General features: G+C 42.4%; 1 protein-coding gene across 1 annotated transcript; it reads right to left on the bottom strand.

Annotated features, from left to right (window-relative positions):
• Positions 1-8,838: 8,838 nt before the first annotated feature.
• kcnk12 (potassium channel, subfamily K, member 12) lies at positions 8,839-40,005 on the bottom strand. The gene is made up of 2 exons (XM_034101344.2): positions 39,176-40,005; positions 8,839-14,567 (listed from the first exon to the last, which is right to left on the bottom strand). Exons 1-2 carry the CDS (start codon positions 39,513-39,515, stop codon positions 13,675-13,677), a joined length of 1,233 nt encoding a protein of 410 aa, XP_033957235.1. The 5' UTR covers positions 39,516-40,005; the 3' UTR covers positions 8,839-13,674.
• Between the last annotated feature and the right edge of the window lie 13,850 nt (positions 40,006-53,855).

The following is a 53,855-nucleotide window of genomic DNA, read 5'->3' as shown; positions in this document are numbered from 1 at the left end:
CTCCCTTCCTTTTCCTCTCTCATCTCATCTCTTTGATTATTACTTTACACCACCACCAAAAAGACTCTATATGGGGGTATATAGGGTTTCCTTTTTTACTTTTCCCCCCCATCACAACCAAAGATTCCTCTTGCAATCCGTTATTTTCCCATCCTTTCACTGCTCTGTTTTGCCACTGAGCCTCATTGAAATACTATAAAAATGTAAGGTTCAGTCTGATTTACTGGAGTAGCTGGAGTGGGGGAAGTCCCTGGTTGTGGAGTGATAGAGCAGTCAGAAGATTTAATGGCAAAGAATTGCGGTATCTATTTCTCTAGACAGAGGGAAAATGAGAGTATTTGTGTAGATGAAAATGGGAAAACAAGAGAGAAGAGAAATTGAGAAAGATATTGCAATGTTGTAGAGCCGATGAATGGGAGTCGGAGGCGGTGTGTTCAGTATGGAACTCCACACTTTATTATCAAAGAACATTCAGACAGGTTAAGACATTAGCTTATTACTTGTTGTGAAGCTAGCATGAATGAACCTAGCTTTCGTCCACTAAGAGTCCATGAGCGCACAAAAAATCCGCTCTGAGGAGGGGAAAATACATGTCCGCTGTCACAAAATCCCAGCTGAAACGCTGTCCTCCGATGCATAAACACATAGGCCTCACGCCATACGTGCGAATGGGACCGCCGTGTGGGCGTGTCTGGAGCTTGGGGATTTTATTCGCAACGCGACCAACAACCAATCACATGAATCTCCCGCCCCCGACATACAAAGCAAAAACCCCCGGGGATTTTATGGGAGCAATATATATATAAACTCCCCAAACAGGCGAAAACCTACCAGTTTCACCCACTGTCTCTGCCACCTCCCTCCATGCCTGGTTCCTCCAGTTTGTATCCCGGTAGGTGAAGAGGGTCTGGTCATACAAAACCGGGAGATTTGCTACAGCGATAATTAGTTTCTCCTCCATATCTCTCCCAGCTTAGACGCGGTTTGATTGGCTACGGCTTGAGCTGTCAGATTTTCCGAAACGGGATTTGATTGGCTGGCGCTGGCTACTCCGGCGGAGACGGACCGCTATGCTACCCACAATTCAGTTCGGCGAAAAAGCGAGGCAACGTGACGTCACCCCATTCAAAGTGAATGGGCAGATTGAAGCTGTCGACGCTGTAGTGTGGACGGGCCGTAAGACTGGCAAAGACATTAGAGTCCTGCGGGAGTCACGAGGGAGTCAAAGAGGAGGCAAATCCTACTTTGATTGAGCTAAGTATCGCTGGTGTTTTATTTTTATTTTATTTGGTTGTTTAGCCCCTCATGCTATAATCATGTGTGTTTTCTCCATTCCTGTTCATGTGTCTTCTCGCAATTATCACTGGCCCTGTGTATCTCGTAATCGATATAACCGGCCTGCTCTCGTCTATCCCACGTGCTCCACTGACATCCAACATCTAGTTTCAGGCGGCCTGTGGAACTGCCAGTCAGCTGTTCCTAAGGCTGACTTCATCTCTGGCTCCGCCTCCCTGCAGTCTCTGGATTTCCTTGCTCTCACTGAGACGTGGATTACTCCATCCAACACATCCACCCCAGCAGCTCTCTCCACAGCATATTCCTTCTCCCATACACCCAGACCCACTGGCAGAGGAGGTGGCACTGGTCTCCTGCTCTCTCTCAAATGGAGCTTTTCCCTCTTCAAGCTACCTAACTTCACTCCTTCCACCTTTGAATTCCATGCAGTCACAGTAACCCATCCTATACAATTAACCATTGTTGTTCTCTACCGTCCACCAGGAGCCTTGGGGGACTTCTTGGAGGAATTAGATCATCTCCTCTCACACATCCCTGAAACTGGGCCTCCCGCTGTACTTCTCGGAGACTTCAACCTCCAGACGGGGAAGATAGACGAACTAACATCTGTTAACCGCCTTTGCTTTCTCACTGTCTCCGTCCCCACCGACTCATAAAGCTGGCAATGTCCTTGATCTCATATTCTCAAGGAACTGCGCTACTTCTAACCTCTCTGTAAACCCGCTCCACACATCCGATCACTTCTTCATCTCATTCTCTCTACCCCTTTCCAAACATAACAAACTAATCTCTTCTCATCCTGCACCTGTCCGACGTAACCTTCGTTCCCTCTCCCCCTCTACCCTTGCCTCATCGGTGCTCTCAGCCCTCCCTTCCTCTGACTCGTTCCAACTCCTGCCTCCAAACTCTGCTGCGGAAACTCTCCTCTCTACTCTCTCATCCTCTCTGGACTCTCTCTGTCCTCTCACATCTCGGCAGGCTCGTCAGTCCCCTCCTGCTCCTTGGCTAAATGATGCACTGCGTGCTAATAGAACTGTCCTTCGGGCAGCAGAGCGGAAATGGTGGAAATCCAAACACCGCGATGACCTCCTAACCTATCAGGCTCTCCTCTCCTCTTTCTCTGCTTCGATCTCTCAGGCAAAAAGCACTTTCTTTCAAGATAAGATCCAATCTTCCTATTCCAATCCCCAAAAACTATTTTCCATCTTCTCCACCCTCTTGGACCCCCCCAAAGCCCCTTCCCCCTCCTCCCTTCTGTCAAGCGACTTTGTTAACCACTTTGAAAAAAAGGTTGATGATATTCGCTCTTCTTTTTCTGACTCACCTTTACTCACCGCTGGGTCACCAGACCCTCCTTTCCACCCACACACTGACCTCCTTTTCCCCTCTCTCTCCAAGTGAGGTTCTTACCCTCATTACCTCTGCCCGCCCTACCACCTGTCCTCTGGACCCTATCCCTTCAAACCTCCTTCAGACTATCGCTCCTGATATTCTACCGTTTCTCACTCATTTCATCAACACTTCTCTAACTTCTGGTCACTTTCCAAACAGTCTCAAGGAGGCAAGAGTAAACCCTCTCCTAAAGAAACCCACTCTCGACCCGTCTGATGTTATAAACTACAGGCCTGTCTCTCTCCTCCCGTTCCTGTCTAAAACACTTGAACGCGCTGTCTTTAAACAACTCTCCTGTTATCTCCATCAGAACAACCTTCTGGATCCGCACCAGTCTGCTTTCAAGGCAGGTCACTCCACAGAAACTGCCCTCCTTGCTGTCACTGAAGAACTGCACACTGCCAAAGCAGCATCCCTCTCCTCTGTCATCATCCTTTTGGACCTGTCTGCTGCATTCGACACGGTGAACCATCAGATCCTCCTTCGCACTCTCCAAGAACTTGGAGTTTCAGGCTCTGCACTTTCCCTCCTCACCTCATACCTCAAAGACCGCACCTACAGGGTTACTTGGAGAGGGTCCGAGTCCGACCCTTGTCAATTAACTACGGGGGTCCCTCAGGGCTCTGTTCTTGGTCCCCTCCTCTTCTCCTTGTACACAAACTCGCTCGGATCAGTCATTAGCCCGCATGGTTTTTCATACCACTGCTACGCTGACGACACCCAATTAATTCTGTCCTTTCCCCGCTCAGAGACCTAGGTCGTCGCACGCATCTCTGCTTGTCTAGCTGACATCTCTCAGTGGATGTCTGCTCATCACCTCATTGTCCCACTCTTGACCTAACAATCAACATCGGCACCTCTGTTGTTTCCCCAACTCAGACTGCAAGGAATCTGGGTGTGACCCTAGATAACAACCTGTCCTTCACTGCAAACATCGCTGCTACAACCCGCTGCTGCAGATACACGCTTTACAACATCAGGAGGATGCGTCCCCAGCTGACCCAGAAAGCGACGCAGGTTCTGGTCCAGGCTCTCGTCATCTCACGCCTAGACTACTGCAACTCCCTCCTGGCTGGTCTACCTGCATGTGCCATCCGACCTCTGCAGCTCATCCAGAATGCAGCTGCTCGCCTGGTCTTCAACCTTCCTAAATTCTCCCACGCCGCTCCTCCGCTCCCTCCTCTGCTCCCTCCACTGGCTTCCGATAACTGCTAGAATCCACTTCAAGACAATGGTACTTGCGTACCATGCTGCGAATGGATCTGGCCCTTCCTACATCCAGGACATGGTTAAACCGTACACCCCAGCACGTGCACTCCGCTCTGCATCAACCAAACGGCTCGCTGCACCATCGCTGCGAAGGGGACCCAAGTTCCCATCAGCAAAAACACGTGGGTTTGCTATCCTGGCTCCAAAATGGTGGAATGAGCTCCCCATTGACATCAGGACAGCAGATAGCTTACACACCTTCCGGCGCAGACTGAAAACTCATCGCTTTCGACTCCACTTCGAGCGATAGAACTATTAACAAAGCACTTATATACTAATAAAGGGCTGGCTTATCTAAAGCCAGTTGAGTAGCACTTGAAATGTTTTTGCTCTATGAAGCCTGATGTACTTATATGATTCTGTTTTCTTCAAGTTTGTATTTTGTTGGTCGAACGCACTTATTGTAAGTCGCTTTGGATAAAAGCGTCAGCTAAATGCAATGTAATGTGAATTATGTCCCATCATGTGGCACCACAATGTACAATATTGTCCTCCCAATGGTGCAGTATGAGCAATTCTGCCTATATTTAGATGCATTTAGTCACTGAGTTTTTGCAAACAAGGTTATTTGGAGCACCCACACAAATAAAATATGCAAAATCTGACCATAAACAAACCAAAGACATTACCTACATCATCTCTATAATGTCTGCACTCCTTGGGATGCACCAAAGTTGCACTTATTTGCAATTCAAAACTCATTTCACCACCTTTATTTCTTGAATCCACTTTCTTTTGTTCACCCAAAAATATGTAGAAATGGTTTACTGTCCATCATAGCGATGGGTTTTATTTGCCTGTCCAATGAGTAAAAACACAGTAAATAAAGAGAAACGTTGCCATTTATCCTCCTTTGTCTTTAAAAAAACGTTTTATACACACACTTAGTATTGGTAATGTGCTACTAATTAATTTGCAATACCTTGTTCGTGTAGCTGTCTGTGCAAACAGATGATTGCTGTCAGTCATGACCACATTCATTTTATACACCGATCCCATCTGATCTAACTAAAAACGTGTTTATTAATTGTTGTTATTGTTATTACAACATTAGAGTGCTGCATTGGGAAATTGCTAATAGGTCATATCTGGAAACTGAAGAACTTCAGGGCTGAAGGGTATACTTTACTACAACCTGCAATAACTTTTGATTTGGTCATTTGGGGCAGATGGAACAAGCTGTGTTTACAACACTGACACATCATGCCGTCCATGTGGTTTACACACAATTTATGTCATATATGGAACAAGATTATTATTCATTTGGAGTTTGGATTGCTCCCTTTTAGCCCTGTTTTGTTGTTCTGTGAGTAAAATGTCACTCTGTAGCTGATAAATCCTCTTCTATTTTACTAAATGATTGTTAATTGTGTCCGTCTCCTGATAGGTGCAAGGATTGTATTGGTTTGCAGCTTTTCCATTACAGCTTTTAACTTAGCAGGTTCACATTTGAGTTTGGCTGAAAAACCCAAACAATGAGCTGAAAGGAGCTAAAATGCTGCAGGTTGTAAATCATCTGTGTGGATTGCCACTATGATGGGCCACTTTCACATTACACATTTAATATATTCTAAACAATTCAATTGTTACCACCCAACTGTCTCTAAGCCTTCCCTTCTGGCAGGAAGATATCTTTTACACTACATAGTTCCCCTGCATTTTCTAAAACAATCTGCACCTGCTGTACAGCGGCGCACTGACATATGCCGAAACAGTATCATTTGAGAATAAAAATCTCCATGCCTGTAGGAATTTGCATAGGCTAAATACAATTGTAATGCTGACACTCAGAGGTGAAATATTGGTTTTACTGGAAACTCAAAAGTCAACTGCTTTTTGATGTAAGCATATGAACCACATGAAGTTTAAGCTTTAAAGTTTTTCTTTTATTTTATTCAGTGTGTGATATTAACTCTCCCTGATTCCAGTTTGACCAGTGTAGGGTAATAGGGGAAATAGGGCTCATTTCACAGCAATTTAAAGGACTAATCCAATAATTATATGTATTAAGCTTGTTTAATTTATTTATATGTGAACAGGGAATGCAGTAAAAATACTATTCTGGTGCACATATAGAGGTGTAGAATCTGAACCTATCTTTTTCCACTAATGATAATGAAAAACGTATTGATATTTGCTTTTTATCTCCTCTCAATAGGATTCACAGATGACTTGAAAGCTACAATGTTTTCCTCTCTCCTCCCGCTTGATTATGAACTTTATCTGCTGTGAACTGTGCGGTTTATTGCGTTAAAGCAAGCTGGCGATTAAGAATTTCTGCAATAGTAAACACCGCTGTGTTCTAATCTGAGGAAAAGATCATATTCAACTTCATTAGCTGAAATGCTGAGTTTCCCTTTATCTATTAACCCCTCTCTCTCGATCGCTCCTCTCATGGTAATTGAAAGAGCAGATGTTATAAGGTAATTGCCTCATCACTCAGGCAGCCCAGCCCCTATACATGTAAATGTCTCGTTTCCACAATGACTTCTGATTCGCACACTCTGCCTTTAATTCAGCTACGCTCATGGTCTCTTCAGATACTATTACAGCTCTGCAGGCTATTTCACAGACTTCCCCATGTGCATTCTGAATAGATTGATGAAACAGTGGCCACTCAACATGAAAGGCATGTTTGCTGGATTGAAAGTTATCCTTAATGTGACTAAATGTATTACTGTTCCAGGATGGATTTGAGTAAAGAGTCTTGGGATATTGAAAGCAACCAAAGCAATTAAAGTGGTTATTGAAAGGCTAAATATATAATGATGACAGCTTTACACTTAAGAGTTATGGGTCAGTTCTTTGTCAATATTTCAAGAGTCCTTCTTTCATCCATCAGTTATTTCAAAGAGTCAATCAATATAATGAGCTATCATTTTTTTAACATGGAGAGAGAAATTCATTCAGAGAACATCTAATGCAGCCACAGCTTGATATTTCTTTTCATCTCCTAAGATCTGAATGTAGGTGTAAATTGTGAGAAAACATTTTAATGACTCCAGTTGAGCATCAACCAAATAAAAAAAACTTGAAAGATATTAGCTGCGTTATTTCTGATGAAAGGGCAATGTAAGTTTATTATTCTCAATTTATCAAAACTTAAAGACTATAATTTGAATGGGTCTAAAGACCTGCCTGGCACGGTACTCGTCTTTCAAGACTGATTGGACAAAGTAATTCATTTGACAAGGGTTCCAAGTAGAGTATATTGTCAACAGCTGGTAAACCAAATCACTTGTGACAATCTTAAAATGAAGATAAATTAGGGATAGGGAAGTAGAGTCCAATTCTAAATCTATTTATCAGTTCCCAGAAATACATGTATCTGATTACAGTTGTTTTGTTCATGTTTTGTTGTCTTAAAACTAACAGTGTTAGTTAGCAGAGAGGTGAGGCACACAGACACTTCTTGACAAACATGGTTTCTGCCGCAGTGAAGGAAGGAAACTTCGTCCTGCTGGAGGTTTAACTGCAGTCCTGTCTCCCTAAGGGATAACCATGATATCCACACGGTACCTGTGTGACAGGGAGGATTATTTATATGCCTTGCAGGGATCTCTTTTATGTGTCCATGCTGAATAAGGTTACATTGCAGTAAATATGTATTTGTTTTATTTCTCTTGTGGGAAACACAAGATGTTCGATTTTTACAAGTCCGGCAACATGCAGATATTTAGAAAACAAAAGCTCTGGTGATCAAATAGTCCAACATAAGGGGAGGACAGTAATTCTAGGATAGTGTTAATTATTCCAACAATATTGCAGTGTTTAATGTCCCTATTAACGCTATGAACCCGGCTTCTTGCTAAATGGAAAATGACTGATGAGCACAGACCTTGTGGCACGTATCCTCCGCACAGACTCCTTTTAACCCCAGTGCAGTGAGATAATGTATGTTGTTTTTCAGCATAATTAGCTGTGATCAGACTAATTTTAATAATGAATGCAATTACAGGTCCTGCTTATGACTAGCATCCTGATCGACCCATTACTGAAAAGCCACGCTGTTTCAAGGTCCTTTCAGCAAGCTGCATGTGCTCTGGCAGAATAATAACTGAAATGAACATGGGCCAGTGAAGATGAGCTAATTTACCATACATTCTATGGACCACCTTTAACCAACAGTTAATTGAGCAGTTGTGAACGCCATCAGAAAGAGCTTTTAATTAAAGGCAAAATGAACCCTAACCTTTGTTTCTCTTTGCTTGGAATTATGACACAGAGACACAGCAGGTCAGTGCAAAATCAAAGATGACATTTGCTGTTGAGACAGAAGTGAGGGTTGGCCTTTTAGTTTGTTTTGCAGCTGAACTGCAGCATTGCAAAGTTGTGACTTTTCACATTGCTACCATGATAATACCACATTTGATACCACCATCCTAGTCCCTAATATGCCACCTTTTATTGAGGCCTGACAGGAGGTTACTTTTGGATTTATTGAAATGAATTCAAGTTATATAGATCTGTTAACAGTTATTAGATAAAAAACACATTTTAGGTTGTGAAACCTGTTTGATTCCTTGATAAATAAATATTACAAAATAAGGGGAATACACTTACATTCATATTTTATAAAGAGCTAACAAGATGTATTACTCTCAAGGTTTGTGTTTTTAATGTGAATTTAAAGCCAGCAGCCAATTCATTTGTATATAAGGGTAGAGCTAGACTTGCTCGGTCGAATGAAATAACATCCATCTGCCAGCAGCAGCAGCAGCAGCAGCAGCTCTAACGCTCACTAATTAACATGTTACATCTTCTTTGGTAAATCCTCCCAAATGAAAACAGACATACAGAGTATATGTACCAGAATATACCTTGGCATTTATATAATCCTCAAACAATTTAATTAGGAAATCATATCAATAAATATCAGAGTTGAATGGAACCCCTTTTGTTTCATATAGGTTTTACTTTTATTTACATAAATATAAAAGTACAATCATTGGTATAAATGTGCAACTTGCAAACAGAATGAATTTGCATACATTAACTGGATGTTACACTACGATGCAAGCAACATAAGACACACAACAAGGTGTTTAATTATTTTGATAAACCCGAAGGTCAGCATTACTGTGGACCACAGACACCTTGAAGAATCTTTCATATTAAGATCTGAATGTAGTTTGTGGCTCCATACCATCAGTCTTCATTAAAAAAAACATCGAGCACACATCCTGCTAATTTGGAAATCAAGCTCCAGATCATGGCCAACAATTTGACTCTTGTTCAAGATCAAGAGCAGCCAAGCAGAGCAGTAATACATCATTCTGTTTCCAAACCGCTCAGCTGTTTACCGCTTGTGCTCCAGCCAAATTAATTTAAATACACTTTGTTGCTGAAACTAGCAGCTTTAACAGTCTCTAAATACAAAAGCATTCATGTACTCTTCTTCAGAGGACACTGGAGCGAGCACAGTGTTATGTGCCATACTGTGATCACAAAGAAGCTTTGCTGAATAAATGATAATGCCTTAGCACCATCGACAGCCTTCAAAATCAACACTAAAAACATCACCAGTCTTGTAATGGCTATGGAGCATGACATTTTAATCGGCCTATTTTACAGTCAAAGTGTTGTTGACTACAGGGTAGATCTTCGTGCGTGTATAATGTACGATATGTGTTGACTGGAATAAACACTGCTAGTGAGAATAGAGATTAAATGACCGTTTACATAACTTTTTCTGCAAATCATGCAGCGCTGTGATCCAAGTCTGCTATGTTCACCCATATTAACTACTAATAGTGTGGGCTTGGACATTTTGCATTGTTTAAACCTAATTTGTTTTTTTTGACAAGAACGGGACAGGAATTAATTATACTTTAACAGAATAGTCATTGATTTCACATTTTAGAGGCATTTGTCCTGATAACAAATAGCAAATCCTAAGACCACCTGCCTCCTCAGAGGATACAGAGGGCAGAGGTTTAAACCATTGCAATCGATGGAGATCAATTTTTCTAAATGGAAAATGATTGTATAGTACAACACAAGTTCTGCACACTATAATCTTTTCAATATGGAGTCTTTTTGTAGTAAGCACTAAAGTAAGGCAATTTATTTCAAGCCACACATGCATTTTAGGTGAGCAAACATTACTTTATATATTATATTCAGTTTCTTTAAAGATTGATGTGTTTTAGGCTTAAGTAAATAAACATTTTATTGATCATATTATAAGTTGAATACCTTCTGGGGGACTCTAGGGAAGCATTTAAGATAACATATCACATTCATTTAATTCTAATTTCCAGTCCTTTACACAGCAGGTGGGAACACAATGCATACATACACACATGCTCCTTGTCAAGGGTAGGTTAAAGGATACAATGCAGCTTGCTCGACCCTAACGACTACAGGGGCTTTAACAAATATTTGAGCAAACCTGAAACATCTTCCATTATAACCTCAAGGCTCAGAGGGGAAATGAAGGTTAACATACAGTACATCATTCAGGAATCAATATCGAGAAGTGCCAGCAACACGTCCCCGTAACATATAACAACAGGGGATCAGTATTGAATTCATTCTACAGTATGTCATTTGCTACAGCATGCCATACTCCTTCTCAAATGTCCCAGGGATTGGCACTTTCTATTTGCCTGCAAGAGAGGCTAACAGTCAGGCAACACATGAACCCCACTTCACATCACATCACCGTGAGCTCACTCACAGTGAGCTCACAGTGAGCTCACTCGCTGCTCATGAGCTACCTGGGAACCTAGATGTGTCGGGAGCTTTTAAATATAATAGTGATAAATTGACATTTTGGGAAATACATTCTTGCTAAGAGTTACCATTCTCACATCTAGGTGGTTAACATGGAGCTACAGCTTGTATACATCTGGAAGCCTCAAGTATTTGTCATTTCTACTTTGTCTTTATAATACAGCACTGAAGGTTGTTGGCTGACAGTAAAAGGGGGGAAAGCTAGTCATAAAACATATTTTTTATTTCAACCTAGACTACCTGTTTTTTGTATTTTTTATTTAAATGAAACAAAGAAAATGTAATGTAGTAATTAGTCAGCTAGACATGTGGACTGGTAGAGCCTTGGAGATATAGCTTATTAGCTTAGCATTGGATACATTCCAGAAAATGGGGGAAACGGCTAGCCTGGCTGGAAAGCTCTCTAATTAATTTTACATCTCTAAAATGATCTTGTAAAGACTCCAGGAAGTCCATAAAGTCAAGTAAGCATAGCAGCGCTAGTTTTGCTTTGTTTAAAAACTGGGAAGGGGGAACCAGCCTAGATGTGTCTAAAGGTAACAACATTTCAACTACTATAGCATCTCCAAAGCTCTCAAATGTAGCTGTTATATCAACAAAGAGACATCACATTAAGAACTCACAACTAGCTAGTCCCAGTCTGTATGATATGCTAAGCTAACCAGCTACATATTTCCCCTTACAGGTGTGAGTGATATCAATCTTCTCATCTAACTTTACGCAAGAAAGTGAATACCAATATGCCATTTTCCCAACATATCAATCTACTCTTTAGTATCTGGACAACCTGTGTTCACATTGTAACTCTTGTATCCATGTTTTTAGTGGGTAGTTAAGTTCTCTATGGTGTATCAATCTGCTGACCGACTGTGTTAAAGACATGAGACGGTGACTTATTCAATCATTCACATGTAGATATCTGAAAGCTATATGTAAAAAAATATACTTCAAAGACTCTGTTTTATATACAGCTATCTTGTATGGCTTTACCATAATGGCATGCGGGAAACACTAAGACAAGCCTGAATATATCTACCTGAGTCATTTTCTCTATTGTTCTAAGTGTCACTGGGGGGTAAAATAAATTATTCAGATCTATGCAAAACCAGGATGAAAATCAATCAAGGATAGACCCAGATCCAATTCACGCATTAGTGTAAAAGGACTTTTTAAGACATTATATGATATACTATGGCATGTCTCATTGTAGTATTCATGGTGCAAGGGTGATGAGCGTGACGGGAGAGCTGAGATGTGCGGGAAATAGGAGGCAAAAGGTTTTGGTGCAGTGAGTCTGAAGTGAATGCAGAGATGACACAAAAAAGAGGTGAGTGGCCTGGGAGGATATTATATGTTGAAAATTGATGCAAAGGAAAGAGAAGCCTTTGGCTGAGAGGGCGTGTATTTGGATTGAATATTCATTTTAAACTCCTTCATTTCTATTGCTGTCAATGGCCCCCCTCTCTAGTTTTTGTTACTTCATCATCGCCTCCCGGACAGGTTAACTATCAACGTCTCCTCTGCCTTGCTGTTTACTGACATCAAACAAACATTACGCAGCTTTAAATCACAGATGACTTGGAAGAGATAGTTGCCAGCAACTAGGACATTGATCGCAAAGACTGACTGAGTACTGCATCCTCGTTCAACATCCTCCATCATTACATGTCGTCCACACCAAAAGTGAGGAAAATCAACCTTTGCAGACTTTTGGATCAAGTTCACAGAGAATCTTTATCTGAAAACAGGAAATCTCTATTTAAAAATCAATGCAAGCCAGAGTATTCTTATGGTTTTGTTTTCCTCTCCAGCTTCTGAACAGCTTTACCTGGCCTCCTTTAATCTGCATCGTTTAACATAATTTGCCCACAGGATAAAACCATCCACTTGTTCCCTCTCTTTCCCCCTCTCTTATATTTTACTTCAAACAAACACAAACTTACTTCTCATTTATTCTGTTTTTACAAAAACAGAATACATACATTCTGCATTCAAAGGGTAATTAATACATTGCCAGCCTTTATCACTTATTTTCCTAGCAGACAGCTTTAAGCTTAAAAAAGAAGAGAAAGAAAGAGTTGCATGGTGCTTTCTTTTACCCTTCAAGTCAAAGTCTTTGGCCGCAGAAGCATTTTTCTGTGCTGATAAGGACAGCTCCTCTCTCAAAAGGAATGGATTTTCATTTTTCAACTGTGCTCTTTTCTCCATCTTTAGGAAATTACTCTTTATAGGCCGTTAGTGGCACTGTAAATACCCCTTCCCAACAGCATTGACAAATCAACTACATCACAGTCGTGCCTAGCTAAACTCCACTTTCCATGCTCGCCCCCAGAAATGGAATCAATCACCTGAGGGTAAAACTTGACTTGGGTCAAGAAAGAAATGGAGTTTGCACAATCAATGGAAGGTCTAGAAATGGTGCAAAAAATGCATGAGCAGTAAAATGCATAGATCAGTATGTGCTATGTCATTCAGTGGATACACGTGTCATGTTTATATCAGCATTCAATATGTACATTCAAAGAAATTGGCAAAATCCCAAAATAATGAAGATTGCACTGAATGCTTCCCTTGGCTCCTTTACTGCACAACATTTCAGTTGTCAAGGTCTGATATATTGAGCACATATAGCAGACCTCAGCATTTAACACTGACATGTCAGTGATTTGTTCTGGGTTTGGTTTGAGGTTAACATAATGGTCAATGGGAGGTCCCCAGATCATCGTATGCTTATTTGTTGACTCTGTGGTTCTCTCTTCATGCCTTCATCATCAAATCATCACTGAAAACACCACCATCATTACCTGCATCATCACCACAGGCTTGTAATTCCAACCAAAAGTGTCCAAAAAAATCATATGTATCATGCATGACAAGTAACATTGGCAATCCATCTCAAATGTATTTTTTCTATGGCGATCAACCTCAGGGATTGTTAGACAGTTTGAGAATCAAGAGCTCCAACACTTATTGTGTCCTCTACCTGGAGTTACTTGTCTCTGCCAGCCTGTTGTTCATGATACCGAGAGCGCCAACCCCCCCAGAGAAACCATTATGGCGTGAGCTTCCACACACTGTCCTGGGATATCCATTTGCCGACTCAGACAGCTGCTTCTGCATGATGGCCAGCGACACCTTGTTGGAGGCTGCCAAGTCTTTCATTGAGATCATCTCCCCTGAGAGTCTGCGTCCCTCTGTATCACTATCACAAGGTCCATCAGAGTCGGACAACTGGCCAGTCCGACCGTGGCGACTCTTGGAGCCCGGGCGGATTGCGTTCCGTCTGCCCAGGAGCACGGTGGCCTTATTGCAGCGCTGGCAAAACAAGCAGCTCATTTTCTCCAAAATCCAGTTGAGCACCTGCTTAATGACAATAGAGATAACATTGAAGAGCGAGTAGATGCAACACACGCCCATTAGCATGAAGAAGAAGTTGGCCACCCTGTAGAGGCTTTGGTATTTGTAAGCGTCGCTCTGGCTGCTAACAAAATCCCCAAATCCAATGGTGCTGAAGGTAACAAAGCAGAAGTAAAGCGAGTCTAAGTAAGCCCACCCCTCGACAGGGGTGTACATGGCTGATGCACAGCAGGAGATAGTGATGGCTGACAGGCCGAGAATCAGCATCACGTGGTACACGGACGGCTTCCAGCCGGGGAGGGAGTAGGCTGAGAAGTCATGGCGGATGCCCGGCGGAAGTAAACCGCTGTTCCTGATTCGACGCTCCCTCACAGCCTTCATCACCACGGCCAGCAGTGTGATGATTCGCTCCAGGAAGAGGTTGAAGAAGAGGATGGTGGCCGCGCAGCCCAGAAGCCCGTAAAAGATCAGGAACACCTTCCCTGCAACCGTCACAGGCGTCGTCATCCCAAAGCCTGCAGAGACAGATAGACATATCAGACCGAGACCAAAAACAATGTTCAGCTACACGGTTTCTTTAGAGTCCTCAAAATAAAAGATGTTTTGGATTCCGAGACAACGGGAGGCGCTGCTTAAAAGAAAAACAATCCCAAATCGAAATGGTTTGAAAATGAGGCCATACTGTGTACACAAGGTCCATACAATTGGTGTGCAGAAAATACTGGATAATGACTTTTGCTTTTAACAGAATGTAAACTTTCTCTTGAATATAAGTCTATGTGAATTAATTCACAGAAACATGAAAAAGCTGGGTTTAGGATAATTACAAAAATAATGTTTTGCATTGCTTGAGAAGTTGAGAAGGATAATGAAAAACAACAAAATGGGCAGATATCGGAAACCCGCATTACACTTATTAGCAGTTAACCAAAAATAAAACAACTCTAGTAGTTCACTGACATAACGTAAGATCACACCATAGTTTATTTTTTATTTGCACTGTAAAGCCATGTCATCGTTTGTACAAGCTGTGTTTATTTACTATGCTGTTTCGCTTCTAGTGGCACTGTAAAAATAAGTACATAGGGGTTATATTGAGGTAAGGAGGATGCCAGGAATAAGCTTAGGTAAGCTTTCTGAGTATTTATTTCTCTCGACTCTGTGGTTTGGCTTCCTGCTATCTTCTGATTTCTCAGTCAATTACACTGAGTGTTCCAGCTGAGGACGGAGAGGATGTTTATAGATTCTGCTGCATGTTGAAGGAGCACTTCAGTAACTCGAGGAGCGTCACAGGTGCAGCCTTGACTTTGCAGCAAGTGTGGCTCTGATGTAAACTGATATTATTAGATGATGAATGTCTTGGCATTTGAGGACATTATTGTTTCTTCAGATCATTTTATGAATTCCTGCAAGAAGGCACTCTACTTTCAGTGAGGAGGAATTGCAAAAATAAATAAGAAAAGATAATTTAGCTCAATATTTCATGGAAATAAATTCAAGTGTGGTTTATTGGAGTGGTTCCTCACATTAACTTCTTGTGACACATTCAAATAATGACTACTTTCAAACCCTCATAACAGGTTATGAAGAAAACAATACTGCAATCGCTAAAGCCATGTTTAAGTCACAGTCAAAAGTCTATTCAAAAGTCAAACTGAACTTTATGGAACATAAATATCATATCTCTTTATAAGTTATCCCCTTTCAGTAACTTTTGATCATTTTGATTTCCACAGGGGACCATTTGTGTGGTCCAGTTGAGTTTGGCAATTATTGGTTTATTGCATAATTATTTCAAATTTGCAGTAGACAAAGTGCACATCATCATCATCATCATCATCATCATCATCATCATCATCATCATCATCATCATCATCATCATCATCTCATATGTAGAAAACAGGACCCATTTATACCTGTGTCTCTGGAAACTACTGATGCTTTGATAATGCTTGTGCAAATGATGTGCACCTATGTGTTATCTGTCTCTCTCTCACACACACACACACACACACACACACACACACACACACACACACACACACACACACACACACACACACACACAAACACCGAACACCAGTCATACTTCTCACGGCCACTACTGTTACGTGCCAGGCAGGCTGTACATGTGTGGTTTTCCTTCCCTCCTGTGTTTCTCTCTTCTCCCTGTCTTCTGCACAGCTAATCAGCAGCTGATCGGTATCTGCCTGTGCACCTGAGTCTGATGGCTGATTGGATCCTCTCACCCTCAGCTGGCCTATCAGCAACCAGGGCCGACCATAAAGGAGGCACCCAGGAAGTCTTCTCTCTCTCACTCTGGGCCTGTTGCTGAGGAAGGAACACGGCTGTGTTTAGCAACTAAAGCTCTTTGAATACTCTGAACTTTGTTAATGTGTGTGTGTTGAGAGGTGGAGGAGTTAGGTAAGTCTGGGGTACCCTGTACATTTCTCACCACCGAGCTAACTATTGTTTAGACACACTAGGTAAGCGGATTGTTGCCACCCCTGTATATTGTTTTGTCAAATTCTTTGTAGTTTGTTAGTGAGGGTTTTTGTTTGAGTTTGGTTTCAAAGGATAGTTGTAGAGATAGGCCTGGTTTTGTTATGCTTGTTTCTTTTGTTTGGCACAATCCTTTGACTCCTCCTCCTCCTCCTCCTCCTCCTCACAAACAGTGTTTCTGTTTAATTGTATTATATGATAGGTTACAAGGAATAAACCTTTTGTCAACCTTTACTCTGACTCTCTCATAATTATTGGTTGTACGTTATTGTCTCCAGGTCCCCTAGACCTTAGTGGGGACGTAACAAATGGGGTTACACTCACAGGTTATGAAGAAAACAATACTGCAATCGCTAAAGCCATGTTTAAGTCACAGTCAAAAGTCTATTCAAAAGTCAAACTGAACTTTATGGAACATAAATATCATATCTCTTTATAAGTTATCCCCTTTCAGTAACTTTTGATCATTTTGATTTCCACAGGGGACCATTTGTGTGGTCCAGTTGAGTTTGGCAATTATTGGTTTATTGCATAATTATTTCAAATTTGCAGTAGACAAAGTGCTCATCATCATCATCATCATCATCATCTCATATGTAGAAAACAGGACCCATTTATACCTGTGTCTCTGGAAACTACTGATGCTTTGATAATGCTTGTGCAAATGATGTGCACCTATGTGTTATCTGTCTCTCTCACACACACACACAAACCGAACACCAGTCATACTTCTCACGGCCACTACGAACACACACATGCACACACACATGCACACACACACACACGCACACACGCACACACACACACACACACACAGTCATTGTTCCACAGAACAGCAGATGGTATATTTGTCAACAAATAAAATCGTGCAGAAAGATCAACCAGTTCACTTCCAGGCCAAGGTTAATTGATTTTTCCATCATGGCCATCCTCCGTTTTAGTCTTCTCTGAGCATTAGGGCAGCACTTTTCCTCCCTTTTTCACCAACCCGTCTATAACCACCCTTGTCAGGTAATAAATGACATCAATATCAAGACAATACTTCCTTTATGATATCTAAAATTGCTTTTTTGACCTTATCTCTCACCGTGAAAACCACTCTCCTGTGGGCTTGTTGACACGGCGGGTCATTTAGATCAACAGTGATTGAAAAAGATTGTTTTAGAAAGACAAGAGGGAATATAACACCCCTCATGTCCACAGCTGTACACACACCTTATGACCTTACACACAGAGATAGACTTGAGTAGGTTTATACATTACACCAGACATTGAATTGTCTGGTTTTGTCAAAGATAGTGACAAAGTTCAGTAACAGACAGTGTGGGAAAGTTGGGTGAGAGGAGGATAAGGTGCCTTAATGAAGCCCTCAGTGAAATATTATTCTACCCTTTCATGTTTAATTAATTAGCAGGCAAAGTCTTTTAAACCAACTGAATGATAGGGAAAACCAGATTACATCGTCTCAGTGCACACAGAGACAGTCTTCTGCACCGTCTCTCATTACCAAGTAAATTACCTAAGAGAGGAAAAGGCACCAGACATCGATTCAGTGTAGCATTTCAGAGCCGTTACTCTAGACTGTCAAGATGCATTACGGAAAAACAGAACAATAATAGAAAGCTAAAAAAAGGCAAGCTAAAAACCAAACACTGTGTGAATTTACTCACAAGCACTACAACTCTACAAAGTCTCCATTCCGGACCAATGATCCTGTTTCTGACCTCGTTGAACATTTCCACTGTGTCCGAGCTACGATGAGCCATTTAGTTCAACTGAACTTTATAAGGCAGAAAGTCGTATGGGCGCTAATCCAATAAAATAGAAGCCCTGGGAGAATATTTGTTCTTTGACATTAAATACAGTATGCTCAACTCAACGTAGAAAATGATGTTATGCTCTAATGGCTAATGATACCGCACACATAATCACACACTAAAGCTTCAACCAGAAGGAACGTGATGGAAATGGGGTCATTAGTATCCATTATTACAACTTGACAGTGTTAGAGGAAGAAGATTCTCTAATGCTTATGAGAATGTGGGAAAATGAAAAGGGGGCAGATAGATTACTGAACTGTGATTTTAGGGTTAAGTTCAAATCAAATCAAGTTTTATTTATATAGCACATTTATAAACAATTTTTGGTCGAGCCAAAGTGCTGTACATATAATACAAATAGCCTACAGTAGAGACACTTTAGAGCAAATACAACAGCACAGATTGTTCAGAATATCAGTATGAGAAAAACTACACCCTCTATCCTTAGAAGTCAGCTTCTATCAAGTTTTAATGCTACGTAGTCAGCAGTAATCACACCGTTTAGACAGAGCAGCTCAATGCCAATTTACAATGGCCCATTAAGTAGTAAAGTTAAGTCAGGACCCAAACAAATAGCACAAATTACTGAGAGTGTTGCTAATAGAAGCGTTGGTGGACTGCATTTCATTTGGTACACTCAGTAGACTCGCCTGATCATAATTTTACACCAAAGAGCCACTCTGAGTCAGAGTCTGCAGCAAAATGAGTTTGCAGCAGCGTTTAAATCTAAAACCATAAACTGTTCGAACTCTCCTCTGCTGGCAGTGTGACATTTTCTCCGGCAAGATATTAAATCATGCTATTTTATCGGAGTACGTGTACGAGCAGACCCAAAAAAAAGAGGTAAAAGAAAGTTAATATTGTACTCACATTGCCAGGGGGCAGGAGAGAGGAATTCAATGATATTATAATGTTGCTCTGTGTCTGTTGGATGTTTAAATAAGTCACTGTTAGAAAGTATTTTTGCCATATAAACTAAAACAGATTACATTTTGTTTATGCTACCCCCAAGTGGCTCAAATAAATCGATCCTATATATAAAGTTTAACTCTATTGATAACAACATTGTCTAAAACAGGACACTGTAGTTTTGTAGTGTACAGTTTACTTTGTGGCTAGTGACAACATTAAAAAATGGTCGATTATTTTGAGTTTTTAGATGGGAAACTATGATATAAAATACTTAACTTATCCATTAAAATGGCTGTTTTTGCACATCTTTCCTAAAAGGAAACATTTGTGAATTGTCCAACTGCCATATAAGATATAATATTTGTTCATCAATTGCTACACTGTAAAAAAAAGTCTGTGAAATTAACAGGGAAAAGCTGTAAAATCACGACATCAAAAAACTGTAAATAGAGAAACAATGAAGCAGTGTTTAATTTACAGTAATATTTCGTAAAGTACTGAACCAAACAAAACTGTTAAATTCACATTAAGAATTATGTTAAAATAATGATATTTCATTGTATAATTTACAGATTAATGTGGTTTGAACACAGAAAAACTGTAATACATAAAACAATACAATACAGTTAAAATTACAACATGACAGTGTTAAAATCATGTTTTTTTATATTTTTTCATTCTTGATTATACTATAATATACTTACTTCTTATTTCTATTTGTTTAATACATATGTTTATTTTGAAATTGGAAATAACCCAGTACTGATATATTCTTGGAAATTAAATGAGAATCCATAAAACAGCTGGCGTTTGGATTCTGGGGCCGCCCGACTATTTGGAGTGGAATGCAGCCCACGGCAGACAGCTCAAACAGTAATCGAACGCGCCACTAGTTTGTTTCTGTTATTTCATTGGACTATTTAATTATCGCGGGAGCAGCTTTTTGCAGGTTAACGGCCCGGTGCGCGGCCAAGTCTAGTCTAGATCAAGTCTGCCTGCCACCGACCACGGAGCTGTGTGCACATGAGCGGAGGATCACATCTGTAGCACTGGTAAGCTAACCGTTTATTTTCTTCAAACTTCAATTATACGTCAGGACAGGACAATACTAGCTTCTGTTTGTGATTTATTGCATTTTGCAGTCATAGTTATAACGTCTACTGACAGAGAGTTTCATTTTTTTGAGCTGCGCCCTCGGCCTGAAGCCTGGATGCGTCAGCGGCAAATGTTTTATAACAAAATAATCAACCAATGTGTGACATGTGTTTGTGCGGACTTGAGGATGGTGTTGAGGCATCTCTCGAGGCGGCGGGAACACATTCAGAGCTGGGGAATGAACTTCTAGCTCTGTCACAGAGGGGAGAAGTAGGGTCTGTCACGCTGCTCGCTTCTTCTTCCTCGACTGCTGGCCGAAATTCTGGGTTGGCTGCGCCTGAGCTGCAGCCGGAACCGGAGATTTTCTAGGCCAGCTTGCCCTTGTCTCCAGCCTGGGCTGGGGACTCGGGGTGGGCTGCGACCTCTGCGTCTTCGGTGCTTTAAACCGAGCAGAGTTCGAGGCAGCTTGGGCGAAGGACTGCTGCTGCAAAGGCAGCGGCTGGACCCTTCGAGGGAGGCAGAGGTGGAGTGCCTCGTCCTCCTTCTTCTTCGTCTCACACCTCCTTTGCATGGAGGCGAGAGCGGAGCCGAAAATTCCCTCGGGAACGATGGGCATATCCAGCACATCCTCCTTTTCCCGGTCTGGGAGGTTGGTGAGGTTGAGCTATCTCGCTCTTTCCTGCACCACCATGATCCCCATTACCTTGCCCGTGGCCTGGACGGCGCAGAGTTGGACACGGAGACAAATATCCGTGACCGCTGCCATCTCGTCCAGAGTGGCTGCCCCCGGGTTACCCGACAGGTCCTCGCAGAGCGGTTAGCAGCGAGGACACATCAGGGCCCTGGCGGACAACGCTGCAGCTTTGTAGGACTTTTCAGTCATTGTCGACTGAAAACGGTCCGACTTTGCTGGCAGCGTGGGGTTCCTGCTTGGTGACGGGCCCACCTTCGGTAGGAGGTGGGCCGCTACCAGCGGTTCCATGGGCGGAATGCGGAGCAGGCCGAGCTTCTCCTTTCCGTCACAGTCTAGGGAGGAGGCACCCTGGATTGGAACCTTGTTGCTGAAGGGCCGGTCTCTCCATGAGACCGACACCTCATCCAACATCTCCGGGAAGACCGGAAGGAGTTGCCTCTTTTTCCCCGCTGCTTGGGAAAGATGTTTTCCCTCGTAGCGGGACCTGGAGGTCTCCTTGGCCATTTCAGGCCACGGGACGTTGAGTCTGGCCGCAGCGCGTTTACACACGGCCTGCAGGTCCATGCTCAGACCGGGCGAAGCTGGTGTGCTATCGCCCGGGAGAGCAGCCCTCGCTCCAGGCTTTGCAGCCTGAGCCGATGACATGAAGGTGTCCTCTTCCTGTTCATCCGACTCGGACAGGAGAAACGCCAAGGCGTCCTCTTCTTCGTCCTCCTCGTAGTCCAGCTCGAAGACATCCTCCGCGGGTGAGACCATGGTGAGGTCTAACCGGGAGCCCCAGCTTGATAAAGCGTGGGGACCCGTTCCCGCGTGTCTTGCCGTCACCGGGTCCCGGCCTGCCAGGGCGCGGGATTCCGGTTCTGTAGCCATCGCAGATAATGAGCCCCAGACCGACACGGGGAGGGGTTCACTCTCTGTGGCGGACGCCCCCGTGCCTTGACTGCCGGCCGGCGGGTCAGTGGACATGGGGGGGTCCTGTTCCGACAGGCTATCTTGTCGTGCTAACCGTCGGCGGAGGCTCTTTACGGTGAAGCGGACACAATGTCCGCACGAGCCGGGGTTGTCGATAGCGCCTCGGGCGTGTTCCAGCCCGAGGCAGGACGAACAGACCGAGATCTTCAACCCGCAGCCGCAGAGTCGAGCCACCGAGTCCCTGACTCCTCTGGTGTGAGGGAGAGGGGCGTCCATCTTGTTCGCCTCGTGGCATGGAGAGGGCCCGCTCTCGATAGAGAGGGAGCTAGCTAGCAACATGTGTGCTGCTAGCTTAAAAAATCAGGCCTACCTTACTTTCTCGGGGAGAGAAGGGCGAGGTCGATTTTAATACTAACTGCGTTAGTACTAACGTCTTCCTGCGAAGCAGAAGGAGTAGCCGGCGAGCGCCCGTCGACCGAAATGGGTATTTGGGTTCAGTCTGTGGACCGTTAAGCTTGTCCGGCTACTATAGAGATTTGCTCTGAAGCGAGAAGAGGTGTTTGAATGACGCATGCGTCGTGGCGCAAGCTACTTATAGGGGGTGAATTCCCTGACGCTGACGTCAAGATCACCAGCCAATCAGGATTGGCGTAATGAGATTGATGCTTCTGTTTGCTCCGCGATGAGGCGCATCCCATAGTGAGACATCGAACGGAGTGTTATGAATGAGAACTAAATGTGTCCTCTGCATTTAACCCAGCCGCAGCGCAGCGCCCGGGGACCAAATCTGGTTCCAAATTCCGTCTATAACGTTTTACAACCTGAAGATACAAAACACATATTTCTGTTATAACAACAATACTTTTAATAACATAGGGCCGTAACAGTAGGCCTAACAGTGTAATACTTGTTACCGATACAGTAAACAGTATTTAAATAAATGAAGAACGAAAAATAAATGAACGAACTGTATGCCAATAATTGCCTTAGCCCCAGATGTTCCCACATTGCTCCTATTATTTTCACTATTCGGATAAAATTGAAAAACAATTCGGTTGCTTGCTTGCAACGATTTTCCAAGCAAAGTAAGTGCACGATTTTATCATGTGTAACGTTACTGTTTAAACGGCGGATAAAGCAGCTTCATCATTGCAACTTGACAACAGCTAAGCTAGGCTATACTTACAGCATCCAGGTGACTTTTCAGAGTTGTTGTGCCACCGTGGTAGGCCAGTTTCTCGGCGAAAATTTCGCCGCGGTGTCCGCAAGGATCGCGGCCACTCAATGGGTGCTATTCCACCAGACGCGCCGCGTTACGGCTCAGAAGCGTCCCAGAAGCGTCTCGTCTCGAAATAGGATTGAAGTCTATTTTTCGAAGCGATGCAGCCGTAAGGTAATGTCGGGCAGGAAGTGGAACGTTCAGGGCATATATAGCATATATATATATATATAGTTTGTGTGTGCGTGTATATATATATATATATACATATATATATATATATACACACACACACACAAACTCATTTTGCAGACCCTATCCCTCCGTAGTCGTTCAAGTAGGAGGAGAAATGCCAGCGTTCTCCTCCGGTTTACAGGCACTGTGTAAATTATATATATAGAATAATTATGATGATTTTACCACTAAACACATCTTTGATTCATGTCGTTTATAACTGGGATATTACAATTATTATTAACTTTGTCTGTACAAAGTAGTCTGTCCAGGAAATATGCTCAAATCAACTGAAACTGCGAGCCGGCAGGCAAGACGCTCCGCTTCTGAAATGCCTCTGAAACGCGCCCGGTAGGGTATGACGCCGGAGGAGGCCGGACCAAAACCGCGGCGCAGCCGTTACGCGACGCAGAAGGACCCGGTGGAAACTAGAGAGGCTTCTCAATACTCAAATGTCCCCTCCTCGACTCCTCGACTCCTCGGTCCTCCGGTAGTGACCCGGAAATGAATTTCAGCGCGCCATTTTGAAGGACGTCTCATTTCTCTAAATGCACACCGAGGACCGAGTATCGAGCATCGAGGAGGCTCTCTGGAGGAGCTATAACCGAGGATACACTGATGGTTCCTCCACGGCTCCTCCGCGGATGCATTTCCGGGAACGGTGGAGGCGTGACGCACGGCCGGACTTATCTCAGCCAATGACAGCTCTGCATGCATCCTCTGGATATTATTTGAGAACCTGCTCTCATCGCAACGCGATGTTTACAGTGAGAACAGCTGTGAGGCCCGTGCAGAAAGCAGAGCAGTGTGTAAAATATATATCACTCAGTATAACAGACCTACTCTCTTTATTTGCTTTAGTTTAGTAGATATCTACAAAGAGTCCATATTTTTCTAAAACCATTTAGTTCACAATAAGATACACAACGGCTGTAGCCTGATTATGCTTTAGCAGCTGTAGGTGTGTGTGGTACAGTATGTAGGTGTGTGTTGTACAGTGTGTAGGTGCGTGTTGTACAGTGTGTAGGTGTGTGTGTTGTACAGTGTGTAGGTGTGTGTTGTACAGTGCGCAGATGCCGCGGACAGACGGGTCTCAGTTGGTTTGATGTCCTTACTTTTAATACTTGCAAATACAACTTTTGGCCCGTAATTTCAATTCCCCATTTCAGCGACCAGAGAGAGAGGGGGGGGGATATATCCAGTCTCTGATTGTGTTACGTTATTATGAGAGTGCTCTCATACTTTAAATTGTATATATTTATATAAATATATTTGTGTGTGTGTGTCCGCATCTGTAGCCTGTTATTGTCTCATTATACCGCACTCTCAATGAATTCAAAGTAAATATGTGGGGGAACAATGTTCAGCTGATCTAACAGAGATTATAAAATATGACAAAACACTCCACAGCTGATGCAGCTGTTGCCACGTAATAATGAACGGACGTCGCTTTAATATGACCGCTCAGAGGAGAGGAGTTCTCATTTCTTTAAACGTCTGCTGCTTCCCCTCCTCTCTCCTCGGTTCCCCTCCTCGGTCCTCCGCTCGCATCTCCTGTGGGCGGGTCTAAGTCTCGAGGAGGGGAGTCGAGGAGGGAAAATTTGAGTATTGAGAAGCCTCTTAGGGGTCAGGCACACCTGTGCAATAATCATGCCGTCTAATCAGCATCTTGATATGCCACACCTGTGAGGTGGGATGGATTATCTCGGCAAAGGAGAAGTGCTCACTATCACAGATTTATTCAGATTTGTGAACAATATTTGAGAGAAATGGTTATTTTGTGTATTTAGAAAATGTTTTAGATCTTTGAGTTCATCTCATGAAAAATGGGAGCAAAAACAAAAGTGTTGCATTTATATTTTTGTTCTGTGTATGTCCACAGCAGTGCATTGCTTAGCTGTCTGCTGGGTCTCCTCTCTGTTTCTCCAAACTGTAGCTCCTACAACCCCCCTTCAAACAATATGAACTACCCCCTAAAAGCAAGTCAAATTGACATTACATTTATCTCCCCTTAACCTGCAAATACACATACATACATTTTTGTATTGATGGTGAGCAATTTAACAGACCTTAAAATGTAATAACATGTGTGCTAAAATTGTTTTGTGAAATGTTTCAGGAAGACAAGTCTTGTTTTAATTTAGTTTGAATTGTGTTTTTCTTCTTTTTTAGGACGATCATGCTATTCTTAAAGACGATTCATGCTGAGTGTGGATCGAAACATAGTACAGGACAACATCCCCTCCTTGGTTTCTGCCCTGTCCATGATGTTTGGGAGCTATTATTGCTTCAACATCGCCTACCCGTCAGAGCTGGCATCCACCCTGGAGTTTGTCCAGAGGTATGTGTTTTTTGGGATTGGCTTTATCCAACAATTTCTTTTATTAAACTGCAACAAATCTAAAGCAGCTGCTTCAGTGAATTGGGGGTTAAGATAGTTGTCATTTTGGCTTCAAAATAATAAGATTGATGTGAAGTTTTTTGTTGTTAGGCAAGCTATTTTATTATTAATTCTGTTCTTTGTTTGTATTTATTTTAAGGTGTTTTTTCTCCATCAACCCAGAGAAGGGCACCAAAGTGGAGAAGACACGCACATCCCGTCTTCAGGTGAACCCGAGAGTCTTCACCTTGATACAGGAACTTTTGGACCATGAGTGGCGTGATGTCTGAATATGGACAGTAAGATCAATGGCATGTGGCGATGTGCCCAAGTTACAGTTTGTTTGATTGTTTAAATCGTAGTTAAAATTTGAAGTGCTTTTTTTTATGTTCTTTTAACTAATTTTAAAAAATGCAATATGTAACTCTGTCAAACTATTCTTTTAAGGTCATTGTAGCCACTCTTGCGGTTTGCTGTTACAAAGTGAAGTTGCTTAAACAATCTTCATTTGGCTTATGTGGATGTAAAAGCTCAGGACATTACTGTTGAGTGTAAAAATGTTGACGTGTTTTGTTTTCCACTTGGGTTTTTGCTTCTGAAGTGAAGGGTCTCTGCTGACCCTACCTCTTCACCTATCTCACTTAGACACACACTCACATGTGTTTTGCAACTGTACCTTCATCACGTACACACTTCCTTTAGCAATGAACATGTATTCAACTAAGACAATCCCTTATTTTGGCTAATTTACAGCTCAGTCTGTGGCTGTGACAGTCGAGTATTATATTATACAAGTGCCCATAAGAGATGAGACATATAAAGTACTAACATATTTGAAAACATTATTTCCCATAAATCATTTGATGTGATGTAAGTAACCTCTTAACTTTGTTCAGCTTGAATTTCCTGGACAATGTGAGCTGTTTGTTTATTGTGCAGCCTTAGTTTGTATGTTTTACCAATATGTATGTTGAGAAATTACAGATATTGTTGATCACTGCTATTATATATATATAATAAATTCTTGGAAAGGCAAGTTCTTGTTGGAATTTGTTCAACTTTTAATACAGTGGCTCTTGAGGTTTATCTAGCTTTGCATTTTTTATTGTAAGTGCTTAATCTGTGTACCCTGGATTACATTCTTCACATTTCTGGTAATATTCAAACATATATATACGAAGGCAGTGTAGTTTAAATAAAATCTTTCAATCTGACTAATGTATAGGAAAACTTTTATTTTTTTCACTGAGCAATAATCCTTACAGGCGGTTTTATACTATATATTTGAGATTGATATTCATATAACAGTTTTTTCTGCATTTTAATTGTAATAAATACGTTTTACAGAACATTTAAATTGCAGTATTTAGATGTTGCTTTCACCGTAAAACACCGCATTACACTGATGCTTTTACAGTTAAACAGTGTTATTTGTTTGGTATGTTTCTGTAAAATTGAATGCGATTCAATGTACAATATACAACAACTGCATGTAAATCTTACTGAAATAATCAGTTTAATAGCAACGTGATCATGCTAATTCAGCAGAAACGGGCTGTTGAAATTACAGATTTAAAATGTAAATTACAACAGTTTTAAACTGTAAAATATACACGTTATTCTGTAAAGTTGTTTACAGTTTACCGTATTTTTTTACATCATTATTCTGGCAACAAAGCTGCCAGGTTTTTACCGTAAAAACAACGTTTTTTTTTTACAGTGTACATTTAGATAAAGGAATTGATCTATGTGCAGTAAAGCCTTGAAGCTGGAAGCAATGACAAATTGACAACTTTTAACGAAGTATCTTGAAACAGACATATTGATTAACCTTCCTTATAAATAGCCTCCAAAGGCCAACTAAATCCGACCACATTTCCATCTCATGTTTGTCAAGGTTGCTTTTAGTGTGAGTGAGTGGAGCCGATAATTAAGGACTGTTGGAACTAATCTACAAAACTACTAAAGAAGAACACAAATGCATATATATACAAGGGAGCAAGCTAGAATGGGCAAGAGCTCCTAATGGATATGGGAATAAAGGGCAACCATTAAAGCACTCAGTCATGTGCCCGTCTTTGAGTGAAGGACATCTGCTGTCCATTCACCTGTCTCTCTGAGCACAATTAAATCTGAAGGTCACTCTGGGTCATTGAGGATAACATCCCCCCACCCCACTCCCAGAGGACCTGAAAACGGACCCAAAGATTCATTGTGTGACTGTTCTGCAAACCAAAAATCAAATCTCAGCCTTCCATTGCCTCCCTGTGTCCCAAGTTACTGAGCTCCCAGTCAAACAAACCGTGTCCCATAGTGGGAATACTCTTAAATTGGCCTGATAGAAGCAGCAGCAGAAAGCACCATGTCCCTATGACGACTGTGTTTCTATGACGAACAGGAAATCTTTTGTCATGGGGTTGCGTGGCGGGGGTCTGTGGAGATGACAGAGGGCTGAGGAAGCAGCGACATGGCCAGACCTGACACATCATCACCACACCATCTGCTGAGGAGCTGCCAGGATTACTGGCAGACTGTATAATAATAGGAACATTCACAATATGCTGCCAGTTTTACAAAAAACAGATGATAGAATAGGTCACATACATCATTGAGATGCAGCGATGTTGTTGTGTCTGCACACTGCATGCACAAGTAAAGGGCAGACACTACAGGTGAATGGGGTTGAAATGTTAACTAATGCATATCGTAATGAAAATCCCAGTATTAATAACTATTAAGACAGTATCTCTTCGTATTTTATGTTGAAATATACAAAAGAGGCAATATCTTACTAGATCAGTGTTCATTTTCATAAATGATCTGAATCTGAACATTGGATAGAGACAGGTCCAAGATAATCTTTTAATTTTGCTCAAATGTATTGTCAAATGGTTTTACGGCAAACCTACTGTAAATCTTTTTTATATACAACTCAACTCATCATAAATCAAAAAATACTATCAAAACTTAAGGATAAAGCCATTTCCCCCACATTTTTCCCAGTTAAATGTTCTATAAATCAGGTTATAAATAATATACGAACAGACCCTCTGTATAATCTTTTAAAATAGATATAGGAATAAAACTGGAAAGTTTTCTTAAATGTTATATTTAAATAAGCAAAATGCATTATGATAGCTTTTGGTAAAATCAGATGAGGGCTACACATGCAAATACTAAACATTTTGAAAAAAATACATCCTAAATGTGCATTTTGGTGTTTTCTTTCCAATAGACTGAAACACTGGAAGTGCACCGTTGCATGAAAACAAATGTTTCTCCCCATAGCGTCTTACCTTAAAACAAAGGTCATATTAATGAAACACCAAAGCCTACGCACGCAGCAATGTATTTGTTGGAGGCCCTGAAGCAGAACAACGTGGCTTTGAATTTCACATCAAGCTCCCCCACACAATATAGGCGACACGTTAATGGTATCTGTTCTGTCAAAGCATTGATAATGAGTGTTTAGACAAAACACTATTAACACATGTCTGAGAAATATTTAGAAATAGACATTTACAACAACAATCAAAGGGAGATGCAAGAGTAACAAATGGTTAGAAGGTCTGCAGAGCAACATAAACCTGTTCAGTAGAGCACCGCCTAAAATACCGTATTTTTCTGATTATGTGATTGATTTGGCTCCACCGTAACTGAATTGAGTGTGTGCTTTCGATTGTATCTCAGTTCTTAATTCTCTGGCAAAGAAAGCCAGGAGGATTGATCAGTCCGCCGCTGTCTGCATCGATTTATTGTCAAAAAAAATGCTGCAGTGTCTTTGGAACCGCGCCAACACTTATTACATTTTTCTTCAGTTTTCGATCTGTTTTTCATCTTCTCTGAATATTGAAAGAACCTAAAAGACTTGAATTGTCCACTTTTATGCAGGGGAGGTACTGTAGAGCTTCAATAAGCAAAATTAGAATAAAGCTTAATGAGGCTTCCTTGTCTATCTGCAAACGGTAACACAGATTTTGTCCTTTCATGTGACTGAGGAGTCATTCTCTCATCAGATGAATAGCTTCTCCATGAATGATCTAAAGACTGAATGTCCTTGTGTTTCCTATTATCTTGCAGAGTCAATGTTTGAGTAAAAGCTTAGCTACATAGAGCCCTCTTGTATTATTCCCAAAGGTAAACACACCTGTCCAGGTTGATCTTTTGAAACACTATCGCCCTCAGATTAGCGTGACAGATTTGGTGCTCATACAGTATCATAGTAACGCTACATTAAATGTACTTTATGTCCTCGGATTTTTGCCATCGCATGGAAACAGTCAAATCAGAAGCCAGCATGAAATGAAGGCTTGAGGCTCAGCAGATATTCAATTTAATGGTTTTTCATTACTGATAATGGGAGAGCACAAGTCCCTGAAATCTAAGGCTGAAACCTGATTCCTGTTAGGGACTGCTAACCCAGTGACAGCTGCAATAATGATCCAGTCATACATACACAAACCACAGCAAGCTGCCTTCGAGAAATGAAGAGGCAATTCTCTGTTGCTCACAATGAAATCATGTTTTACTCAATGTGTCCACTAAGTGTCTGAGACTCTGCCAGAGGCGGCCAGCCTGGACGTAGCTGAATCATTTGTGAACGCTGGCATAATGACAAAATATGCAATTCAACACTTTCAGCTGTGGAGCTTTCCGAAGGGTAATCACTATTTCAAAATCTAAATATATGGCAAGTTAATGTGTCCAAGTGGCAAATAATAGGTTATGTGTTGGAGAAGTAGGTCTGTTGGATGATTTATATTCTTGTTCTGGCTGAAGTCCAGTTGGTCTACATGGCGGCCAGCGTGGATTCACTGATAATGGTGGTGCTGAAATAAAGCAAGGAATACAGAGTGCTGTTTCCACTAATCCAAACAGATTGTGGTACGAAAAATTCAACACGAGTGGCCGGCACTGCATGTAGTTTCCAGTTTTCAACAAGCTTGAGTGTTTGAATTGCCTGTCATTTCTCACAAAGGCAGATGTGTAATATGCAAACACTCCCACTAGTACGCCGCCAATCAATTCTCAAGCTTGATGGATTACGTAGTGCACTGTCATTTTTCTGATCTCATAATCTAATCATCATGATCATCTTATTGATTCAAGGTCAGGCTCAGAGCAAGTCATTTTTTATCTCATTCTAGAAAAGTCGAGGTTCATGATTTTCAGATCAGGTATGAGGATGTTGATTTAAATCTGAAATTGAACTATTTTTGCAATGATATTAATTCAGCATGTTATTTGCATTCAGGCAGATCAAAGATGCAATAGTGCAGCATATCTTCCTCTGTCTCTCGCTCTCAAACAGGCAGCCCCTCCCTCACACAGAGACATATGGAGGCTGCCAAATCCCGCTGTTCACCAACTTGCTGTTAGCTTATTAACATGGTTAACTGTTTATATACATATCCCCGAGATGCAGATAGATGCTCTGCATGGTGCAGGAAGGGGAATCTGCTATGCAGGTTGTCTGCAACGTGGTGAGTATTGTTTTCTGGGATGTTACTGTGTCAAAGGTTCCCAACCAATCCAAAAGTTTCAAGAGAAGGACTTTTTCTGCTTATGGGGAAAGTTTAAACCCCTCATAGCAGCAAGTCAGCATTGAAGTCAGCACCAGTGCAAATTGGGTTTTCAGAGAAACTGATGTTTATCAAAGTAGAATATCATTTGAAATGGCTGTTGGAATAAGTCTTGATAGGAAGCAGGTCAGAGGACTGCGGAGTGCAAAGAGTTTATTTTCCAAAGAGCAGAATCAGTGAAATGCTAATCAGTTTCATGAGGAAGAGGACGCCAAGCAGATCTGCTGTGTCCTCTAAAATGATCTTGGAATCACTTGGCCATGATGACTGGAGTCAGTGAGTTACTGTACACAGGCGAACACTCGCCTTAGCAAGTCGGGCAGATTTATGACCCGCTGTGACAGAGTGCAGAGGTGTGTAGAGCATCCTGCACGGCAGCCGTTAAGTAAGAGAGGTTTTATTGGAGCCAATGCTACACACAAACAGAGAGGAACAGGGAGAGGGGCAGACTAATGGTGGGATAACGTTAACATGTTTTTCGAGCATTTGTGTGATCCAAAAAAAATTGTTTGAGATACATTATCTTTGACGGATGTTTTTTTGTAATTTATGTTATTTAATCATGTTGTTACTAAGACAAGCCATAATAAACAAATAGGAAGATCTTTTAAAATGTTGCATTTGGAGAATACAATTATTTGATTTCTTCCTATGTTTATTTTTCACTTCCTCCTTATTATTTATTGATATAACAGTTCTCTCTTTTTTTCAAATCGTTTGCTTGGCCCTTATAAACATATCTTTCAAGTCATGTCCTGCATGTTTGATGTAGAGGATTTTTCTAGGGTTGGGAATATTGGTCATTTGTTTCGTCTGTTAGTCAACCACTTTTTTTGCAGATATTCATGGTTAAAAAATGGTGGAGCCTTAAGACTATGGTGAATGACTTTGAAAACAGCTTCCTGCTGCTACTAAAACAAGTTGAGGGAGAGCCAGTTAGCCTAAGTAGTTAAGCTGTTGCCATGGACCTTAACGAGATCAAAGACGCTGAAATGCAGAATATTCTGGGTTTGGCATCAGTGACACCTTTTCCATTTTCACACAATCCTTTTTTACAATGTTACTCTTAAAGTATTGATAAGGGCAGCTTTAAAGCAGGAATAAATAAATGCACAGTGAGTCAATTAAAGCCGAACAGAAGACTCTATTAGTCTCATGGAGCGTCTGAGCAGCAGTAGTGGAACTGGCTTCTCATTGGGGACACCATTTCTGTTCTGAGCGTCTGGACTGCACAGAATCTACAGAGACCCCCAGCGCCTTTCATGTGACTGTAGGCCCACGGTTTTCCATTTTTAATAGTGACATTTCCTCTGAGTCTGTGATTTCACAGAGCGGAGCAGGGGATCTAAAGAGAAGAGAGGGAAAAGGCCGGCAGCAGGGACGAGGCAACGAATACAGAGTCATACTGACCAGCTTCAAATGCTTCTGTAAAACGAACTGAAGTGACCTTCATGTCATTGTGTAATGCACTGCTTGTGCAATGTGAGCATTCTCTATTTTATAACATAATTGCAATGTTGCCCAGGAGAAACCATCATAATGATTGACTGGGTGAATCCAAACAGGTGAGTGCATTGTGGTAATGAACAGTCAAATATGAGATGGATGTTGGACAGGAGTCAGCGCTGTCTGATACACTGCCGGAGTGAGAGACAGACAGCAAGAACAAGCATGGCTGTGCATCGATGAGTCCTCGTTCACAGATTGTAAACCTTTCCCACCCTCCTCCTGTAAGCACACTCACAACATACACTGACAGTAACAACAACACAGATGGTTTTGTTCAAGCGAGGTGGCACCGAGCAGTTTATCTAAATACATCCACGACATCAGAGCAAAAACTCTGCCTGCTTTCAGCAATCCACACAGTCTTTTGGTGACATTTCAAACTGCTTAAATGCCAAACGCGTGCTCAGCCAGTCCGAGGTGACATTGTCCTGGAACCTCAGAGACTCGTGAATTACAGAACGGAGCACCGACTTGGTTTGCAGTTTCTTCCCAGATACACGGGCCCTGGTCATACAAGCGTGTAATGGCCTCACGAGTGTTCCTCAATAAGACTCTACAGCCAGATCAGCACTTTTTAAATTGGAAGATAAAACAAACCATTAAGCCTAATAGTTTACTCACACGTAGGGGAAGGACATAGTTAATAACAATTTTTCAAAATCTTTCTTCATATTCATGACATTTTCAACACGTAGCCTTTTTCTGTTACCAAAGTTATTCACTGGCTCAAGCCACTTCCCCTCCTGGGCACTGCCGAAGGGGCCGTTGTCCAAGGCACCAGCCCCCAATACTGCCCCAAAATGGCTGCCATCCTAAGAATAGCATGGGTTAAATGCACGGCCTAAATTTCACTGCGAATGGTGCTGTGTACACATGTAACGATTGGCATTGGCAGAATATGTTATGTGCAGCAAACTGGTGCTTTTTGCGTTGAGAGTACAAGATAGTTATATTTTGCAAAGGTGAAAACAGAAGCAACAAATAATGCAGTGCCTGTCCTCTTTGGCCTTTTGTATTGGAGGTCAGAGCCATTCTTCATTAACAGGCCTCTGGTGTGTATCACTGCTGATCATGTAACATCTTTAGTAAGACACTATATTGAGTTGTGGTTCACAGTGGGGTGACACCTATTTGACTTGATATTGCAGCTAGAAAAGTAAATTAAATTTGGTCAAAAACTTGACATCCTGACCACATCTGGGCAAATACTGCAAAGTTATGCATTTTGCCACCATGACTTGGCTTGTACTGCAACATCTTAACTGACAGTGCACAATATTTCAAACTCAAAAGTGCTCTCTCAGCATTACTGGTCGAAGTTTGGCTCAAGGGAAGTTTTGTTCTTGTACTATGTTCGGAGGTTATAAACGGTCTATTATTTTAGCTAGATGAGTTTGTTATATAGAGATTGATATACTCCCACCCACAAGCTGCTGAGTCCATTTCATACTGAACGGAGAATCAGCTACCTGAAGGGTGCACATTGTCACAATGCAACTCTACAGTAAAGTTTATGAGGATAATATTTGTCATTCTTTATAATGTTTCAGAGGCAAATTGGAGGCATCAGGACAGGCTCTAAACATTCACATAATATTCAAACATAAGGTGTACACAGTTAATGCATGAGCCAATAGTAACCATCTAGCAGATATGGAAGAATAGCATTTACATTACATTGCATTTAGCTGACGCTTTTATCCAAAGCGACTTACAATAAGTACATTCGACCAGGATGGAAAAATTGATATTTATTCTACTTTTAGCTCTGTTTTGGTCAACTTCTGTGGGAAATAAGTGGCTCTTTTTCTGCTAAATGCTAGACGTGAACTTTGTGTGTCTGCTGTTAGAAAACAAGTTGCTTTTGTTTCATGAAATGACACAGATGAGAGAAGTGAAAGTGAACCAAAGTAAGGTTGTGGTCCATTTGACCAAAACAGTGTGCTAGCTGAACCACAAATGATTCATTCCCCACAGTCATTTCATCCCTATAGAAATATTGATTAATGCAGCTTTATGCTTCATTTTTAGGGTAATTTCCAATTCGATTTGATGTCGCACTAAAAACTGCAACCTTGAAACACATCAAAGAATTGCACTAAAAGAGCAGTGTGTAGAGATTAGTGGCATTAAGTGGTTTAGTTGATGAATACTGAATACCCCCCCCACCCTTATCTTTTGTGGCGTGACAGAGAACCTACAGTGGCCTTAAGGTGCGTCTCCATTAACTATTCTTCTTTTATTTAAATAAAAGAAAATTCCCTTATTATTTTTGTATTAACATATCTCAACAGCGTTTTAACCATATACAGTATACAGTCTATGGTTTTAACACTTGGTATATGATTAGAAGCAAAGTGTGAAAAAGGGAAGTGAAAACAGATTTAAGGAATAAGTGATGAATCATGTGATTTCAACGTCCACTAAATCTTCGGTTTCCCCTGAAGAAAAATCACATCGCAACTCAAATGAAAACTTCTCCTCATAGCTCCACACAGGTCTGATGTAACCTTCCTCACACTGTGAAATCACAGAAAAGTCATATTTCCATCATGTTTTTACATTGTTTTTTCACCGCATGAGGTTTGACTGTTGCGCATTTTATAGTAACGTGATCCTGTTGTGCTCCCTAGTTACATAACAAGGGTTCATTCAGGTAACAAAAACACACTACCTAATTTCAGGTGATTATACGCTAAAGAAAATTATATGACATTATTACATTGCATGTCTGGCAATAAATCCCTCTCAATCCGACACAATGGTCTATTAAAGGTGACATGTCATGCTTTTCCGGTTATTACCCGTCCCCTTGTGTGTTATGAAGGTTTTTATGCATGTAAACGGTCTGCAGAGTCAAAACCCTCAAAGTACACCATATAGGGAGTAAAACTCTAAAACAGAAAATACCTCCCCAAAACGCCTCGTTGGAGATACGTCACTGTCCATTTGATTCTTCCAGGGACATCATGATGTCATGTCGTCCCCGGAAAGAAATGGACCAATCCGTGGAGCCGTTACGTTATGTCCGCGGAGCCGTTACGTTAAGCCCCCGCTGATTGGTCCAAATTGACCAATCCACGGACTTCCTCACACTCAGTGTAGGCAGCTCTGCTGATCTCTCCTCCCTGGCTGCAGGCTGATAACAGACAGTTGGGATCGCGGCGAAATTCTCTCTGCAGACCCATTCTCACAGCGTTTATCAACCTTTTTCTCACTCAATATCAAGCCACACTTATTGTTTTTACTTCGGCTGTGACTTTGTGTGTGCTCAGGGTGAGTTTGGCTGTGTTTCGCTAAACAAGGAAATCACACCTCCACGGAGCTCAGCGCGATTCACAACGTCCCGACTGGTCCCGGCCAATCGGAGCACACTGGGCTCACAGGGAGGGGGGGCAAGAGCTGCAACGAGCCGTTTAGTGGAGAGAGTGAATACACATACTTTACAGAGATGCTGTATGCGGAACCAATGTGAGTTTGGAAAATTGCACAGTATAAATCTATTCTAGTAGACCTCAACAATGGAATTATGATCAGTGGAAATGGCCATGACATGTGACCTTTAACATCTCTCTTAGTGTCAATATAAACTACACACTACAATATCTATATAAACCATTAGCTGAATGAGGCCACTTTGATTAAAATATCACCCTGGATTGGTAGTTTAAGAGGGAAGAGACTTTGCCTGCCCCAGTGTATCCTGGGGGCACAGTGCCCTGTCACCATGCTGCAGCACAGCTCATTACAGCCATACTTTGGCCAGATCCTATCTTTTCTTAACCCTGACATTTACCCTCGTTTTGCAATTTGCGGACGGCATTGAGGTTTAATCAGGCGTGATTTAGAGGACAAGCTGCATGAGGGTCTGTATTGTGGAGTTTGTTAAACTGTCCTCTCTGCTTTCTCTGACTTTGTGACTTCTCTGAGTGGGTGGATATGAGTGTGATGGAGCCAGAAGCTGCAGTAGCTGCCACGGGCACAGAGAGGCACGGCAGAAACTATCCCTGGGAATAAATAGCCCTGAATATTATATCTGCAGAACAAAACCATGACCTAACTTGTTTCAGCACTAAACCTCAACAAAGTTAAAAGTCTCAGATCAGACAGACATCACTAAGTACACTTGATTCTCAGAAAAGTAATTCCTATGCAAGCACTTACAATTTGACAAAGTATTCTCCAACATGTCATCATAGCATCTTACCAACAGACCTCCAGGCCCCCAAAACGGCTACAGATGGCTCTCCTAATTGGCAGTTATCAATCAGCCTTAGGGTCATAAATAGCTTTCCTATAAATAGAAATGTGGTTTCCAGACCAGACTCTCTTGCCCTCTTTAGTCAGAATGCAAACAGTAAAGTTGTGTCTGAAAATGTAGGGCAGGAAAACAGCACCAAGAGTTGGAGGCTGACAAAAACAAACTCTTGTATCCAACATTTCAACAGCAAGAGTCTACGCTGTGAGGCTGCATTTTGACCTAGATGCTATTCCCAACATGCTCTCAAATGTCTAACCTGTCAATGTTTATCCATGAACGTCTAGGGACTGGACACCGGACTTGGAGATGGAACCACTGACTTGTTGCAAAGAAGCAGAGGATGAATGTCAAGTTATGTGGAAGTGTTTAGACCAAAGCCGCATCACCTCCTGAAATTGTTAAACAACACACTAAGTGCGGTACCAATTCAACCTAAGGTGGTCAAACTCTTGGTAAACAAGCTTTACCGGCCAGGGCTCCACATTCTTCAAAGACAAATTGTGAAGGCACAAGGGGAGCAATGGGCCATAGCTGATTAAAAGCCTCTGCCATCACAGAGTCAGAAGACTTTGGGAGGAGTGTCTAGAGTGTGCAAGGGGATACCAGTCGGATTAAGAGTTAGGGAGCGGGGAGGCCCCACAATCCCTTTCATATCAGCAGTTTATGTGATCTTGCTTGTCTGTGGGAAGAGTGTGCTGCATGCTGCATGATAACTGGAGCACAAAGGATTTCAACCTGCCACAGACACGTGTGCAATAAACAGCTGCTGTGGTTCCCTTCTATGGGTGAGCTGAGTACATGGGCTGCCTGAAAGAGCTCTGCATTGGTGTATCTGAGCGCAGGAGGTGGTTAGCCATGACAGGTCTACAATACATACAGTTCTGACAGGTTTCCTGCTCCTGTGGATCAAATTCTCCCTGTGCGTCCAGAGCCATTAGTTTTGCTTATTGCTTACCCTCAATTAATAGGAGACAGCAAAGTTATCACTGTGTAGCCTGTGTGTGTGTGTGTGTGTGTGTGTGTGTGTGTGTGTGTGTGTGTGTGTGTGTGTGTGTGTGTGTGTGTGTGTGTGTGTGTGTGTGTGTGTGTGTGTGTGTGTGTGTGTGTGTGTGTGTGTGTGTGTGTGTGTGTGTGTGTGTGTGTGTGTGTGTGTGTGTGTGTGTGTGTGTGTGTGTGTGTGTGTTAAGGGCAAGGTCAGAGATAGACAGCAGCTGTCAGCTTAAATGATACCTGGAGTGTCTTCATTTGCTTGTTCACCCGTTCATACTCACTCGCACCCACTGTCGCTCCTACAGCTCTCAGTGAGGGGGGGGGGGGGGGGGCAGAGGAATTATTGGGTGTTGGGGCCATCAGGCATGCAGTGCAGCAGTTGGCCCTCGGGGTGCCCTGCAAGGGACATTTGCTCTTTTCTGACCTATCGCATGAGCAAATGTTAAATGAGGGGGAGCAGAAGGGGCTTCTCATTGACATTCCTGTTGGTTTGAATGGAAATGTGGCAACAAAAAAAGAGACTGCACCCATGGGTGCTGTCCTATAGCCAGGGATGAGTGTGCTGTTCCTGGCAGGCGAGTAAGATGTCGCCCCCATTGCCAAAGTCCCTCACAGCCAAAATGTAACACATGACTGGAAAAAAACTAAAATGTTAATCTGTTATTCTGTATGTAAGCCATCAGCGGAAAGAAAGCAGCCAATGATGGCAGCTCCACTGATTTTGATATGACAGTAATTATAGGATTATTTAACAAACAATAACAATGATGTCAAATCTCGAAGTTGTTAGTCTTGAATGTGGTTTCATCTGGCATTAGTTCCCACATTTTTAGATCAGCTACTCAGACTTCTATACCTACTTAATAGTAACTTCATTGTATGAGCATGCTTGTATGGCTTCATGTTGGCTTGGCTACATGTTGTTTTTCAAAAAGTATTTAGAGGACACCATGGCTGCAACCAAACGGACGCAAAGGTCAGGGAAACCACCAGTGAATGCAATGATCACCCACCTATAGTCGACACCACAGTTCCAACAAAATAAAATGCTCCTGTAAAATCCCATCGTGGCCTCAGAGCGTCAGCCCGGATCCCGGTGGCGATGGCAGCCTCGTACTCCCGCAGGAAGGAGTTTAGCTCCTGCAGGCTGATGTTGAAGGTCTCACTGAAGTTGAGGAGCGTCCCGTGCCAGCGGCCGTGAGCCCGCAGCTCCGAGGGCCTCTCGATGGCCGAGAAGACCGCAGCGCCGCACAGCAGGTACAGTACGATGAGGACGGCGAGCAGCACGAAGCGGCCGTTGTCCTCGTTGAGGTGCAGGGAGCGGCAGCCTTGCAATCGCTGGCCAGACATCATCCGAATTTCAGCACCAAGCGCGCGTCGGACAGCGGCAAGCTCCACATCGGAGACGGCATTCACTCGTCTGCAGGTGTCCTCTGGAAGTCACTGCCCTGCGCTCTCGCTGCACTTCCACAGGCAACATTTCCTCTACTTAGCCCACCACGTTGTCCCATTGTAGTTGTAAAATGTTTGTATCTGTAACTAGAAGGCAGAAAAACGCTCCACTTGTGGATGAAAGTCTGTTGTTCCACGAAAGAGTTCATCAGAAAAGACGCCGGTGCATTGTTTCATAATAGGTACATTTGTATCTTACTCTTCAGGCAATGCAGTTGGTTGTGAAGTGGACTGCAGCTTGAATCCAAAAGGACGCGCCGATCGCTTGTTTGTACAAATGCAAGCAGCAGTTATCCTCTCTGTCCCTTGCACCAAAATGTTCCACCGCAAAAGAGACCACGGCGAAGCCCGGATTTCTGCAAGTTACAGATGAATGTGCCGCAGGAAAAGCCCGTCCCCCGCGCTCAGATAAAGTCATCTATCCTCAGGCTGGAGAAGTGTGGAGCTGCAGCTTTCATGTGGCCGTTATAGTGACACATTGCATCCTATCAGCGCACGGTGAGAACACTCTTGGCTTCAAATCGGAGACTACAGCATGCCACCGCTACTGGAGAAGGAGAGTAGATTCAATGAGACGATTGAGGGTGTGCAGATGGCTCCAAGGAAGGGGTGTCTCCGTATTCCTCAAATAACAGAGGGCTTACATTTCCACTTGAGTGCAGCCTTGTGCCATGCGCACTGAGGATACTCCACACACTGAAAAACTGTTACTCACTATCTGCACCGTGGGCACAATTGTAGAAACAATACACTCCTGAACAATGCTTCTTAACAAAGTGTCTAACAGCTTTAACACAGAGCCAAGGGGAAATCCTGTATTCAGAAAATTATAAAAAAGTATACTCCTCATGCAGAATATTTTTATTCTGATGGAATTATTTCTTAATGGATCATATGCTATTATGAATGTATACACTTGTAATAAGTACTGTTTCTGGTGCAGCTATCAGCATTTTATATAAGTGGATTAAACTTAATAAAAATGTATCATATGTAGGGGTTTGTTCATCGATTTCATGATTCATTTCTCATTTAATCAATTAACCTGTTGGTCTGGTCAGACAATAACAGGTGCCTGCAATCCAAAAATGGCTTTGTATATAATTTATAGCTTCTGCAAATGATAGCAAAGGTACAATTGTATTGATCTCCTAAAAAGCAAATCAAATGATCATCAAAATAGCTGCCCATTTGTTTTCGTTCAACTGCATAACTGAATAATCCAACACATCCTCACTCCCAGGTCGGCCTATGTTGACGTTATGTCAAGTCCCCTGCCGGCTTTTTCCAACGCAAGGGGGGGGGCCTTAGCGTCCATTTTCAACGCAAGGGGGGGGGGCCTTAGCGTCCATTTTCAACGCAAGGGGGGGGGGCCTTAGCGTCCATTTTCAGCTTTCCGGGATGTCCATGTGCTTCTATGGACGCTCATGGAAGCACGGCATTCATTTGTGTCGACTGCCCTTAAAGGCAATGTGAGCGTCCATTCTCATTGGATAGCGGAGAATTGTACACCCGGAAGTAAATATTCCCCTTACTGACGATTGATTTCACAGTGATATCTGCACTACTCATCGACTAAAAAACACCAGATTATCCTTGTTAATTACACAACATTGATTGGTTTAAATTGTGTGCAATGCTTTTGTATTTTTCCCCTTCGATTCGGAGAAACAAATCTTTTTTCGGAGTAAATGATGGCAGAAGACACTACACTACCCAGAATCCCCAGCTATCATTTCTCCCTGCAGAAAAAGAAAACATGGCCGAACTTCGTTTTATTCTGGGTGTAAAATGCCTATTTTAAAGTTAGTTTGGCTATTAAAATGCGTTTTGATGTCATTTGATGCGAGAAATATGAGTTGTTATTTCAGATTATGTGTGCAGTGGATGTACATGATCTTTAGTTTGCTAGTTATTACGAAGATTACTTCAGGAAATTGCGTCCAACGTTTTCATTGTTACCAAGGTGGTTGCTAGGGACGCTGCTATCGATATATTTCTGTTATGTTGTGTAACTGTTTAATGGTGTTATCTTTATTGCTACCCCCTTCCCCGTCAATGTATAGTGTTGGCCCACAGCGCAAACATATTAGTTAACAAAATCCGCATCTAAAGATACGTTATTTCCCCCTGTGCAATTCCAGTCTCACATCTCACAGCACATCGTCATTAACAAATACCGGAAACAGACCGAAAACGTTTAAAGAAAATAAAATAATACCTTATTCCGAGTGTGCTTGCTTTTCTCTTTGAAAGTCATCACATAACGGCATTGTAATACACGGTTCGGCTGCATTAAATATTACATATCTGCCGTAGTTCTGTATTTATAGAGCCCTGATGAGAAGACAAACATGAGGAACTGAAAACGTGACGTGGATCATAAATATATCAGCCATTAAACAACATCTTACATTTCTTTTCACACAATACGTCTCTTTGCCGTATCAACACTAATTCGGCTCACTTTTATATTTGATCCAATTGGTAGATAGGCTGTATTTACACCATAAAGGTGCACAGATGATATAAAGAGACACCTGGTGGTTAAAGCATGTTATTGAATTTCATTATTTTATTATTAGATATTAATAGGATCCCTATAAAGTATATTCATTACTCGTTATTCTCTACTAATAGTTAATTAAAGACTGTATATAATGACTATTTTGCACATCCCGTTCAAGATTTCAAGATTTTCTAAGGTTTATTGACAGATCATATAGGCCTACACAACTATGGTGTAGTTCTGCACTGAATGAAAAACTTGGGTCGCAGGTTCCTCAATAGTGCATTACAAGACATCTATCAATATTTGTGCATACCTCCAGCAATGTTAACTATGTTGAAGCACTTATTTTAACTGATATTATACATAATGTATTATGCTCTTATAAGATGTATGCAGATATTTCATCTCCGGCCTTGTCAGGTATTGAACAATAAATAAATAAAGAACACAGAATTGTTAAATATAAAACACAGAATTTGTGTGATTATACTAAATGATTTTCAAATAAACACCACTGCAGATTTAACTGTTACACATGCTGATGTAACGCAAATGTTCCAACTTGGGATCAATAAAGTATATCTTATCTTAAGCTGATCGATGGCTACTGCCATATTTGCAAAATGTGCCTATGAACCTTGACAAGTGCATGTTTCAGGCTTATCAATTAATGTAATGTAATGTAATGTTATCAATTACAAACAGGAGGGGTCACAAACATAAGTCCAGCTGTTAAATAAAGCTCTTCTGACCTTAGCTGGCGTGTGGGTATATATATTAATACTGCCCATTATGGGCACCAGCAATTTTCACCCATTTATTAATTATATGTTTTAAATGTGAGTGTTTCCTGTCCCCTAAACCTCCAGGGATGTACACAGTTTAATACTGGCAACTTCTTATTATGGGAAATACGAAAACGTCTTTTAAAACTACAACTCCCAGTAGAGACGTGCCATAGAGAACATGTTGCGAAACAGAATAGCCAGCATGTGTAGTTCTGGGGGGGGTGGGGGAGGGGGGGGGACGCGGTGGACCCGTTCAAATCCAGTTTTGAACAGTCTGCCGTGGTTCCATCCCATTTCAAGTGCTGTTCGAGGCTCGGTAACCCTCGGAGCACACTCTCCAATCACAGAGCTTGAGGACTATCACGGGGTTTGTCAAACAGAGCACATGGTGTAGTCCAAACGATAGCTGGGGATTCTGGGTAGTGTAGTGTCTTCATTGCCTTTAAGGGCAGTTGACACAAACGAATGCCGTGCTTCCACGAGCGTCCATAGAAGCACATGGACATCCCGGAAAGCTGAAAATGGACGCTAAGGGCCCCCCCCTTGCGTTGAAAATGGACGCTAAGGCCCCCCCCCTCGCGTTGAAAATGGACGCTAAGGCCCCCCCCCTTGCGTTGGAAAAAGCCGGCAGGGGACTTGACATAACGTCAACATAGGCCGACCTGGGAGTGAGGATGTGTTGAATAATCAACTAACACAATTTGACATTTATTATATTTTAATCTACATTGTAAATATATACCTGTCAAAGAAGTGGATGAATATGTATCTCTAAATTGTAAGCAAAGGCATAGAGTAGAACATCGATGGAAATCTAAATAGTAATACAGTAAAGACAATAATATATCAATATACCAGAACATAATTGCATATCATAAGCACTTTCATGTGTGTGTCAGTGCCTTTTATTAAGGAAATGGTTGGAGACAGACATGATCTCACCTTGTTGTCATTGTTTCACTTGATTAAACCAATAATGACCATCTTTCCATGCCATTAAGACCACACAAAGGACTTACCGTGGCAGAGAGTTTTGCCTTACAGTCATAGTAGTCAGGATGTGTGCCTGCTCCTCTGCACACAATAACAAAAAGTGACTTGTTACATTTCTGCTCACATTTACTGCAGGTCAAGAAATTGTATTGACAGTTTCCAGTACTATGAGGGCATGGTTGAGTGAGTCGAGTGTCTTGTGTGCAATTACCGTTCAGGGGAAAAAACAACAATACACCTTTGATTGTTGGGCACGCAGCAGAGATTCCAACAAATCAATGACAACCTGGAGCAGCTGATCCATGAAAATACAATTAAACATCGACTGGTGCTTTAAAAAGACACGTTATCCAACCCAAATGGAAGCAGTGGTTCTCTGGCACATATAAACGGTCACTATGGAGCCCAAAATGGGATGTTTCGCTGATATAAAATACACTTTTAACACATTTACAGAAATGCCTGAACAAATTTGCCTCATACAAAGGAGAGACACAACAAGAGCCCATAGGGTGGTTTTTAACAACATTGCTCAGACAGACAGCAGTTATTTTTTTCTAACAAGAAGACAGTAGCAGGGCTGTACAAAGTGGCAGTATTGATTATGCTTTCTAATTTGGCTAATTGGCTTACAAATATGCAAAACAAGGGCATGCTCAGCAGCACAAAGGCTGTCCTTGTCAATACTAATCAATACCGAAAAATGGAAGAAAGCACATAAAGGAGACTGGGATCTAATACAAGACATCAATGGAGACTTGTCTGCCATTGACAGGAGGCTTATGCATTTACCAAACTGTAGCTTGCGCTGTTTGTGTTTGAAAATAAGCATTTACACGAGACTTACAGAAAAACACAAAGACAATCATGAGGAAAACACTGATAATAGCATACTGGAAATAAAATAATCCCTTTTACACTCATTTATATTCTCCACCCACTAATTTTTTCTCAGGGCCGTTGGGGGGCGGCAGACTATCCCAGCATGCACTGTGTTAAAGGCAGGGAAGTCATTAGGCTTTCAGATGCTCATTCATACCTCCGGGCAATTGAGAGTCTCCAGTTCACCTGAATGTGGGAGGAAAGCAAAGACTAAAGCCTGGTCCATATGTTGTCAGGAAACAATCATATGAATCACTGATGCACTATATACAGCATTTTTAAACATATCACAAATTATTTTATTCATTAACCTCCACTATTTCATAAGCAATACCAAATACTCACTTTATAATAGCACTTTAACAGTGTGTTCAATTCCTTTAACAGCTGTTATATATTTTTATGATGAATGACTTAAATGTATTGACCATAGACTATTGACAAACACTAACATTGTCAATGCATGTGTACAATATGGTGTCATAACCTTTTTGTTGGTTGTTTTGCTGTTGATTGACTTCTTACACATGCTAAAGTCGTGCTAAATAGTTGAAACGGAAAAGTGCCACCAGAGTAAAACCATGTCTACAATTAGTTACTCAATGAGCCAAGATGTCAATATTAAAAGTTTGTAATGGATGTATTCACTTTCAAATCGTATAATTCCTAGATGCATCATTATTCGTCCGAGGGCAAGATTCAAAATATCCATAAACCGTAGAGAACTGTTCTCTATACTGCAATTTGATGATTATGAGGCTTAAGTGAAGATAAGTATTTGACGTTTACTGTACAACAGCCCCTGTAGCCACGTGAAAGTGTGATGTAACTGAGCACAAGCAGAGAGGAGTCATACAGGTCAGAAAACTGACTCAATAATGCCTGTTGTACAGCAATATCTACCTAAAGTTTGACAACATTTGCCAGCAGAAATGACTCTAAAAGGAAAACTGAATTCTGATTAATAAAAAATGTTTCCCTCTAAAAGTTGCATGGTTTATCTTTAAAGCAGTTTCAGCTTTGCATGTCTACTTGTCAGAAAACCTATGAGGCTTGTTGGTGCGTTTAAATATTATTTATATTAAATGAGATGTTAAAAGGGGATAAAGGACCAACACCACATGAGCTTGCACACATTAATGGACACAAAAAGGCAAGGCTTTACCCTTTCCAAAAACTTAATTTCACATGCACAATGACAAAGGTTTGTTAGGTGAAGGACTGATACATTTCAAAAATATAAATACAATTGTATTACATTTAATCAAAAAGAGGAACATTCAGGAAATGTTGCTGCAAGATAAAAATGGTTGGTTAGAATGACAGAATGGGTTTAAAATATCTACTTAAAATATCATTCTAAAAGATTGTACTAAAAAAGAAACCAAAACGAAAGTGGGCCGAGGCCGGGTCAATGGGGTGGCAGGCTACTGTTAGTGAAACTAGGCTGCTACCATACTCAGCATTCACAGCAAACCGGTAACTTGTGCATGTGCCCCACTGCTCTTCTGATGAAATGGAGGAAGCTGGTGATGCTGGGGGTCCGGTTAAGGACTGGGTCAATCATTTCTTACATTCCAAAAACCTTGTAGTATTCAGCCCTGAAGTTTCAGACCCCTGATTGTATCAGATCAAATATGTCTGGGCCCACCTTAGTATCTGATGTATCAGTCAATATGAGCCCATCTTCAGTTAGAAGTTGAGCCTGTAGACTACATTTGTCTGTTACAGAAATAAAATATAAATGACAATAAGCTACCATATTGACCATGTAATTTAGACTTTTAGATTGTCCTTTTTGAGTAAATTGCATTTACAATTTGATGTAGATACAGTACCTTCTTGAAGAAACTGCAGAAAATCTAAGTTTCATCACTTTTGGGAACTTTTAAGTTTAATGAGGTAACTTTCTGCAAAATGTATGTAATTTAATAATCAATGACACAATATCACGTAACTTAGATAACGTAAGTATCTTACCACAAGAAATGCCAGGAGAAGATATTAATTAATCTGCTGTTTTCAAAGGGAACCGTAAACACAGAAAATGATTTAAAAAACACTATTCACTTTAGAAAACATTATAGCTTTAACATATAGTAAACAAGTATCTTTGAAGGCATATGACTATCAAGAGACCACTGTAATGCTGTGGAGATACATCCTTCACCACCTTTTTGTTTATTAACGTTTGTAGAGCCGATGCATGGAGTCGGAGGCGGGGTGTGTTCAGTATGGAACTCCACACTTTATTATCAAAGAACATTCAGACAGGTTAAGACATTAGCTTATTACCTGTTGTGAAGCTAGCATGAATGATCCTAGCTTCCGGTGCCCTCTCTAACGGGTCCGTGTTGCAACACAATAACCAGAGGTGAATTATGTCCCATCACGTGGCACCACACAAGCCCCCCAGAATTCACATGTAAAGAAAGTCTGTGCGGCGGGGAGGAACGACGCGCCGACCCCCACGACTCCTGAGCACGGGAGCCGGAGAAGCGACATCCGCCTGCACGGCCCCCGGAAGAGGAGGGACCGGAATAAAAGGGCCTAAATCCGTGACAGGAGTCACAGCCGGGGGGCGTCCCCGTCGCGGAGGTCGAGCCAGCACCACCGGCTGGTCTAAGTCCAGGTGAGCAGCCTTCACCCGGTCCACCGAGACGTGCTCGGCCTTACCACCCAGGTCGACCACCAGGTGCTTGTCCCCGTGCTCCAAGACCCGGAAAGGCCCATCGTAAGGGGGCTGCAGGGGGCCTCTGTGCGCATCGTGCCGGATGAACACGTGCCCCGCCGAGCAGAGCTCTGCGGGAACCCGGGACACCTGAGTACGGTGCTGAGTAGTAGGGATCGGAGCAAAGGCCTCAGCGGGGTCCTGCAGGAAAACCCGCCAACCAGGGAGCCGATGCGTTAGGGAGGAAATCCCCAGGAACCCTCAGTGGCTGACCGTATACCATCTCAGCCGTAAAGCACTGCAGGTCTTCTTTAGGCGCAGTCTCAGGCCCAGCATCACCCAGGGAAGCTTCTCGACCCAATTCCCGTCCGTAGGGCCGCCTTCATGGAGCGATGGAACCGCTCACAGAGGCCGTTAGCCTGAGGGTGATAAGCGGTAGTCCTGTGCAGCTTAACCCCCAGACCACTCGCCACGGCGTTCCAGAGCTCGGACGTGAACTGTGTGCCTCTGTCCGAGGAAATGTCTGACGGGGTGCCAAAATGACACACCCACGTCACAATGAAAGCTCGGGCAATGTCTGCGGCTGACGTTGACACAAGAGGAACCGCCTCCAGCCAACGGGTCGTCCTGTCCACCATGGTGAGGAGGTAGGAAAAACCTTGAGAGGAGGGCAATGGACCAACCAGGTCGATGTTGACGTGGTGAAACCTCCTCTCAGGCACCAGGAAACGCTCTAAAGGGGCCTTCGTGTGGCGGTGCACCTTAGCGCGCTGACAAGCCACGTACTCACTAGCCCAAGTCCTCACGTCCTTTTTCAGCCCATGCCAGACGAACTTCGCGGCCACCAAGCGCACCGAAGGCTTAACGCCGGGGTGTGATAGGCCGTGCACCGCCTCGAACACAGAGCGCCTCCAGCTGGCAGGGACGACAGGCCGCGCCAGGCCCGTGGAAAACGTCACACAGGAGGGTAATGCCCGCGTCGCCGAACACCATGTCCTCCAAGTGCAGCCCCGCACCCTCCACCTTCAGACGCCGGGATCTGTGACCTGGTCCGCCGCCATGCGAGTATAGTCCAGGCCCAACTGGACGGCACCGATGACGACTCTGGAGAGGCAATCAGCAATCAGGTTCGATTGCCAGCTACGTGCTTAATGTCCGTAGTGAACTCTGATATGTAGGAAAGCTGCCGCTGCTGACGTGCTGAGAAAGGGTCCACCACTTTTGACATGGCGAAGGTGAGCGGCTTGTGGTCGACAAACGCCGTAAATTCACGCCTTCCAGCATGGAACGGAAGTTAAGACTCTACAGCCAGATCAGCACTTTTAAATTGGAAGATAAAACAAACCATTAAGCCTAATAGTTTACTCACACGTAGGGGAAGGACATAGTTAATAACAATTTTTCAAAATCTTTCTTCATATTCATGACATTTTCAACACGTAGCCTTTTTCTGTTACCAAAGTTATTCACTGGCTCAAGCCACTTCCCCTCCTGGGCACTGCCGAAGGGGCCGTTGTCCAAGGCACCAGCCCCCAATACTGCCCCAAAATGGCTGCCATCCTAAGAATAGCATGGGTTAAATGCACGGCCTAAATTTCACTGCGAATGGTGCTGTGTACACATGTAACGATTGGCATTGGCAGAATATGTTATGTGCAGCAAACTGGTGCTTTTTGCGTTGAGAGTACAAGATAGTTATATTTGCAAAGGTGAAAACAGAAGCAACAAATAATGCAGTGCCTGTCCTCTTTGGCCTTTTGTATTGGAGGTCAGAGCCATTCTTCATTAACAGGCCTCTGGTGTGTATCACTGCTGATCATGTAACATCTTTAGTAAGACACTATATTGAGTTGTGGTTCACAGTGGGGTGACACCTATTTGACTTGATATTGCAGCTAGAAAAGTAAATTAAATTTGGTCAAAAACTTGACATCCTGACCACATCTGGGCAAATACTGCAAAGTTATGCATTTTGCCACCATGACTTGGCTTGTACTGCAACATCTTAACTGACAGTGCACAATATTTCAAACTCAAAAGTGCTCTCTCAGCATTACTGGTCGAAGTTTGGCTCAAGGGAAGTTTTGTTCTTGTACTATGTTCGGAGGTTATAAACGGTCTATTATTTTAGCTAGATGAGTTTGTTATATAGAGATTGATATACTCCCACCCACAAGCTGCTGAGTCCATTTCATACTGAACGGAGAATCAGCTACCTGAAGGGTGCACATTGTCACAATGCAACTCTACAGTAAAGTTTATGAGGATAATATTTGTCATTTATAATGTTTCAGAGGCAAATTGGAGGCATCAGGACAGGCTCTAAACATTCACATAATATTCAAACATAAGGTGTACACAGTTAATGCATGAGCCAATAGTAACCATCTAGCAGATATGGAAGAATAGCATTTACATTACATTGCATTTAGCTGACGCTTTTATCCAAAGCGACTTACAATAAGTACATTCGACCAGGATGGAAAAATTGATATTTATTCTACTTTTAGCTCTGTTTTGGTCAACTTCTGTGGGAAATAAGTGGCTCTTTTTCTGCTAAATGCTAGACGTGAACTTTGTGTGTCTGCTGTTAGAAAACAAGTTGCTTTTGTTTCATGAAATGACACAGATGAGAGAAGTGAAAGTGAACCAAAGTAAGGTTGTGGTCCATTTGACCAAAACAGTGTGCTAGCTGAACCACAAATGATTCATTCCCCACAGTCATTTCATCCCTATAGAAATATTGATTAATGCAGCTTTATGCTTCATTTTTAGGGTAATTTCCAATTCGATTTGATGTCGCACTAAAAACTGCAACCTTGAAACACATCAAAGAATTGCACTAAAAGAGCAGTGTGTAGAGATTAGTGGCATTAAGTGGTTTAGTTGATGAATACTGAATACCCCCCCACCCTTATCTTTTGTGGCGTGACAGAGAACCTACAGTGGCCTTAAGGTGCGTCTCCATTAACTATTCTTCTTTATTTAAAAAAAGAAAATTCCCTTATTATTTTTGTATTAACATATCTCAACAGCGTTTTAACCATATACAGTATACAGTCTATGGTTTTAACACTTGGATATGATTAGAAGCAAAGTGTGAAAAAGGGAAGTGAAAACAGATTAAGGAATAAGTGATGAATCATGTGATTTCAACGTCCACTAAATCTTCGGTTTCCCCTGAAGAAAAATCACATCGCAACTCAAATGAAAACTTCTCCTCATAGCTCCACACAGGTCTGATGTAACCTTCCTCACACTGTGAAATCACAGAAAAGTCATATTTCCATCATGTTTTTACATTGTTTTTTCACCGCATGAGGTTTGACTGTTGCGCATTTTATAGTAACGTGATCCTGTTGTGCTCCCTAGTTACATAACAAGGGTTCATTCAGGTAACAAAAACACACTACCTAATTTCAGGTGATTATACGCTAAAGAAAATTATATGACATTATTACATTGCATGTCTGGCAATAAATCCCTCTCAATCCGACACAATGGTCTATTAAAGGTGACATGTCATGCTTTTCCGGTTATTACCCGTCCCCTTGTGTGTTATGAAGGTTTTTATGCATGTAAACGGTCTGCAGAGTCAAAACCCTCAAAGTACACCATATAGGGAGTAAAACTCTAAAACAGAAAATACCTCCCCAAAACGCCTCGTTGGAGATACGTCACTGTCCATTTGATTCTTCCAGGGACATCATGATGTCATGTCGTCCCCGGAAAGAAATGGACCAATCCGTGGAGCCGTTACGTTACGTCCGCGGAGCCGTTACGTTAAGCCCCCGCTGATTGGTCCAAATTGACCAATCCACGGACTTCCTCACACTCAGTGTAGGCAGCTCTGCTGATCTCTCCTCCCTGGCTGCAGGCTGATAACAGACAGTTGGGATCGCGGCGAAATTCTCTCTGCAGACCCATTCTCACAGCGTTTATCAACCTTTTTCTCACTCAATATCAAGCCACACTTATTGTTTTTACTTCGGCTGTGACTTTGTGTGTGCTCAGGGTGAGTTTGGCTGTGTTTCGCTAAACAAGGAAATCACACCTCCACGGAGCTCAGCGCGATTCACAACGTCCCGACTGGTCCCGGCCAATCGGAGCACACTGGGCTCACAGGGAGGGGGGGGCAAGAGCTGCAACGAGCCGTTTAGTGGAGAGAGTGAATACACATACTTTACAGAGATGCTGTATGCGGAACCAATGTGAGTTTGGAAAATTGCACAGTATAAATCTATTCTAGTAGACCTCAACAATGGAATTATGATCAGTGGAAATGGCCATGACATGTGACCTTTAACATCTCTCTTAGTGTCAATATAAACTACACACTACAATATCTATATAAACCATTAGCTGAATGAGGCCACTTTGATTAAAATATCACCCTGGATTGGTAGTTTAAGAGGGAAGAGACTTTGCCTGCCCCAGTGTATCCTGGGGGCACAGTGCCCTGTCACCATGCTGCAGCACAGCTCATTACAGCCATACTTTGGCCAGATCCTATCTTTTCTTAACCCTGACATTTACCCTCGTTTTGCAATTTGCGGACGGCATTGAGGTTTAATCAGGCGTGATTTAGAGGACAAGCTGCATGAGGGTCTGTATTGTGGAGTTTGTTAAACTGTCCTCTCTGCTTTCTCTGACTTTGTGACTTCTCTGAGTGGGTGGATATGAGTGTGATGGAGCCAGAAGCTGCAGTAGCTGCCACGGGCACAGAGAGGCACGGCAGAAACTATCCCTGGGAATAAATAGCCCTGAATATTATATCTGCAGAACAAAACCATGACCTAACTTGTTTCAGCACTAAACCTCAACAAAGTTAAAAGTCTCAGATCAGACAGACATCACTAAGTACACTTGATTCTCAGAAAAGTAATTCCTATGCAAGCACTTACAATTTGACAAAGTATTCTCCAACATGTCATCATAGCATCTTACCAACAGACCTCCAGGCCCCCAAAACGGCTACAGATGGCTCTCCTAATTGGCAGTTATCAATCAGCCTTAGGGTCATAAATAGCTTTCCTATAAATAGAAATGTGGTTTCCAGACCAGACTCTCTTGCCCTCTTTAGTCAGAATGCAAACAGTAAAGTTGTGTCTGAAAATGTAGGGCAGGAAAACAGCACCAAGAGTTGGAGGCTGACAAAAACAAACTCTTGTATCCAACATTTCAACAGCAAGAGTCTACGCTGTGAGGCTGCATTTTGACCTAGATGCTATTCCCAACATGCTCTCAAATGTCTAACCTGTCAATGTTTATCCATGAACGTCTAGGGACTGGACACCGGACTTGGAGATGGAACCACTGACTTGTTGCAAAGAAGCAGAGGATGAATGTCAAGTTATGTGGAAGTGTTTAGACCAAAGCCGCATCACCTCCTGAAATTGTTAAACAACACACTAAGTGCGGTACCAATTCAACCTAAGGTGGTCAAACTCTTGGTAAACAAGCTTTACCGGCCAGGGCTCCACATTCTTCAAAGACAAATTGTGAAGGCACAAGGGGAGCAATGGGCCATAGCTGATTAAAAGCCTCTGCCATCACAGAGTCAGAAGACTTTGGGAGGAGTGTCTAGAGTGTGCAAGGGGATACCAGTCGGATTAAGAGTTAGGGAGCGGGGAGGCCCCACAATCCCTTTCATATCAGCAGTTTATGTGATCTTGCTTGTCTGTGGGAAGAGTGTGCTGCATGCTGCATGATAACTGGAGCACAAAGGATTTCAACCTGCCACAGACACGTGTGCAATAAACAGCTGCTGTGGTTCCCTTCTATGGGTGAGCTGAGTACATGGGCTGCCTGAAAGAGCTCTGCATTGGTGTATCTGAGCGCAGGAGGTGGTTAGCCATGACAGGTCTACAATACATACAGTTCTGACAGGTTTCCTGCTCCTGTGGATCAAATTCTCCCTGTGCGTCCAGAGCCATTAGTTTTGCTTATTGCTTACCCTCAATTAATAGGAGACAGCAAAGTTATCACTGTGTAGCCTGTGTGTGTGTGTGTGTGTGTGTGTGTGTGTGTGTGTGTGTGTGTGTGTGTGTGTGTGTGTGTGTGTGTGTGTGTGTGTGTGTGGTGTTGTGTGTGTGTGTGTGTGTGTGTGTGTGTGTGTGTGTGTGTGTGTGGGTGTGTGTTGTGTGGTGTGTTGTGTGTGTGTGGTGTGTGTGTGTGTGTGTGTGTGTGTGTGTGTGGTGTTAAGGGCAAGGTCAGAGATAGACAGCAGCTGTCAGCTTAAATGATACCTGGAGTGTCTTCATTTGCTTGTTCACCCGTTCATACTCACTCGCACCCACTGTCGCTCCTACAGCTCTCAGTGAGGGGGGGGGGGGGGGGGGGGGGGGGGCAGAGGAATTATTGGGTGTTGGGGCCCATCAGGCATGCAGTGCAGC

The sequence above is a fragment of the Pseudochaenichthys georgianus genome, chromosome 15, assembly GCF_902827115.2.
Source record: "Pseudochaenichthys georgianus chromosome 15, fPseGeo1.2, whole genome shotgun sequence".
Taxonomy (NCBI): Eukaryota; Metazoa; Chordata; class Actinopteri; order Perciformes; family Channichthyidae; genus Pseudochaenichthys; species Pseudochaenichthys georgianus.
Note: the sequence above shows the minus strand (reverse complement) of the source record. Positions and strands in the feature narration are given on the sequence as shown.

Bases quoted from the DNA above. Each gene is read 5' to 3' on its own strand.
- kcnk12 (XM_034101344.2), bottom strand. From the start codon at position 39,515: ATGATGTCTGGCCAGCGATTGCAAGGCTGCCGCTCCCTGCACCTCAAC. The intron at 14,568-39,175 runs GTGGGTGATCAT...CTGTCTCTGCAG, and splicing joins AACTGTGGTGTCGACTATAG to GCTTTGGGATGACGACGCCT.